We start from the raw sequence: 72,089 nt of genomic DNA, 5'->3' as shown, positions 1-72,089 counted from the left end.
TGACGTTTGAGCTTTGGCCCTCTGCGCACGCACAACCCAGCATAGAATATACAATGTATTCAGTACGTAATCATGTCTACACAAAGTTACCATAAAACATGAAAACCCAACTTGTTTGTTTTTCTGGGGTTGTACTAAATTATCTTTCTTTAAATCTGTGAAAATGCAGAAGGTTTGTGTGTGGGTTTGTTGTGGGGTTAAGGATAGAATATACAATTAGCTCAGAAAACAAGCGAAGTCTATAGCAAATCTCTGTAAAGATGGCAAAACAAATGTGTGTGTGCATGTGTGAGTCAGAAGCAGAGCTCAGCATGGCTCTCACATGTGTGTGGGCAGCTTCCAGATGGCTCCTCCTGCAGCACACAAATGTCACCGTGATAACAAGCTGAAGAAAGCCAGAAAACAATTTGAATGCGCACACAAACATACCCTTGAAAAGAAAATATAATTATATTATAAATATATTGGTGAAGTTCTGTTTCTATGGGAGAGAGAGTGTGCACTAAGGACATTGATCTACTGTCTGTATCTCTTCAACCTCAATATCTCCCTTGTGAATTTCCACAACTTTTTCTTACTGTGGTCTATATCCATCCGAGGGCAAATAAAGCGAATGCAGCAGAGACTCTTGAGAGTGTTGTGCACAGGCTGCAAAGCATCTCTGCAGATTCTCAGAATTTAATGAGGCATGATATTATAAACTGTTCCATGAAAAAGTGTTTGCAGAACTTTTATCAATATGTGTCCTGTCCCACATGCTTTAACACGACTCTTGACCTTTGCTATGGCTCAATTAAAGATGGATACAAGTACGTTGTTCAGCCTCCTTTGGGGACGGGGGACCCATGTATATACTGACTTTAAAAGTAAAAGTCCACAGACTAAGAGCATTATAGTGTGGTCCGAGGAGGCCACTGAATACCTGCGAAGATGTCTGGAATGCACAGACTGGGATGTCTTTTATGACTCTTGCCTGGATATAGACAAACTCACTGATGTGGTTAGCAATTATATCTCAAGTTGATAAGATATGCTCATCATATGTAAGACATTAAGCCATTGTTCGCAAAAACCCTTGAGGGACTCATGAATGAAAGATGTAGGGCTTTCCATGAAGGTTTTTTGTGTGTGTTAGTACGTGTGCATATTGTCTGTGTGGAGTTGTGAGTCCGTGTTTTGTGTGTGGGTGTGTTTGAACTGGTGTGTCTGTGCGCTGTGTTTTCACCTTTTTTGTTTTTACTTGTATAACTTTAACTGTTTTGCTTATAGTCAATATGTTTCATATACAGCTGCTTTGTAACAAGGAGTGGCGCCTTGTAATGCCTTCTCATAAGGGCATTACATCGCTTTCTCATAAGGGCATTAAATCGATTAAACTCCTTCCTTGTGGAACATTCTTCCTCAAGCGTTCCGGTCAACCACATCTTACACAACCTTCAAAAAACTACTTGAAACACACCTCTTCTGTGAATACTTGACAGACAAATACTATTTCTCTCAACAGGTAGTGGTCTAGCTTTTGTTGAAACTAGTAACTTTGTATTAGCACCTAATGTAAAATTGCTCTTTTATGACATATCGCTTATTGCTCCCTGAACTCTTTGTAAGTCGCTTTGGATGAAAGTGTCTGCTAAATGACTACATGTAAATGTAGAAGGGAGGCGGAAATAGCACAATGACCCACCTAGGAAGGGGGAAGGCACTTTCGCAGGCGTACACCCTACCGGTCGCCGGACTCATCTGTTGGTACCATGCAAGGCTAGGGCTGACACTGGTTCCATGCAGAGGCTGTAGAACCATGCAAAGGAGTTGGGCATAGCCCAAACCGCAGCGTTGCAAATGTCTGCCAGAGAGGTGCCCTGAGCCAGTGCCCAGGACGAGGCTACACTCCGGGGGACTAGAGGTTTGCGCTGCTTCATCGACCCCCCCCCCCAGGGGTCGGTTCGTTGGCTAGCAGTGTGGATCCCTCACCGTGGGGAGGGCCCCTGAGAGGAGATCCGCTCTGCTGACATACCTGCCCAGCGATAGTACAGCGCACCAACAACAATCTGGGACAATCCGCTGCACCATGTCGTAAGAAACCGGCAAAATGCATAAGTCTTATCATCAAATGCAAAGACTTCGAAGAACAAAAGGTGAATGAATGCATTTTCAAAACTAGTGACAAGAGAACCCCATCTGTCGGTTTTACACAACGTTGAGAGACCTACAGAAAGGTAAGACGACAATGTATTGAAGACAAAAGGCATGTTTATATTCTTTAGAGCAGCAACACATTACTCTCAGGCTACCCTCATTAGAGGCCTGTAACTGTCGGTAGTAGTAGGGTCCAATGTGGGTTTCTTGAGTAGGGGTGTGACCTGGGCGTGTTTGAATGTGGATGGAAAAGTGCCGGTTAGCAGGGAGGTGTTGATGTGTGTGAGTGTGGCCTGAAGGAGATGGGAGGGGATTGGGTCAAGCGGACAGGTGGTGGGGTGGCGAGAGAAGTCGGGTGACTTCAGTGTCAGACAGTGGGGCGAAAGAGGAGAGTTTGGTGTTAGAAGTGAGGGTAGTGTGTACTGAGGTCTGCGGTGCTGAGAATTGTTTGCTGATGGCTGATGTTTTCTCAGTGAAAAATCCGGCAAAGTCCTCAGCAGTCGAATAGGCACTGGCCGGAGGAGGAGGGGGGCAAAGAAGAGAGTTAAAGGTCTTAAAAAGCTGCCGAGTGTTAGGTGCATTGCTCACCTTGGTGGTATAAAAATATATTTTCACCATGGTAACACTAGCAGAGAAAGAGGAGAGTATTGATTGGTATGCAAATTTGATGAGTACATTTACACCCCACAGTTTTCAAATTTACAGAAGATCTCGATGTTTAAGCCCTTTCAAGCCACAAGCTTTTAAAATCTTGATGTCAAAATCCAGCATGTTTTCCAAAAAACCCTGGCGCCTAAAGAGTTACGCTTTGAAATGGTTGAGATGGTCTTAAATGGTCTTATTTATCCGACCGTATTCAATATGTAGCAATAAAAAATTAGGTGTCACGCAAATCGCAAGTCCAGTACTGTGTACCACAGGGCTCAGTCTTAGGGCACCTATGTCTTGCTTATTATATAAAATCTTGCTTATTGCCTATAAAGCCCTGCATGGTTTAGCGACTCACTACTTGAGTGAACTTCTTTCTCGCTCTTACCACTGAGCTACCAGAGCGGGCAGGACGCAGTTCATGCCCAGACCTGACAAATGCTGTGATGATAGAGCTGGACAAAGGATGTGGCGACTCTACAAAAGTATTAATGATCAAAATAATCTTAAATCTAATTGTGACGGGTGTTCCAGCAGACAAAGGAAGAGGTGGGGCTTCAGCCTCCAAACTTATGCTGTTCAAAAGGAAGTTAGACTGTACCATCATGTGTTGATTTAGGAGGGATCTTTAGATTTATTTTATTCTGCTATTCCTTTGTTTGGTTTGACTATTTTCTTTTCATATGTTTGGTTATATGAATGAATTATGTTAGGCATGATACAGGGTATTGTGTTGTGTTATAAATGTTGTTCTGTTTGCGTTTATTCAGTAAAGGTATTATTCTGATATTTACCTCTATTTTTTCTTGGTAGAGGCTAATGGGTGTTTATAGCATTGGGGGGAGAGCATAAGTTAGTCAGTTTTGCCCAGCCACAGTAACATCATGTCCTGCTGACCTTAGTGAAATAAAACTTCTGTTTTTGTCACTACCTATCCTGCCTGTTCTTGGCCATGACCGCCACAATTTGTGGCAGCAGTGGGATTAGCCAGTAAAGGACAGTGTTGAGTAGCAACAATATGGTTCCAAAGAAATTTGCACAGTTCAAACAACGAGATGTGGCAGTGATGTTGGAGGTGTTGGAGGAAGAGCCTGCTGCAGTGGGAGGAGTTCCTCAGGTGGCTGATGATCCAGGACAACTGACTCTGCAGGACCTGGCTGATATGTTTCTGAAAATATGGAGTTTCAGCAATGACTAGAGGCCCGGAGGCAGTTTGGCAGGAGCAACGCTGGAAAACAATATAGCATCAATTCAACCTTCTTAGAGAGGAAGTGTATGTTCGTACCACCCCGGATCCTGTGGGTTTAGCAGGTCTTGCTCAACAGTCTGAAATGCCTGTGTAGTGAGGTTCAATTGTAGCAAGAAAGGAAGGAGACTTGGTCGGCGTGGCTGAGAGGATTCTTATTTTTATTAAAGCAACAAAAAGTAAATAATATTTAACAATGGCCTCCTGGCACATAAGATTTCTTTTTTCGTTTTCCCCATGTCCATTTTCTCTGTGTCCTCTAGTGCTCAGCCAAACGCTCTCTCTCTCAGTCCTCACCTCGTGCTGGCTTTTATACTCTTCTCGCCAATCACTATAAATAGAGACAGGTGTTTACAATCAGCCTTTGAGCTAATTATTTCCCTCTCGCTCTCGCTCTCGGCCAGGGCCCCATCTGGTCTGCAGCCTCCTACCCCCTCTCCTGGAGAGAAAGTCGGCTACTACCATCTGGGTCCCCGCTCTGTGGACCACCTGAAACTTGAAGGGTTCTAAAGCAAGATACCAACGGGTGATCCGTGCGTTGGTATCCTTCATTTGTTGGAGCCATTGGAGGGACGCGTGGTTCGAACAAATGGTGAACTCCCGCCCCAGGAGATGATAGCAGAAGGTGAGAACGGCCCACCTGATCGTCAAGCATTCCTTTTCAATGGTGCTGTATATCGTCTCCCTCCTAGAAAAATTGCGACTGATTCTGCCCCCTCTACCTCCTGGGACAGGACTGCTCCCAGCCCTCGGTCCGATGCGTCTGTCTGTAAAAGAAAATGGGAAAGTGAAATCAGGAGTGTGCAATAGTGGGCCGCCACACAGAGCAGCCTTAACTTGGGTGAAAGCCTGCTGGCATTGGCAATTGGTGTAATCTAAACGACGTACTGAAGGCTGTTTTTTTTCTTGGATAAAGGCGATAAGGGGATCTGCCAATATCCTTTAGTCAAATCCAATGTCGAATAAAAACTAGCCGATGAAGCAGTTCGTCAATCCACGGTATTGGATAGCTGTCGAATTTAGAAACCGCATTCACCTTGCCGTAGTCCACGCAGAACCAAACCGAGCCATCAGTTTTGGGAACCAAAACATCGCGCTTGGCCAGTCGCTGTTGGACTCCTCTATTACCCCCATATCCAGCATGGTGCCTAATTCTTCCTGAACCAATTTCTTTTTGTGCTCAGGAAAACGATACGGCTGGCCACGTACTACCAATCCCGGTATGGTCTCAATATGGTGCTCAATGAGTCTAGTCTGGCCCGGCAGAGGCGAGAACACATCGGCAAAATGTGACTGCAACCTGGCAACATCACTATCTGTTACGGTGAGAGGTGATCCCCACCAGGGACCAGAGTGTTAGGACTAGTCTTTCCTCTCACTTCTGGTCCGAGGTCATCCTCTCTTCCCACCACCGTCGCCAGCGTCACTGCATCTGCATCACTCCATTTTTTAAGGCTGTTGAGGTGGTCTAATTGATGTGCCCCGTTTCTGTCGCATACTTGAGATCCCTCCACTCACTGTGTAACCACAGAGGGTCCTTGCCACTCGGCGAGTAAGTTTGAACTGGATGTTGGGAGCAATACGAGGACTTTCTCTCCCGGTGGAAAGAGATTGAGCATCGATGACTAATGCAAAACGATGACCTCGTGCTGATCGCTCTAATGACCCGACCAGGTCTATACCAATTCGTTCGAAGGGGACCTGGATCATAGGAAGAGGGCACAATGGTGCTTTTGGGGTGGCCTGTGGGTTTACCAGCTGGCATTCAGGAAGAGCTCACGATCTTCCGTCTGGGCCTGGAAGAGTCTCTGGAACCTTGTCTCTTGGTCTCCCTGCAGCCCCAGCAAGGGTTGATGTTGTTCCTGATGGAGACCTGCGAGCGAGTGGATTACTTACGCAAACGGCGAGGCTGGCAGATTCTGCATAGCGGTGGCATTCTCCTACCTTCCTGGGTTTCGGCACCAATATAGTGAGGTTCAATTGTAGCAAGGAAGGAAGGAGACAGGTCGGCGTGGCTGAGAGGATTCTTCTTCTTCTTATTATTATTATTATTAAAGCAACAAAACATAAAGTAAATAATATTTAACTATGGCCTCCTGGCACATAAGGTTTCTTTTTTCGTTTTCCCAATGTCCATTTTCTCTGTGTCCTCTAGTGCTCAACCAAACTCTCTCTCTTGATCCTCCCCTCGTGCTGGCTTTTATACTCTTCTCGCCAATCACTGTAACAAGAGACAGGTGTTTACAATCAGCATTTGACCTAATTATTTACCGCCGGTCTCTCTCTCTCTCTCTAGACTTCGCTAGGCCACGTCCTCCCTGCCACAGCCTGATAATGTGTCCAATGCCTCTGTGCCTCTTGCTCCAGATCCTGCCCGAGGTATGATTGAGCCTAGGTTACAGAAGTTGAAAATTTTCTAACCACTTTTGAAAGAATTGCTTTGGCCTGTAAGTGAGCAATAATACATTGGGCCCTTAGGTTAGTTCCCTTATTGACTGGTAGGGCTAGGAGTGCATGTGTGCACATGGACGTTAAGGAGTCATTAGAATACGAAAAAGTGAAATCTGCCGTTTTAAGCAAGTATGCCATTAATCCTAAAACTTACCATCAAAGATTCCACTCATTAGAGATTGAGCATGATGAGACTCCAAAAGAATCCTATGTACGAATTCGAGAACTTTATGAGAAGTGGGTGCAACCCAAGGGGAAGACTGTAGAGGCTGTGGGGGAAGTAATTCTTTTAGAGCAGTATTTGAGTGCTTTCACCAGAATTGCAGGTTTGGGTGAGAGAACATAACCCTAATAAAGCCTGTCAGGCTGCTACCCTGGCTGCTGTGTTTGTAGCTGCCTGGTCTCATTCACAAGCCTGGGGTTTAGCTCATAAGTCAAGGTCAAGGTGACTTAAAAATCAATTCTTCTGTCAAGCCTAAAAGAGAGAGGTGCCTATTTGTTATTATTGTGGACAGGACGGGTATAAAAAGCCAATGTGTCCTTATCTGTTGGTGAAGACTTCCCACATATGCTCTACCAAAATCAGAGGGATACAGGTTGACTCAGTTTAAAATGTTGACCGTTTCTGTAGAAGTGAATGGGGAAACTGTGACCGCATTGATAGATACGGGTAGTATGCAGATGCTAGTGGAAAGTAATTTGGTCCCAAAGCACTCAGAAGAGATTGAGGGTAAGGTAATCATAAAGTGGCGTCCATTGTGAAGAGCAGACTTGCCCTATAGTTGGAGTGTAGGTAGTGGTACATGAGCTAGCCTATTTATTGAGAGTAGGAGTAGTATGAAAAATTACAGTATCCGGTGATTTTAGGTCAAGATTTCCCTGCACTGTTGAATTTGTTACTTCCTAACTCTGTTTCTAGTATGATGATGACCCGGACTCAGGTTAAGCAGTCTGCGAAACTCTGGCATGAATCCGAAACTCTGAAAAGCCTCCCATTCTTTGTTTCTGAGCTGGTGGATGGACTGGTTAAGGTGAGGAAGTCTAGAAGACAGAGGAGGTAAGAGAAGTATAGATACCTGCAAGCTGGTCAGGGAGAGGATTGTAAGCTGGATGAAGTGACTGGGTTTGAGATCCTTAGTAATATGGCTGAAATGCAAAAAGATAATCCTGTTGTGTCTCTACTGTATCAACAAGCTAAGTTGGCAAGCCACCGAAAAGGTGAGAGGTTTGTCCTTCAAGAAGAGGTGTTGTATTGGCAACAGGGAGATAGTTTGCAGATGGTGGCACCTTAGGCAGTTCAAAGTGTAGTCATATCTTTGGGTCATTCCATTCTTGCTATGGACACTGTTGGTCCATTTGAGAAAAGTAGAGCATGATACAGGTTTATGTTAGTGGTGAGTGATTATGCTACTAAATATCCAGAATTGTTTCCTTTGAGGACGATTGGAGCTAAGCAAGTGGCATCCTGTTTGATTCAGCTGTTTTCTAGGGTAGGATTTCCTAGGGAGATTTTTAAAGATTGTGGGACCAATTTGACCTCAAAGTTCTTGAAGCAAGTCTATCAGCATTAAGAGGTTAAAGTCTACGCCGTTGCATCCTCAAACGTACGATTAGTAGAGAGGTTTAATCAAACCCTTAAAAGTATGCTCAGGAAATGTATAAACGAGACTGGCTCAAACTGGAATTGAACCCCTGGGTAATGCGAAATATCTTAGCACTGTTGATCTCTGTAAAGCATACTGGCAAGTGCCAATATCCTAAAGAGTTGAATGCTTTGCAGACTCTTTGGGGCCTACACCATTTTAGGACCATGCCTTTTGGCCTGCATGGGGCTCCGCCCACTTTCCAAAGACTGATGGACCAGGTATTGCATGGCTTGTCTGACATTACCTCAGCGTACCTTGACGACATTGTGATTTTTAGTGAAACCTGGCAAGACGCATCCAAGAAGCAGGACTGACCATCAATCCTGGAAAATGAAAAGAGACTGAATACCTGGGCTATGTCCTGCGAAATGGAGTCCTTCGGCCTCAAGTGGGAAAGGTGCAAGCTATCAAGTTCTGTCTCCTACCAAAGACCAAGAAACAGGTGAGGTCTTTCCTCGGATTGGTCGGATGGTATCGTCGATTTGTGCTAAATTTTTCTTCCAGAGCTGCTGCCCTAACAAATCTGATTAAAAAAGTGCTCCAAACAAGATTCAGTGGACCGTGCAGGCCCAGAGAGTTTTCCAGGATATTCAAGGAGCTCTACAGGAAGGCCCATTTGTTTTACAGACTGATGTTTCAGGAGTTGGACTAGGAGCAGTGTTACTCCAGGGAGAAGTGGGAAATGATCACCCTGTGGCTTATATTAACCGAAAATTGTTTCCTAGGGAAGTGCGCTATTCCACTATTGAGAAGGAATGCTTGGCAGTAAAGTGGGCCTTGGATATTATCTTCTGGGCAGGCATTTCACTTTGGAGACCGACAATAGAGCTCTCCTATGGATAACTAAAATTAAAGACTCTAATGCCAGGATAACTTGCTAGAACTTGTCTCTGCAACCCTACAAGTTTACGGTTCTCCATCGACCAGGAAAGGAGAACCTTGTAGCTGATTTCCTCTCCCATCACGTGAGTGTGGAACCAGAGGTGGGGGAGAGTATGACGGGTGCGTAGCCCACCTAATATATTTGGTTATTTTGGGAGTTTAATTTAATGATTGTTACTTTATTTAAATCCTTGTATTATAAGAACCACAAAGGAATAAAAAAGTTTATTAAAATCTTGAATATATATATATATAGAAGGTTGCACACTTCTTATATTCCTCTTTGCTGTTTAACTTTACCTGAGTCCCAGATTGCAGATTGCAGCTTTTTAAGCGGAGGAGATAGGTAAGTCTGTCGCATCCATGTCTTTTCCATTTTTACGACAGCAACCTGTTGCAGAAGGTGCAAGAATAATTCGCAGAGTTTTTCGAATTTATCGCATATTGCGGGATAGACAGGATCCTTTAGCGCAGCGCGATAGCGTCATTGTTGAGAGATACCGTTTTTCTCGTGAGGGTGTTATTTACATTATTAATTTGTTGGAACCATACATTACGTGTTTAACATGGAGGAGCCAGTCTTTAACAACAGCACAAGACTGTGTGCATTGGCCTGAGATTCTTTGCGAGTGGCACTTCCCTTTACACTATTGGAGATGCAGAGAACTTTGTGAAAGTCCTGTCTGTCGTGCCATTCGCAAACTTTACTTGGCGTTCAAGCAGTTTTTAGGGTTTTTTGTGTTATTTCCAAGCCACTTAAGACCACAGGTTGTAAAGCAGGCATTTTTTGCTATTGCATGTACATTTATAATTGATACTGACATGTAATCATGACCAGGCCAATAAGTATGACTAATAGTATGTGTCGTTCAGGCTTCTCTAATGTGCAGGTCAATTACGAATACAATTTATAATATTCCAGATTAGTAATGTATAACTTGAATGAAATCAAAAAGTATGCAGTTGACTGACTAAAATCTCTTAGATGGTGTGTGACTCTATCTTCCATATAACCAATGTGGAAGCAAAATGGCCAGGATCAGTGCATGACTCAAGAATTTTCAGAGTCACATTTATGCACATTATTTGAACGTGGTAAGGGAACAAACATTTCAAGCTCACAGTATTATACACAGTATTATGCTGAGCCTAACAGAACTGCATTTTTCCATTATACAGGGGATCTGCTTGGAGACAGGGGCTATGCCTGCAGGCAGTATTTTATGACGCCCTTCCCTGAGCCAAACCCTGGACCACATACCCGTTACAATGCAGCTCTTTGAAATGAAATGACCTTTGGGCAACTAAAGGGAAGATTTCAGTGTCTGAAAAGTCTGAGGGTTGCACCTGACAGGGCCTGTGACATAATTGTTGCATGTGCCATATTGCATAACATTGCCACCATCAGAAAGGAGAGGACCCCTGTGGTGGGGGTGCAGCCTGATGATGACCTCCAGCCAGTGCACTTGAACTACCCTAGTGGCAGAGCTGCACGGGACAGAATTGTGGAACACCATTTTTGAATTGAATAAAAGAAAAGACAAATATGCTTAGGTTCTCAAGTTTTATTTAAAAGATTCTTTATAAAGAATAGGCAGCAAGTCATCTTTGCCTGCAATAAGAGATAGTTATGTAAAGTCAGCAATACGATGTGCAGAGCTGGACAGTAACGGAGTACATTTACTTGAGTACAGTACTTAAGTACAATTTTGAGGGATCTGTACTTTACTCGAGTATCATTTTGGGGGAGTACTCATGACTTTACTTAAGTACATTTGAGAGGCAAATATTGTACTCTTTACTCCGCTACATTTCTATCCATAACCGTAAGTACTCGTTACTTATAAAAAAGAAAAAAAAGGAAACCCTCAATTTGTTGTTTCACTCCAAACGTGATTGGATTGTGCAGGCGCCACTGATTGGGACAGCCTATCAGCAATCACCTTCAGCTTTCCGCCAAATTCAACTCCATGGTCAAAATTAGATTAGAGACGAAACAATGGATGAAGACGCAGCAGGTCCATCCCGGGAATGTGCCAACCCGTGGCCCCACCTCGCCAAACTATTTCAATATTCAGAACAAGTGAATGTGAGTTTTCGCTTCAAGTGTTTACTGGGGTTTACGGAAGCAGAATTTAATCACCGCTTACAAGAATTCATCCTCCAACTTGCGGAAGCATGTCAAGGTATGTACATTGAAATAAACTTCCTTACATTTCTTCTAAGCTAGATACTAGCTACAGAAAAGTGCACTAAATGATTGGCTAGCTGCGATAATGCAGCTTTTTACATTCTCGGTTACGTTTGTAGTCGAAGCCACATGCACCCGCCAATTTGCCAGCTGTAGCTAGCCATTCAGATGGCAAACTTTGGCCTGACAATAGTTAGCTTAAGCCGAGGTAAGCTAATCGTGTAAGTGTAATATTAATAAATTAAATAGTTGCAGCTGCAAAAGGTCCAGAATTTAAGTCGTTTTTCTTTCATGTGATTATTGTCATCATTGTTTTAATCAATGCTTGTGACACATTTCTGGGTTGCTGTTTCAAATTAATATGATTATTGTTGCTGTGTGTGTGTGCGCGCGCCAGAGAGTTCTCGCAATACACTTTTCAAAGCATCGGTGAAGAAGCATCGCTTCTGAATGACGGGGGGAGGGGTTATATATATATATAAATCCTTTTAATAAAAAAAAAATATATCCACTCAATAGTCTACAATATAATAGCCATTTAAACGTAGCGTAATTATAATAATAAAACCGCAAAAAGGCATTGACAGAGAGTCAAGAAATGACTATGAGAAGAATTATTATAAATATTTCAGTAAAGTTCATTAAATCTATTCTGTTGTTTGTGTGGTCTTTAAACTTATGAACAACTGTGTATGTGTAACCGAGGCCAGCTAGTGAAGAGCTGTGCAGTGTGTAAGCCTCACTCCCTGACCAACAGAGACGCTCTAGCGCCCGCAAGGAAGCAAGTTGACACAAATGCAATAAAAATTTTAAGTGCATCAAAAAGCGCTTGTTAAGATACTAGCAGACAAGTTAATCCAGCACAAATTAGTGCATAAAAGGTCACCAAAATGAAGTAATTGAACCTCTTGATTAAATACGAAAGGAGGGAAAAAATCTGCAAAAAGTTTTCTAACAAGACTGAAGTTAATAGGTGGAATATTCATGTATAGTGGGATGACATAAGGTAAAGGACTTATTTACTGTACTTATAACTTTAAAGTTAGTTGGACCCGTAAAACCAATTTAATAAATTAGTCTGGAGCCATTGGAAAATTATGAACAACCAATAATACTGCTATTTAGACTACATGATGGGTATCTTTTCTAATATTTATTATTTTATTATAGTGTAAACTGAAATATTATACTGTGTTTTACAGAGACGGCATGAGACACATCTGGAGGAATACTGTCAAATGACTTCAACAGCCTGCAAGAGGCCATCAGAAGGTGGAACAGGCTTCAAGGCGAAGCAACTGAAGCTGTTGGAGACCAAAGAAGTGTCTCGGAAGACGGTTGATCAGGCTATCCTCCGCTCATTCATCGTTCAAGGTCTCCAGTGCTTCTCTCTGGTTGAGAAACCATCCTTCCAAGACCTTATTGTAGAATTACATCCGAGTAGTGCCGTCATGTCCCGCGCAAGATTGATTCAGCTACATCTAAAATGAAAGAACGTCTCAAGAACGAAATGAAAAAGGTACCATACATTGCCACCACTACTGATTGTTGGACGGCCAGGAGAAGGAGCTTTATAGGTGTAACAGCCCAATGGCTCGATCCTTGCAGTTTTGAACGCCGTTCAGCTGCCCTTGCTTGCCGTCAACTAAGGGGCTCCCACACATTCGATGGCTTGGCAGCTGTTTTGACCGACATTCATGCAGAGTCTGAAATAAGTCTAAAGATTGTTGGAACTACAACAGACAACGGGTCGAATTTCGTCAAAGCGTTCCGTGTCTTTGGTCAGCAGGACAAAAATAACAATGAAGCGTTAGTTCCAGAAAGCACAATCGAAGAAGTCAAGTCAAGTCAGCTTTATTTATATAGCGCTTTTTACAATTTTCATTGTTACAAAGCAGCTGTACAAGAAAAAATGACTAAGTAAAACATAAAAGGTTATGGAATTCAAAACACGGGTCAAATATCAGACACACAATAAATTCCTATATGCAGTGTTAATTAAATAAGACTACCAAATTCTAGCAGCCCCCCCGGCCAGGCAAAACAGTGCAAAACAGTATGCAAACGGTGGCGAGGAACCCAAAACTCCATTGGAGGAGAAAAAAAACCTCGGAGGGAAACCAGGCCTAACCAGGGGATTCCAGTTCCCCTCTGGCAAAAACTGCAGCCTCTGCACAAGCTCAACAGTGCTTGCACAACAAGGCAAAAATAAAAAAAATTAGATTTAAAATTATCATTAATAATCTAATAGTGGCTGAAGTTTTGTAGGGACGTCACTTCCTTCGTCCAGCATTTGTCAGGTCTAGGAATGGATGCGCCCTGCCCGCTCCGCTCTTGTAACCTTGGAATAATGAGACAAGACTGGCTGAGAGTAGAGTACTGTTCAGCACTCTTTGATGCAACAAATGCATCAGTTGTTATTGGAAGTGTCCCTGGTTCCGGTTGATCTAACTAGTGCAGCCTAGATCTTTGAAATACATATATTATGATAATGTAGTGTATGCAAGATTAAAAAGATGCGTCTTTAGTCTAGATTTAAAATGACAAAGTGTGTCCGCCTCCCGGACATTGCAGGGAAGACTGTTCCAAAGTTTAGGCGCTAGATAAGAAAAGGATCTGCCGCCTGCACTTGATTTTGAAATTCTAGGTATTACCAACTGACCTGACGCCTGAGAGCGTAGTGCACGTGATGGACTATAATACATTTACATTTACATTTATTCATTTGGCAGACGCTTTTATCCAAAGCGACTTACAAGTAGTTTTATACAGTGGCACATTACTGCAGAGCAATCAGGGGTAAGGTGCCTTGCTCAAGGACCCTTCAGTCATGACCTGCTGGCACTGAGATTAGAACCGGCAACCTTCTGATCACAAGCCCAACGCTCTAACCATTAGGCCACAGCTGACCCTAATACGTAAGAAGTTCTCTCAAGTAGTAAGGCAATGCAAGGCTTTATAGGTAATAAGCAAGATTTTAAAATGTATGCGATGCTTTATAGGTAACCAGTGCAAGGTTGACAGAACCGGGCTAATATGCTCATACTTTTTTGTACGTGTAAGAACTCGAGCTGCCGCATTTTGGACCAGTTGGAGTTTTTGTAATAGGCCTGCAGGGCAACCACCTAATAGTGCATTACAGTAATCTAGTCTTGATGTCATAAAGGCATGTATAAGCTTCTCCGCATCTGATGATGACAGCATATGACGTAATTTAGATATATTTTTAAGATGGAAAAACGCAATCTTATAGGTGTTGGCGACCTGGTTATCAAATGACAGAGTACTATCGAATATAAAGCCAAGATTCTTAGCTGAAGATGAGGGTTTTATGGAACATCCATCAATAGTTAAGCAGTATTCTTGGTTGTTACGTAGGGCGGTTTTCAGTCCGATAAGTAACACTTGTGTTTTGTCCGAGTTCAGTAATAAAAAATTGCTACTCATCCACTTTTTTATATCGACTATGCATTCCACTATTCGATGGAATTGCTGTGTTTCGTGAGGCTTCGAGGAAATATAAAGTTGCGTATCATCAGCATAGCAGTGAAAGCTTATTCCGTGTCGCTTTATTATAACTCCTAGGGGTAACATGTATAATGTGAAGAGCATAGGCCCTAGTACTGAGCCCTGTGGTACACCGTACTGGACTTGCGATTTGCGTGATACCTCATTGTTTATTTTTACATATTGGAAACGGTCGCATAAATAAGATCTAAGCCATTTCAAAGCTATTTCCTTAATACCGACATCATTTTCAAGTCTATGTAGGAGCATGCTGTGGTCAATGGTGTCGAATGCAGCACTAAGATCTAGCAGCACCAATAAGGAGATACAACCTCGGTCAGACGCCATAAGCAGATCATTTGTAACTCTAATCAGAGCAGTCTCTGTACTGTGATGTGCTCTAAATCCAGACTGGAAATCTTCATTAATCTCATTCCTTTGGAGGAAGGAACATATTTGAGTTGAGACTACTTTTCCAGAACCAGTAGAAGAAGATTGTGATGCATCTGATGGTGAAGAGGAGGTGGAATTCATGGATGTGGAAGCCATTCTGGAGGAAGATGGAACAACCCATCACGCTCTCTAAGATCTCAAAACGCACGACTTTTGATAATACCTAGAATAACTAAATCCACCAAAGGGGGTCGAGCTTTCTCATACGTAGCACCTAAACTCTGGAACAGCCTTCCTGATATTATTCGAGGATCAGACACACTTGCCCAATTAAAATCTAGATTAAAAACGCATCTTTTCACCCAAGCATTCACTTAATGCAAAATATGCTAAATAAACCACCTGGAGATGCTGACATTAGATATTATTTACTAGAATAATTTGATTTATTATATAAAACACTATGTAGTGTGTTTTACCCTTTCTTGGGTTTTTCGTTTTTCCCCTGTAAAGCTGCTTTGGAACAATGCAAATTGTGAAAAGCGCTATATAAATAAAATTGAATTTAATTGAATGATGGGCTTCAGTATCAGCTGCCGAAACATCATCGGTGTGCATACCACTTACTAAATTTAGTTTCTACAGTCGATGTTGATCGGGCTAATGAGACAGAAGCTTACAAGAAATTATCCAGATCAGCCTTTTCCAAGTGTCAGGCACTCTGGAATAAAGCATCAAGGTCTCCTCAAAATGCAGAGCTTATAGAGGAACACTATAAGCTTCACTTGGTACAGCCTAATTCAACTCGATGGAACTCCTCTTTCATGGCCGTGGAACGTGTGGTCAGAATCATTAGAGACCAAGGAGAGGGGTCTGTGAGAACGGTCTGTGCTGCACTCAATGTTCCAATGTAAGTAGCATATTGTAAGATAATTACTTTGTCTAGGTATACAGCTTTCATGAGTTGAAGGGTCTAGTCGACGGAGCAATCGGAGGAACCGAGCTCGGGGACCAAGAATGACACAGACACAGAAGTGTAGTTCACTCAAAGTCAAAGTTTACTAAAGATGGGTTCAGTATATATATGTGTAGCAAAGCGGCCAACCAATAGTGACTACGCCACCCTGAATAAACAGGGAAAATAACTAAAGCACACACGTCCACTCCCTTCAAGAGGACAAGGCAAGAGGCGCGGGTAAAGGTACAAAAATAGTTGTATTTATTACAATCAAAGAAAAGATAATCAGAAAGAATCAAGTAAATCAAAATACAGAGCATGAAAATTCAGGGGATATAATCTGGTAAACAAACAAACAAACTCAAATGAAAAGCAGGGGGCTGAGGCGACCTGTGTAAGAGGCGAGCTGGAACAAGGTTACCAGTTTACACACCACGCACACTGCATACACCACTTCGATCCATAATAATGGCACAGCAAGCGTATACACCATAACACCAGTAGGTGCGACAAAAAGTCAGCCCGCCTCAGGACACACTCAGCTCCTGCAATGAAAGAAATATTTAAGCAAATATCACACAAAAACACTTCCAAACAAAATAACCTAATAAAAAAAAAAATTAAATGTTAGCCAAGGAAACTAAAACAGGAAAGAAAATAAATGAAATAACTACAACTACAATTCTACCCACATAGCATACAAGATCATGTATAGAAGGCAAAAGGTCTAAATATTATAAAAGGGTCGAATTCGCTATTACAATATGAGAACACTCAAGACAAAGGGTAACTCCTCATAAGATGACACAGAGATAAACGGAAGAGAAACTGCAATAAAGAGATTAAGTGACAATGTGGCCACACAGATCAGGAGGACCACACTTGGGGTGGTAAAATACAACAATGGGAGAAAACAAAAATAAGGAACACAGCAAAAGCTTTGTTCTCCAAAAAGCAGCAGCGTGAAAGCGTCACAATAGTACAGCCCAACTTGCTCTAATAAGAAAAAAAAGAGACTAATTAATAATTGTATTTAAGAACCATAAAATAATTCGACCCATACGATTTACCTACCCAATGATTCAAGGAATTATTGCCCAGAAATCCACCGTAAACTAACGCTAGTTCTTTAGCCGCTACAGCTTTAGCCCATTCTATGCTCCGTCATCCAGGCAGACCGAGAGACAAAACTAGTAGCCCTAGGGGCAAACCATACTAAAATAAGCGCACATAGAAATCAAAATAGTCCCCGCCCCCACATTTCTCCATGCATCCAGTGCTTACCTGGAAATGAGCCGCCTAATACGCACAGTCCGTCTTTTGTCCACTTAAACCGCATACAACGCAAGCTGATGACTGTCTTACGCACACCACATCTCAGCAGCCCAAGATACTGAACAAACGAGAGTTACTTGAGATATCAAATAGCTAGGCTAACGATGAAAGCTACAAACACATACCTGTGTGATTTACAACGGGGCGGGTCCCTAACCATGACGTATCCCAGGAGACACAACCAGCAGGTATTTATACCCAATGACACAGTGGCTAATTGGACACGCCCTTATGACGACAGCTGTCATTCCCGCTTTGCTACATCTGCATAAGTAAGGAAGTGACGAACATATCACTTATATCTGAACATCTCACACAATAACAAGATAACACAATAAATCTGACATTGGTTAGGTCAACGTGTACGGAGTACGCCGTCATAATGGAGATCGGTTAGACAAAACGTATATCTGTACTTGCAATGTTGAAATAGATGGGACACAGAGAATTCTGGATTCCCACACTTATGTTAAAGTATAATTGTGTTCTTATTTTGTTAGAGTAATGCTTACCACATTATCTGCTGTAGGTACATAAACAAATAAATATTAAGCATTGCACAGTGGTTCTGTATACATTTTGTTGAAATTATGTTTTTGTTTATTTTCTTCTGGTACCTAATAGAATTCCTTTTTAGGGGAATATGTCACCACCATGAGTCAAGTTGCGAAGTCCTTGAACATACTACAAGGAGAAGTCAATGTTCAGATGGGCTGGCTGCTCCCGACAATCACCACCCTTATAACCAAGCTTGAAAAGTCCAGACCGTCACACAGATTTTGCAAGCCACTTGTTGATGCTCTTCTTGAAGGTTTGAGGAAGCGGGTTGAGAGCATGATGTCAGAGCCAGAGCTAATTGCTGCAGCCATTCTCGTTCCAAGGTTCAAAACCTCCTGGACCAGCAATGACACAGTCCTACAGCTTGGTAAGGAATTTTTTTTTACTTACAGAGTAATAATAACAAAAATGTGTTTGTTGGTGTGATTCTGTGTTTCTAATCAAGGCCTTAGTTACATCAAGGAACATCTGCCAGAACACGATGACATCAACCTCTTCTGATGAAGATGACTTATTTTCCAATGTCAAGCAGACGCATCCCATGAGATAAGTAAGCAACTTGATGGATACCTAGCCGCTACAGCTGAAGGAGTGAATACACTGGCCCTTATCCAGCTGTGCGTAACCTCTCACTAAAGTTCAACACAGCCCTGCCAGCTTCAGCAGCGTGTGAAAGGCCCCAGGTTAGGCCTGGTTTCCCTCTGAGATTTTGTCTCTGTCTATGAATGCACACTTGCTCAGGCTGCCACATTTAAAAACTTTAAAAGCCTGACATTTTGAATAAAGCCTACAAGCAGAGATATTTCTTGATTTATGACAACATGTACTCAATGTACGTGAAAGTACCGATACATGTAGCTATATGGCGGATTAGGGTTAGATGCTGATAATCCAATGATATTATAGAGCACATTACATTTTTAAAGGAACTAAAGCTAAATCATGTGCTACTGTTGGGTTTTGCCATTTTTGTATGAACGATGCCGCATCACATATATGAGCAAACATGTATAGATCATTTTCGTGTTCGTTTTGCTAGATAAGACCTTTATTCATCGTCTAGTATCGCTTAAAGCCCTTTGAAGCTGCACGGAAACTGTTTGACCTTCAACCGATTGGAGTCCATTGAAGTCCACTATATGGAGAATAATCCTGGAATGTTTTCATCAAAAACCTTAACTTCTTTTCAGCTAAAGAATTTTTTTTTTAGAATCAAAAGATATCATAAGCTTGTATGCTTCATTCATAAAATCAGGCTATTAAAGTTTTTTAATGTGGCAGCCGCAACAAGGGTGCATTCAGAGACAAGCCCTATTTATGAATTGTGTCATGAAAGCATGGTCTGTCAAAACAGTTAAAACATAAAAAAAAGTAGATTCCGCCTTGGCTAGCCGCAGTGCTTCTGTAACCAAAAGCAGTGCAGTCTCAGTGGAGTTGTTTGTTTTGAAGCCAGACTGCTTTTCATCAAGTAATTTGTTCTGGGATAGGTGAGAAGAAATATGGAGAATAATCCTGGAATGTTTTCATCAAAAACCTTAATTTCTTTTCGACTAAAGAAAAAAATACATAAACATCTTTGATGACAACAGGGGTGAGTAAATAATCAAGAAAATGTATGTTGAAAGTGAACAATTTGTTTAAAACAATGAGCTTGACATGTCAACTCGCCCTGAGTGAAGATAAATGAAGAGACTGCCACTCAGCAGTAAACGAGTAAAAACACAGTACCGCCGTACATTATTTGTTGAGTACCATCTTTACAAAAATGCGCTATTCACGAGTAGTTGGACGCTTATTTACTATATTTACCTTTAAATTTAGTCATTAAGCTGACGCTTTTATCCAAAGCGACTTACAAAGAGTACAGGGAGCAATAAGCGATATGTCTTAAAAGAGCAATATAGGTGCTAATACAAAGTTATAAGTTATTACAAAAGCTAGACCACTACCTGTTGAGAGAATAGAGGTTAATTTTATTTTGTTCACTAATTTGTCAGTCAAGTTTTCACAGAAACTGGCAGGATGGATTACTGTAAACAGACCTGTTCTTTAGGTAAGTTTAATGATGGCTTGGAGCAGCCATGGTAGTTGCACTTTGATCACTCCCTGAGAAGGAACATTTGCAGTGGACAAGTAGTGAGTAATAGTGTTCACACCAAACGCGACTTGCGTGAATAAAATGCCCTATTCGCGAGTAGTTTGACGCTTGAACATTTTTAGTTTACTCGCTACATTTGCGCGTGAAATTTGCGTCATGGGAGGGGCTTCTGGCAGGCGGCTCCTGTCTAAGACATGAATTTTCTTGAGAGGGTAGCTGCGTTTTATGTGCTATGGAAGGCTGAAAAACAGCGTTAAACTCATTCAGCGCCGTGTCTGGGTCCACCTGATCCTTCGGAGGTGCACCCAGCTTGGTGAGTTTCACCAACTCCTCCAGGAGTTGCGCCTGGATGGTGGCTGCTTTCAGCGGTACTTCCGACTGAGCAGGCCCCAGTTCGATGACCTGTTGTCCTGTGTTGGTTGGAGGATTTCCCTCCAGGACACTAACTACAGGCGCTGTATTCCACCTGCAGAGCCCTATCAATCTGTTTACTGTCAGTAAATCATTTAATATTCTGTGTAATAACAAGTAATTCATGACTGAGAACCTCCACATACATATGACGAGTTTGATTCCAATTCACTTTAGTAGCGATGACTGATTGAATCTATTTTTTATTCTGTTGCCTGTATGTAAGATTAGTTCCCTTTCTGTCGGTCTCTCGACGTTGTGTCGAACCGACAGATGGGGTTTGACTTGAGAACCTATCATCTTCTGACTATTTTGAAAAGGCCAATGAAATTGGCGAATTAAATTTGCATGCCGGACTCCGCCCCTGGATATCCGGGTATAAAAGGGAGACGGCGTGCTTCATTCATTCACCTTTTGTTCTTCGGAGCCTTAGCTCTTTTAGAAGGATTGTCATCAGATGCAGATTTCTCGACATGGTGCAGCGGACTGTCCCTCATCAGTGACTTCCCTTGGCATCTCAGCGGTTCCGGAGGTGTTTTTCTCTCTAAAAGAGCAAATTTCTACAGCGCAGCATGTCTCGCTGTTCTCACGGGTGCAACACACTCATTGAGGAGGGGGAGGGACACAATGTCTGCCTCGCGTGCTTGGGGGTCCAACACGCTGAGGCAGCCGTTCTGGATAAGTCCGTTGTGGATGGCTATTCAGACGTTGCAGTCACGGTTGGCCGTGTTCTTTTAAGAGCCTGCCACCACCTCGTTTGCTTCCTGTCCTGTGACCGCGGTGGCTCCGGCCACGCCGTCAGCGACAGCAAGCAGCGTGGGTGACATCGGGATTTCAGTCAGCGTTAATCCGTCAGCCACCGGCACGCTTGACCGTTCATGCCCCGTCTCGCTCATCTGGCCACTCCCTAAAAGAGGGCACCTTTCCATCTTGCTCCTTCCCCACGTACTCGGACACGATGCGTGACAAAAATGAGATGTCCCTTGCAGCATCGGCGGGTGACGTACTGGCTTCCGACCCGGATGATTCCTTGGAGCCCCATTCGCCGGGAGGTTGAGCTCGGGATGAAACGGACGTCGAAATGTCGGCCGTGAGCTCTTGGGCCGCCGCAAGCATTCAACTCTAAGCCGCGCCCAGCCCCGGTGCCTTTTTGTCCCTGAGGTGCATGAGGAGCTCGGTAAGACTGGGAACGCCCCCTTTTCGGCGCGTTTTCCGTCAGACTGACTCTGTCACTTTCTCTTCCCTCGATGGGGGGGCAGCTAGGGGCTACGTTGACGTACTCCGGGTGGCGCGTGCCGTCGCGGTGCACTTGTGCTGCAGTATGGAACTCGACTTTGTCTCCATGGCAGCACGACTCACCCTAGAGCGCGCACAGTCAGTGTTGAACTGTTTGAGCCTTCTCAGACAGCAACCAGCGGTCCCCCTGAAATTATTTCAGAGGCTCCTGGGGCACATGGCATCCTCGGCGGGGGTGGTCCCCCCCGGGTTGATGCACATGAGACCGCTCCAGCATTGGCTACAGAGACGAGTTCCCTGGAGAGCGTGGCACACAGGCAGCAGGCGTATCGTCATCACGCCTCTCTGCCATCGCATCTTAACCCCCTGGTCTTCAATAACCATTTTTACGGGCCAGTCACTCTCGGGCAGGTCGCGATGCAAGTCATGGTGTCAACAGACGTCTCCTCGCAGGGTTGGGGTGCGATGTGCAACGGGCACGCAGTGTCGGGTCAGTGGACGGGCCCCTGCCTGCGCTGGCATTCAATTGCCAAGAGTTGTTAGCTCTTCTACTTGCGCCCCTGGTGCAGGGCCAGTAGGTGCTGGTCAGGTCGGACAGTACTACTGCCGTAGCGACCGCCAGGGTGGGGTTTACTCACGGCAGTTAACGCAACTCGCCCGACGCCTCCTCCTGTGGAGTCAACAGGTGACAAAGTCACACACATCCCGGGCGACCTGAACCAGACAGCCGATGCAGTCTCTCGTCAGTCGACGCCTCGGAGAGAGTGGCGACTCCAGCCCCGCGCAGTTCAGCTCATTTGGGTGCGGTTCGGTCAGGCGCAGGTGGACCTGTTTGCCTCCCTGGACACCACCCATTGCCCGCTTTGGTACTCCCTGACCGAGGGCCCCCTCGGCACGAATACCCTAGAGCACAGCTGGCCACGGGACAAGCGGAAGAACGCTTTCCCCCCAGTGAGCCTCATTGCACAGGTCCTGTGCAAGGTCAGGGAAGAGGAGCATCAAGTCTGAGTAGTTGCGCCTTACTGGCCCAACCGGACTTGGTTCTCTGAGCTAATGCTCTTGACGACAACTCCCCCTGGCCGATTCCTCTAACGTTGCAGGGGAAGGGCACGTTGTCGCAACCGAGACCACACTTCTGGGACCTCCATGTCTGGCTTCTGGATGGGACAAGGAGACCCTGATTGGTCTGCCCCCTGCGGTGGTAGAGACCATTACACAGGCAAGGGCCCCGGCCATGAGGTGGCTGTACGCCTTTAAGTGGCGCCTCTTCTCGTCCTGGTGTTCTTCTCTCACGGATATGCTCGATCGGGTACGTGCTGTCCTTCCTACAGGAGAGGCTGGAGAGGTAACTCTCCCCGTCCACACCGAAAGTGTATGTAGCCGCAATTGCCGCTCATCACTAACCAGTTGCTGTCAAGCCCCTGGGGCAGCATGACCTGGTCATTAGGTTCCTGAGGGGCGCGAGAAGGCTGAATCCGGCCCGTCCGCGCTCCGTTCCCTTCTTGGGACCTCAATGTGGTACTGGCGGGCCTTCAGAGGCCCCCCTTCGAGCCCCTAGGAGGCCGCTCTTCCTCACCTCTCGATGTAGAAGGTCCTCCTGCTGGTGCTCACTTGCCTTAAACTTTGGCCCGGTAACTCTCACGTGATCCTGAGACCCCAGCCTGGCTACCTGCCCAAAGTTCCCACCACTCCCTTTCGGGACCAGGTGGTGAACTTGCAGGCGCTCCCCACAGGGGAGGAAGACCCAACCCTGTCCGTGTTGTGTCCGGTACCTCTTCCTAAACCGCACGCAGAGCTTCAGAGCTCTGAGCAGCTCTTTATCTGTTTCGGAGGTCAGCATAAGTAGGGCTGTCTCCAAACAGTGGTTGGCGCATTGGATCGTGGACTCCGTTATGACAGCATACCGATCACAGGACTGCCCGTGGCCTCCTCATGGGCACTGGCTCAGGGCGCCTCTCTGGCAGATATTTGTAGAGCTGTGGGTTTGATGAATTCTTTCATTTTAGGCGGCAATCTCTGCAGGGAAGGGACCAGACTCAAGAGGAAGAGCTCATCCTCTGAGCATGGAGGCGGCGCTGGGGTTACAGGACGGGTCCGGAGTGCTTCTAGGAGCTGCCGCTCCACCTCTGATGGCTGCTCCCTAGGCCTTCTCTGAGCTCTTCTTCTTGGTGGTGCTGTATCAAATGATAACACATTTTGTACAATGAGAAGACATAAAAGGATTAAACTAATCCACAAACCGTCAGTGTTGTGTGAGGCTTGCTGTTGTATGAGTGCTTACTGTAAATATAATATGCATGTAAATGTAAATGCATGTAAACATTGTCATTATTGCCTGTGCAGATGTTGAAGGGCCGGCAGGGGAAGCAGTAGCAGCAGGAGGTTCTGGCAGAGGGGACCCATTCGGCTCTGTCATGACAATTTTAAATATTAATTGCACATTACACCTGTCACAGAGAAATTAATTTAGACTTTTCATCATAAAAAAACAACTACATATCTGCCCTGTTGTATTGCTTCACTTGTCAACATACTGCTGCCTCACCCTGGTCCTCTGGGTGGTAGTACCCTGCGGCCTGATTCTTTTCATCGCCCCTTTCCATATTCCCGCTTGTCTTCCGTGGGGAGACAAAGCGGTCTAGGAAAGACAGGATGGCAGAGTACTTCCACTTTTTCCCTGACCCTTCTGCTGACCCACTCCTCTTCTCCGTCTCTTTTCTCCTCTCCTTTAAATATGTGTCCCTCAAACTCTTCCACTTCTTTCTGCACACTTCCTCTGAATAAACACATCAACTTTAGCGGGAAAGTAGTTGTAAAATCTGGGAAATAAGCTCAATTTACCTTGTAGTCTCAATATGTATATATAGCTCAAATTGATTAAAGAGTGTTTTTACAATTTACTTTCTTCCAAGCAAGATCCTTTTTATTGCTGTTTCTATAAAAGTAGGAACCAGTATCATACAGCTCCGGGTGTCCTCAAACACAAAAGTTTGTCCTCTTTCGTATTTCTGCCTCTGCTCGCTACGTCATCTAATCACCTCCCTACTAGAGCAAGCTCCTGATTGGTTAACTCGGTGCGAAATTTACGCCAAAGTTCAGATTCTCAACTTGTGCAATGCCCGTTGTTCGCGCGAATCGCACCGCAAGTAAGTCTATTGCGTTTTTGCATTGACTTAACATGTAAAAAACTTGCGGTTAACTCTTCATTCGCGTTTGGTTTGAACGCAGCATCAGGGTGTGTATGTGTGTTGTAATGGAAGTGGGAGTAAAAGAGGAAATGGGAGTATATCTACTGCTCACGAGACGAAGCACACACAGCATGTGATACACTGTGTGTGTGTGTGTGTGTGTGTGTGTGTGTGTGGGGGGGGGGGGGTTACTCTTTCATGTGCCATTGCATAAATTTGTGAAAACTAGGTGTTCTGACTAAGCGTCATGGTCTGACTATGGTCAATGAAAGCTCACATAAAGCCATGTAGAACTGTTGTCTTCAGTGTGGACGGAGAAATCGCTCATCACTGAAAAACATGCATGGTTTCGCTATTTTACAGGAGACTATGTAGATTGCATATCGTTATATAAAAATACATTGATGTCATGTCATCAGAGAAACTTTCCATTACTAAAATCAACCTCTCAATTATGATTTTCAATACAATACTCAATGTCAAACATCTTCTCAGTTTTACACATAACAAAAAAGAAATACAGTAGTGGCCAAAAGTGATGTCCTGGGGGTATATTTGTACTATATTTGAATGTATTGGATACAATTATTTGGCAGAAAAGCCAACCACACATCGCATTTGAACAAATAAAGATGAATGAAAAACTCTTGACATTACTTCATTACAAAACTTGAAAAACATCATTATCAGTCGATGTAGTTAGTGGAAAATGTGCACAAGTGGCAAGCCAATGGTATGAGCTGCTGTCAGGCAGCATGTGGTGCACCAGCCAATCACAGCAGTCCATAGCTGAGACGAGAGGAGGAAGTGACCAATGGGACGTTTCCCAGCCCCTAAGAGGTTAATGAGCAAAGCTGTTCGGCTTCCTGCCAGCACGTCCAACAGCTCAGAGACGCTCCACAGTAAGCAAAAGCTGTATCACGACAGGACTGAGTCTAATTATACACCCACAGCGAGAGAGAGGGTGGTCACAAAGGGCGAGTGTGTGGAGAGAGAGAGAGAGTGAATGCGTGAACACTTAAAGTGGGTGAGAGAGGGAAAAGCCAGAAGACTAGATAGATTAAAAAAAGAGAGAGAAACTACAGAGCATCATTCAGTGCGCGTCACTCCAGAAAAACACACCCAGAGAGGTAGGACACTTTGGTGTGAGTGTGTTAGAACAATAACAGAACTATCAATGTGTGTCTCTTGCCAGCTTTGCATGTAACGCATAGGAATAATGTTCTTTTAATGCACCAGAATAGAAGAAACTGAGAGAACGCCAGAGATGTGTCACAAGCGTTCTCTGGTTTTAAACTCTAACAAGTCTGTTGTTATAGGATTTAAGATTCTGTTTTTTAAATGGGCTTTCTTTACTTTAATCTAATAAAGTCCAATCGATTAAGTCCATGAAAGGTCTGAATCGAATGAAAGCAGTTCTTTTACATTTTTGCGTTCGCTTATGAAACAATTTTTCATTAAATCAGTTGCGACCTGTCATTTGTTTTAATCATGTGAAATACTATAGATGTTTTTTCATAGTAAATCTTCTTGGCTTCTCGGACTGACTACAAACAAACTTGAACTTGTATTATGTCTGAAAAGCTGACCATGTCACTCTCCGCCAGTTGTTCATACATTAGAGAGGCTGAGTGATTTGACTTGGTCTTGTTTTCAATTCTTTATGTAAAAGTCAGGTTAAAGTGAATTCTGGAATGACCCAAAACTGTGTGTGTGTGCGTGTGTTGGAGTGTGTGTTTGATAGTAATACAAAACTCCTCATTCCAACACAGACCACGAGGCAGCAGTGATTTTTCATCTTTTCTGAACATACGTGAGCCGTTTTAGCTTTGTGAAGTTTGGTCTGAAAAACACTTTTGTCATGATGTCAAAAGTGATGACGACTCTCACTTCTCTGTGTAAGAGTGAAACACACACACACACACACACACACATCAAGGTTATGAGAGGCCATACAGCACACTAGCTAATGGCATCCTATTTATTCCGGCACATAACATTGTTTATTCATTTGCCTCAACCTCTAAACGGACAGTTCTTTCCTATATAATATTTATATTTTAAGCACAGAATACATATTGCTTATCATAACCGGTACTGATCTTATGTAATGCAGGTTAATGTAAAGTCTCATTAGAGCGCAGTTTTGTAAACCTGATGGAAAAGTTATTTCACTGTAGACCAAATAGATAATAAGAAGAAGAATAAACTTATTTTTTCTATAGTGCCTATAGTGCATCTCAAAGCACTTTACAAGTAAAATTCAGTACAAAACAATCCACAATTGTAATATCGATATGTACCGTATTAAGATATATTGGGACTATAGTTAAAAACCACAGCTAAACCTGTTCATGATGGCTGTGGATATTTGTATTATATGGATATCTGGCTTTCTGCTAAATTTTGTCCTCCATCAGTCTGCTGTGTGGGATTGTCAGGTGGCTACTGCCTCTTTAAGATGTCTATTTTTACAGAAGTGTTCATAAACGCACACACACACATACATGACGATGAGGCAGAGAGCTAAAGTAAGTCGGTGTGTGAGTTTATAACAACAGACTGAAGTTAGTCTGTAGATGATGTGTGTTATAGTGCAATCTGTGGTTTTGTTATGACCTCAGTCTGCGGGAACCACTTGCGGGGTAGGTTAGCAATAGCAAGTGGAAATTCTGTCATTGATTCTACACGGTTCCACAAGTTTAAGACCTTCAGAACACAAACGATGACTCCCCCATAGAGAGCAACACAACGTACATTCAAAGAACAGAATGCTAGCGAAGACTTCCTTAAAAAAATACCACGTTTCACAATGACTGGAGGATTTTTTGCTAATATTTTCAACACAATTTTTTATTTGTTAACATGCATTAATAAGGACTAATACTAATTAACTGATTAAGACACCAAGGACCAGATTTACTAAACAGGGCAAAATAGAGCGACAGCGCAATTTAAAAAACACAGACAGGAGTTGAAAGTTCTGCGGATGATTAACTGACAATGGAAAACAATATCTCATTCCCATAATGACCAACACAATCTACTAAACGCTGTGCAAATTAGCACAGGATCAATTAAATGTCAATTAATATTGTGATATTAATTGTTTATTGTACAGTCAATCGTCAAACTATGTGAACTTGTGAGGGGAATGGCATCTCGCTGTCACCCTACCCTTTACTGAATGAATGAATAAATCCTCTTTTCAGGTTCAATTAATAAAGCGCAATGGCTGTTTCTATGTCTTTAACCATACCTGTTGGGTAACAGTATCTAGGAGACCTAAGCGTCCCCATCTGTTTCCTTGCGATCGCTCTGTCTAAAATGATGGTCTTGCCACGCACTATACACTGTACAAAAAGCAAGTTTTATGCAAAATGATTTTGAAGAGGTTTTGCTCATTAATCTACTTTACTTAAAATTATGGAATGCAAACTTACACACACCGCAGATCCCCATCTCTCCATCTGAGCAGCTGTGTCCACGGCCTGTCAGTGCTAATATGCAGCGCTTTAGTAAATACCCACAGTAGTTCTTTTACACCAAAAAAAGTGTTTGCGCTGCTGCAAGCTGTTAGTAAATCTGGCCCTTATAAACGTATTATGTTTAACTACAGTAGTTAAGGCTAATTAACCGATTGTTTGAACATTTGTATCAGTTAACATGAGTTAATAAATCATGAGTTGACACGAATGAACAATAAACAATAGTATTGCTAACATGAACATAGTCTAATAAGGAGTGTGAATTGCTCATTGTTAGTTGATGGTAATGAATGAGACCTTATTGCAAAGTGTTACTAGATGCGTTTTTCATTTAAGGCATGGGGGTGTTGCTGAATATTCAAGTAACCTTTTTTATATACAGTAGCATTTTATTCAACCCAAATATTGTCATACTTAACACTACTAGACAGGAATAATTAAGGAAAGCATAGCAGTATGTTCAGTACGTCCCTTCTCCGTGCGTATGGTCAGTTTCAAGTGGGTGAAGACCCGTAGACTTTGTTCAAAAGTGTATAGTATGAAGAATATGTCTAATTTCTTTAGACTCGTGATTCATTTAAAAATAAATGTTTACATTTGTGCATTATCGGATAATCTGACTAAAAATCTAAACTTTTGCTTCAGGTATAAATATGTGAATAAATCTCTTTACCATTATGAAAATTGATAAAACAAAATATCTCATAGTTCTCATAGCAGAAGAGTTTTGGTTCACTGAAATATTAAGGTTATAAATTGCCGTTTGACTCACACATCCACATATGACTGTCATCTTTTACAAACTGAAACTAAAGAGAAGTTTTACTTACAAAATACTACCCACATTTGTCAACACAGAAACACAATGACTAAATAATTGAAAGACAGAATCATGTGTTTAAAAAATTTTGAAACTAATTTGTTTACAATGAAAAGATGTAAATGCTTGTGAAGGAGACAAACAACAGACATAAAATTGGACAGGCTTATACTTGATACTTGATACACAATCATTAAAAATGAACGTCTTCAAACCTTCCTACAGAAGACAGAAAATCTCATGATTATTATTTCTTCTGTATCATTTTACAGAAGAAACGCCATCCAATAGTCTTTACAGACATGCTCTCATTAAATGTATTGACATTAAAGAAAAGGCAGATGAAAAGTCGCCACCTTCACACAGTCAATGATTGAGATTACCAATGAACCAGTGTGACACACACACATACGCATACGCATACACATGTACAGCAGCAACTTTAAAAACATCTGTATGAACTAGTTTTGTGGTCTTCCAACAGCCATGACTGATACCTTTAACTGTAGTTACCCCTAACTTTAAGATCCATAACATCAGTGAAATGTACTTCATCACTGCTACATCAAGTTTGATTGCTTTTGAAATGTTTGAATCCTCACGTATCAGATATTTGCTGTATAACCCACCTTAAGACCCATTCCCATTGTTTAAATGCATTTATTTGTATTCCACCATCAAAGAAAACATTCCTTCACACATGTGTTTTCTGACAAACCCAGTGATCAGATTTAAAATGTTTGAACGTGCAACACAAAAATGTCTCAGTGGATTTGTGAAGATACAATGGAAGTCAATGTTGTTTACTTACAAATATCTTCTTTTGTGTTCTGCAGAAGAAACCCATATAGCTTAGACATGATGACAGAATTCATCTTTGGGCTGAAATGGCTCTTTACAGAGCACCCAACTGCAATCCATCTGTGAAAGCAGGAAAGCTTTGCAGTCCAGGATGAAATTAGACAAGACATATTTTTAACTTATACTGTGTGAAAGCTGGCTTATATGCTGCAGCGCTATTTTTTACCAGCGGGCAGGCAAACCCAGTGCTCACACCAAGGCCTTCAGTCAGAACTCACCTAATCCTGCTTTAGCCTGGACTGTCACAGGATTAACAATGCTCTACATCACACAAACACACTTTTGCATATGTGGCTTACAAGGACTCTTCATAGACGTAGCGAGTTTTGTACCAACTATATTTTGTTCCCTAACCATTAACACTTTTAGTTTTTTTTAAACAATTTATTAATGATGACAAAGTTTACATTATCATTACACACATTTGTGTCCTCTTAAACCACATGTATCTGTACACATACACAAATCGTATACAACAAATATCGTATAGGAACCCCATCCGTCAGTTCGACACAACATCGAGAGACCGACAAAATGGGATCGTCTTGGTCACGGATGTAAAGTCAGTTCCCTGATGAAGGGAACAAGATGTCGTGTCCATTATGCCACAACGCTTCGTCCACTGCAGTGAATCCTTACCCGGTTTCTCAGCCCAAAAGGTGAATGAATGGGCACGCGATTCGCCAAATTTCATTGGCCTTCTAAAAAGTACAATAAGAGTTGATTGAGTTTGATCTTGAAAACCTATCATCTGTCGGTTTGACACAACGTCTCGTTCCCTCCATCGGGGAACTGAGGTTACATCAGTAACCAAGAAGTTTTTCATTTACAAATATTAAGTTAAGTCATCTTTATTTAAACATCACTTTTTTTACAATTTTCATTATACAAAGCAGTTGTACATGAAACTAATTGACTATAAGTTTAATCAAAAGAGGTGAACACACACAGAATTCAGACACGCACACAGGTTCATAGACACCCACAAGCATAAAACACAACTACATACTCACAGAGCACAATATAATGAACTTAATAATTTGTTTGGAAGATTTGAAACATCAGACTTCAAAACTGTGCAGAATCTGATTAGACATCAATTGGATTAAGGGCAGAAGGAAGTTTGTATAGACCTTTTAAAGGGTTAATATAAGGAAGGCTGTGGGTCCTGATACAATAATAGGGAGGGTATTAAGGTATGTGGGGCGGAGCTTAGTATTGTTTACAGTCATCTATTTCAAGTGTTACATGCTATGTTCCTAGGGCCTGTAAAGTTGCATTCATAGTGCCTGTGCCACGAATATCTAGACCAGCAGGCTTAAATGATTATCGTCCAGGAGCTTTGAAATCTACTGTAATGAAGAGTTTTGAAAAAATTGTGTCGGATCGTGTTCTTTGTGAAGTGCAAAGTCCAAAGTCATCTTGATCCTTTACAATTGGCGTATAGGAGGGGGAGATTGTAATGGTTAATATAATGGTTATTTTCTATCGCTCATTTGTGGAGAGTATTTTGACTTTCGGCTTCATTGCTTGGTATTTTTCACTGTCTGTATTAAATAAAAAGAAATTGAATAAATAGGAATGAAAATATCGCAAGTAAGATTGCAGGCCAACAGCAACATGCTATGAAAACATTATGTGAATCTCGGGTTCTGAGGAAAAGCCATAAAATTCTCTGCGAAGAATTACATCCTCTTTATGGTGAATTTGTTATGTGTTGTTAATGTAATGTAATGTGCTTTGCTTGTAATTGACAATGTTGTTGCTGTTGATGACTGGAGGGTGCCACAGATACAAGATGATTTTCCGCAAGGACAATAAATAAACAATACAATAAAATTATTAATTATCAGACTTCTATTAAGAGGGCCTTCCCCTAGCCACAGGGCCTAGAATACATACTGTGGATATCAAAATATAAAATAAATGGCCTGATAAAAGATTGTGTCTTATATATATATATACATATCCAAGTGTGCTTAATTGATTAATATTTATTTTTATTTAAAAAATATATATTGTCCAGACCTCTGTTTGGAAGAAAATATAAAGACCGGACCTCTTGAAACTATAATCGAATACCCCTGATATATACAGTATTGTCAGGTTTCCAACATCATCACCCAAATCATCACTCACCCCTCCCACTCGTTCACCTTCCCCTAAATACTAATCACTGTTATCTGCACCTGATCAGTCCACCACCTTTATATTCAGCACTCATTCATTTACTCATTGTCTGGTCTTGTCAATACAGGACTCACAGACTCTTGCTACTTACCTGAGAACACTTCAGTTTTCATCCAGAAAAGCCTTCATCTGCAAAAAAAGAGACATTGTTAACTCTTCAGTTCAGTTACAGTCTGGTTATCTACTATTATTAAACTCACAATTTCTCTCACTGAATCCGTGTTTCTGCAATTAAAGTTACATTTCTTACCACCTGTCTGACTCGAATTCTCCAGTGGTAATATCCCTGTCAAGTTTCATTCAGCATTTCAAGGAGGTTTTCGGCCAGACGGTTTCTAAGTTATCCATTCACGACCAACTCTACAACCTTCGTCAAGGAAATTCTTCAGTAAGTACATACGCTCTTCAATTTCGCACTCTTGTGGCATCTAGTGGCAGGAATGAGACTGCCCTGATAACAGCTTTTTTGTCATGGCCTCCAGCCAAATGTCCGACAGCTAAGTTGTATATGATGACTCCATGGAAATTGAGAACCTCATTCAGAAAACTATTTGAGTTCCTCAACGTTTGCCTGTGAAAGTTCTGTTACTGCTGTCAATCCTCCGCCTTCAGCTCCCGCAAAGTCCTCCTCCAGCACCCGAGCCCATGCAGATTGACTCAACTCATCTATCACCCATGGAACGTCAGCATCGTATTCATCTCAATCTCTGCTTATATTGTTGGGGTGACAAACATCTCATCAACAACTGCCCTGTTCGCCCCTCAGCGCCCGTCTGTAAGTTAAATTCAAATTCCCCCAAAGATTGAAACCTTGAATCGCACTACTGTACATTTGTTGACCTCCCGTGTCTGTGTCTCAGCGCAAGCTCTCATCGACTCTGCGGGGAACTTCATTTCCACTCAACTTCTCCAAAAACTGAACGTCCGTTATCACCGGAGCTCTCAAGATCTCAGAGTCCAAACCATTCAGGGAAAGTCGCTGGGCCAAGGTCTAATTCCCCCACACTGATGCTCCGCATAGGCTGTCTACACACAGAGAACATCTCGCGCTGGAGGAGTTCACTGCTGAGCTCATCCTGGGATGCCCTTGGATGGTACAACACCAACCCACCATCAACTGGAAATCCTGGGAGGTCCTTCGCTGGGGGAGAACTATGTTCATACCTGTCTAGCTCCGGTTAAGAAGATTCTGAAAACTCTTTCTTCCTCAACTTCTTCTTCATCTTCAAAGAAAGATCCAAGATTCCTGTTTACTCCACTTCAATTGAGAGTCCGGAGGTGCAACTTCAAGTGGAAGTTCCTGCGGCATACAGGGCATTCCAGGATGTGTTCAGCAAGCAGTTGGCAACCAAGTTACCACCACACCGGCCATTGGTCTGCGCCATCGACCTGATACCTGGAGCCACTCTACCCAAGGGCCGTGTCTATCCTCTGTCCATCCCGGAGCAGAAGGCCATGGAGGAGTATGTGGAGGAAGCTCTCCAGCAGTAGTTTATTCGTCCATCTAATTTCCCTAACGCTTCCAGCTTTTTTGTGACTACGAAAAGACATCTCAACTCTCAAACTGTGAAGTTTAGTTATCCCCTTTCTCTGGTCCCGGCCGCTCTGGAGCAGCTGTGTGGGGACTCCATCTTTTCCAAGTTGGATTTACGCAGCGCATATATTTTGATTTGCATCCGTCGAGGTGATGAGGGGAAGACTGCTTTCGTCACACCCTCTGGTCACTACGAGTATAGGGTCATGCCCTTCGGGGTGTCCAACGCACCAGCAGTCTTCCAGGGGTACATGAACAAGGTCTTCTGGGAGTATCTCAAAAGATTTGTGATTGTCATTATAGATGATACCTCATCTACTCCTCTTCGCTCTACGAACATCAGTGTCACGTCACTCAAGTACTGGAGAAGCTAAGAGAGCATAAGTTGTACCTGAATCTGGAGAAGTGTGAGTGCAATTCCTGGGCTACATCCAACTTGGAGTCCAGAGGGATCAGAGGAAGGTGGAAACTTTCCGGAACTGGCCCCAGCCCTCACCTGTGAAGGATCTCCAGTGATTCATAGGGTTCGCCAACTTCTATAGAAGATTCATTCAGAACTACAGTCTCATGAGTGCTCCTCTGAACTCATCTCTAAGGAGCCGGTCCCAATCTCTGTCCTTATCTCCAGAAGCCATCTCAGCCTTCAAACGCCTAAAAGAAGCCTTACAGACTGCTCCAATCTTGATCCATCCTTACCCGGAACTGCCCTTTATTGTCAAGGTCGATGCATCCTCTTCAGGGGTAGGAGGGGTCCTCTCACAGCGGCAGGGTATTCCTCCCAAACTCCATCCATGCCATCCATGCGCCTTCTCTAAGAAGCTACCCCCGGCGGAGCAGAACCATGACATCGGGAATCGGGAACTGCTCGCCATAAAGCTCGCATTAGAAGAGTGGAGACATTGGTTGGAGGGAGCTAACCACCAGTTTGAGGTCATAACTGATCATCACAATCTGGAATACCTCGGAGAAGCAAAAAGGATAAATCCTTGACAGGCTCGATGGGCTCTCTTCTTCACCTGCTTACCACAAGAGAAGGGTAACGAGGAACAGGTGTGGCCTGAATGGGTGCGAAGTGCAGCAATTAGCTAATGGCTGCCCAGCCGAGTGAAATAAACAAACAGGCATTGAGCGTGACAATGTAGTATTCTTAAACTCAAGCTTAATCTTGGATATGTGGAACACCGGGTGAACCCTTTTGAACGTGGGGGGCAGTTTGAGCCGAACCGTCACAGGGTTGAGAATCCTGGCGATGGGGTAGGGGCCGATAAATTTGGGTCCCAGTTTACGTGCAGGCAGTTTTAGAAGTAGGTCGGAGGTGGACAACCAAACCTTCTGACCGCGCACGTCAGCTGACGCCTTATGTTCACTCGTACGGACGAGGGCTCGTCTAGCGATCCTCAACGTGCGGAGCTATCTACTGATGAATGCATGAGCAGAAGGGACGGTGGCATCGGCTTCCTCTGAGGGGAATAACAGGGGTTGGCAGCCTAAACAGCACTGGAAAGGCGATAGTCCCGTAGACGACACCGGTAGAAAGTTGTGAGCGTACTCGACCATAGCATCAGCGTTTCTGCTGAGGCCACGCAATGTAGGACCCTCCCGAGGTCCTGATTAGCCCGCTCAGACTGGCCGTTAGTCTGTGGGTGGTACCCGGAGGATAGGCTTGCATTCGGCCCCAGAAGCCGACAGAACTCGGTCCAAAACTTGGATGTAAATTGAGGACCTCTGTCAGAAACCACGTCCGCCAGGAGGCCGTGAATACGGAAGACGTGATCTAACACAATGGCCGCTGTCTCCCTCGCTGATGGTAATTTGGGGAGTGGAATAAAATGAACCGTCTTCAAGGAAGCCCCGTCACAAAGTAAATGGCGATGTGAGACCAGGGTCTTGAAGGGGTGGGCAGCGGCCGGAGAAGTCCTGCCGGGGGGAGATTGGAGCTTTTGCTCACCGCTCAAACCGGGCAGGCCAAAACAAACTCGCCAACATCGCGCACCATTGACCTCCACCAAAACCGCTGCTTGACTAGCGAAAGAGTGCGAGCCACTCCGGGGTGGCAAGCAAGACCGGAGGAGTGCCCCCACTGGAGGACAGTGGTTCGGACCGACTGCGGAACAAACAACAAGCCCTCTGGGCAGTCTACAGGAATGGGGACGCCGCTCAACGCGTTGCGGACCTTCGACTCCACCTCCCAGGTGACCGCCGCAACCACTCGGCCAGGGGGTTTGCCGTTCCTACTACCCAGGCGATAGGAGATGTTAAAATTAAAACGCCCAAAGAAGAGAGCCCAGCAGGCTTGCCAGGAATTTAATCTCTTAACGTAACGGATATGTTGTAAGTTCTTATGGTCTGTCCAAACCAGAAAAGGAACCTTAGTGCCCTCCAGCCAGTGGCGCCACTCCTCCAGCGCCAACTTGACAGCCAACCATTCCTTATTACCGATATCATAGTTCCGCTCTGAGGGGGTCATGCGGCAGGAGAAGAGCGCGCATGGGTGCACCTTGTCGTCAGTGGGGGATCGTTGGGACAAAATCACCCCCACTCCTGTCTCTGAGGCATCCACCTCCACAATAAACTGACGGGATGGGTCGGGGTTGCAGAGGATGGGAGCAGAGACAAAGAGGCTTTTTAACCTGACAAAAGCCTTCTGAGCCTGTTCTGACCATGAAAATTGTCTAAGAGTGGTGGTGAGATTAGAGGCAGGGCGACCTGGCTAAAACCTTGAAGGAACTGCCTGTAGAAATTGGCAAACCCCAGGAACCGTTGGACAGCTCTACGATTCTCTCGGGTGGGCCAATCCGCAACAGTTTCTACCTTTGTGGGGTCCATTCGAATACCCTCTGGCGACAAGATAAACCCCAGGAACGGAACCGACCGTGCATTGAACTCGCACTTATCCACCTTAGCAAATAAGCGATTCTCTAGCAACCGGCGTAGCACCTGCCGAACATGATCCCGTTCGTTCTGAGAAAATACAAAAATGTCGTCAAGGTAGACGAAAACAAAACCCACACAGACCAAACGAAAAGACAAGGTTAAATAGTAGAAGGGTAACGAGGAACAGGTGCGGGTTGAATGGGTGCGAAGTGCACCAATTAGCTAATGGCTGCCCAGCCGAGTGAAATAAACAAACAGGCATTGAGCGTGACAATCTAGTATTCTTAAACTCACCATTTCTCTCACTGAATCCGTGTTTCTGAAAATAGTTTTAGATTAGATTAAACTTTATTGTCATTACACACATACAAGTACAGTGTAACAAAATGTAGTTTAGGTCCAACCAGAAGTGTAATAAGCAAGTGCAGGATATACAGTGTGCATAAATACAGAATACAGTATTAGAAAAATACTATACAGTGGGCATGGACTAAGAAAATATTTTACAGTAGGTATGTTCTATGAAAAACTGACAGTAGGTTTGTACTTTGAACAATATATACAGCTGGCTATATACTATGAGCAGAAATGTACAGGTGGCTATGAGCAGATAATAATTTAGACCAAACAGTAGTGCAAGTGCATAAATTATAGACATTAGCTATTAAAGTTGCAGTACAATAGATGAGTTAATGCAGTTATTGAAGTTACAGTGCAGTGGATGAGTTAATGCGGTTATTAAAGCTTCAGTGCAGTGGATGAGTTAATGCGGTTTTTAAAGCTTCAGTGCAGTATATGAGTTAATGCGGTTATTAAAGCTTCAGTGCAGTGGATGAGTTAATGCGGTTATTAAAGCTTCAGTGCAGTGGATGAGTTAATGCGGTTATTAAAGCTTCAGTGCAGTGGATGAGTTAATGCGGTTATTAAAGCTTCAGTGCAGTGGATGAGTTAATGCGGTTATTAAAGCTTCAGTGCAGTGGATGAGTTAATGCGGTTATTAAAGCTTCAGTGCAGTGGATGAGTTAATGCGGTTATTAAAGCTTCAGTGCAGTGGATGAGTTAATGCGGTTATTAAAGCTTCAGTGCAGTGGATGAGTTAATGCGGTTATTAAAGCTTCAGTGCAGTGGATGAGTTAATGCGGTTATTAAAGCTTCAGTGCAGTGGATGAGTTAATGCGGTTATTAAAGCTTCAGTGCAGTGGATGAGTTAATGCGGTTATTAAAGCTTCAGTGCAGTGGATGAGTTAATGCGGTTATTAAAGCTTCAGTGCAGTGGATGAGTTAATGCGGTTATTAAAGCTTCAGTGCAGTGGATGAGTTAATGCGGTTATTAAAGCTTCAGTGCAGTGGATGAGTTAATGCGGTTATTAAAGCTTCAGTGCAGTGGATGAGTTAATGCGGTTATTAAAGCTTCAGTGCAGTATATGAGTTAATGCGGTTATTAAAGCTTCAGGGCAGTGGATGAGTTAATGCGGTTATTAAAGCTTCAGTGCAGTGGATGAGTTAATGCGGTTATTAAAGCTTCAGTGCAGTGGATGAGTTAATGCGGTTATTAAAGCTTCAGTGCAGTGGATGAGTTAATGCGGTTATTAAAGCTTCAGTGCAGTGGATGAGTTAATGCGGTTATTTAAGCTTCAGTGCAGTGGATGAGTTAATGCGGTTATTAAAGCTTCAGTGCAGTGGATGAGTTAATGCGGTTATTAAAGCTTCAGTGCAGTGGATGAGTTAATGCGGTTATTAAAGCTTCAGTGCAGTGGATGAGTTAATGCGGTTATTAAAGCTTCAGTGCAGTGGATGAGTTAATGCGGTTATTAAAGCTTCAGTGCAGTGGATGAGTTAATGCGGTTATTAAAGCTTCAGTGCAGTGGATGAGTTAATGCGGTTATTTAAGCTTCAGTGCAGTGGATGAGTTAATGCGGTTATTAAAGCTTCAGTGCAGTGGATGAGTTAATGCGGTTATTAAAGCTTCAGTGCAGTGGATGAGTTAATGCGGTTATTAAAGCTTCAGTGCAGTGGATGAGTTAATGCGGTTATTAAAGCTTCAGTGCAGTGGATGAGTTAATGCGGTTATTAAAGTTACAGTGCAGTAGATGAGTTAATGCGGTTATTAAAGCTTCAGTGCAGTGGATGAGTTAATGCGGTTATTAAAGCTTCAGTGCAGTGGATGAGTTAATGCGGTTATTAAAGCTTCAGTGCAGTGGATGAGTTAATGCGGTTATTAAAGCTTCAGTGCAGTGGATGAGTTAATGCGGTTATTAAAGCTTCAGTGCAGTGGATGAGTTAATGCGGTTATTAAAGCTTCAGTGCAGTGGATGAGTTAATGCGGTTATTAAAGCTTCAGTGCAGTGGATGAGTTAATGCGGTTATTAAAGCTTCAGTGCAGTGGATGAGTTAATGCGGTTATTAAAGCTTCAGTGCAATATATGAGTTAATGCAGTTAATAAAGTTGCAGTGCAGTATATGAGTAATTCAGTTGTATTGCTGGTATTTGTTTTAAATAAATTGCATGGGCTAGTCACAGTGCCAGTAAACACACTTTGACACCAGTAAACACCACTTTGTTTTCAGTTAAGTGGTTGTGAATTAGCTATTTTAATATAGTTTGTAAACAAAAATGGCTGACATTGACTTATAATTCATGCGTCTGCATTGACATTTTGTACGTTTCCTTTTTTTATCATGTTAAGTCCCCTTTTGAATAAAGGCTTTGTATTTGGCAAAACTAAGACATAGCATAGCATATCTGTGGTGACATGTGTAAAGTTAACCGGTCTTATCTGGACCTGCTATGAGCAGTATTTGACCACACGTACTCTGTGTGCAGTGCGTAGAGCAACACGTATGCAGTACAGATCCGTGATGCGCCATTGTGCTTCGGTCCACGTCTTCTGTGTGATTCATTCAACAATGGGTGTTGATCAAACATGATTGATTGAAAAGGGTTTATGAAACACGTTATTTTCATCATTGTGATTCTCTGTTTTACATTTAGTGCGAGTGGTTTATAGATATATAACAGCCTCCACCGTAAACTTTAATGGTGTATACAGATTAAAAAACATGAATTTGAATTAAGTTTAGGACAACACAGCAATACAATAATAAACCTTTTCAGGATGAAACACAATAGGTGAAAAGAACGTACTATTTAAATGATATTCTATCTGTAGTTTTGATGTTGGGATGGCAAAATAACTTACCATCCGATGAAACTGCCTCCCATTCCTTTTCTTTAGCATTCATGTCTTTAAAACAGTACTGGGTGTGATAAATCACTTTGTATTTCTCTACCTCAATAATTAGCCGCGTGTCGTCCATCACGCTGCCTTCTTGTACTTTCTGGACCACCTGCTTGTCACTATCTGCATAGAAGCACCTTCCTCACGCAATATAAACACTGTAGAATATTTGTACTACACAACATTTTAATCAGCTTTTATTGCTTAATTAAACAAATAACATTCATGAAAAATGGTAGTAAACTTAATTTAAATAACTGCATTTCGATGTCAGTTCGTGTTCATTTTGAGCATGATGCGTGTGCTATCACTTTAAAACACTGGCTAGAGCACCTATTGAAGACTGGAGTGAGGTTTACCTGCACAGCTTTCACACTAGCTGGTGTCCGTTACACATGCATAATTAACGCGTAAAGATGATGAATTATAATCGTGTTCGGGTGTTGCGTCTTTTTGCTCTCGGCGCAGGGTGTCATTTCGCGTCCTATGCCACGGGCCGGCCATTTCCCTCATTATTGTTGAAGGATTGAATGTTTTGGGCACAGCGTGTTCATTTTGCTTAAGATGATGCTAAACTCTGCACCCCTAACCTAACCTTTCCACATACAGCGAGTCTTTCAGCTCTCTCGCTCTCTCTCCTCACCTTCACCTCCGCTGGTCTCCTGCAGAACTGTGCTGAATCATAAAGATTTCAGAGGCCAGAAACCCGATCGGAGCAGAGAAGTGCTGCATACAGGAAAACTGACTCTTACACGACACAGCATCTGAATTTATCTTGCCTTTAGTATGGTGCGTTTGTCAACCGTACTCTTTTCAATTTCTATACTTCAGAACGTCATTTAACATTTTAAAGTGTCTCATACATCATCAAAAGTTGGAGTGTGTTCTTCATCTATGCACGCTTGTGTATTTCTAGCAGATTTCAAATGACTATAGAATAAAATCTTGGAAAGTCAGTCGTTTCGGTAAGAAAAAACATAAACACAGGATTTTGTCATGAACATGGAACACAAAGTCTGCTGTGTTACTGCGCTCACAAAAGTGGTTGTGTGTATGCGTACATGTGGCCTTTCTAAATAATATCTGAACATCTTTCAGATAAGATTCTCTATTTTCTGTCTTTCGTTTCTCGCCACAAACAGCTTGAATGTTTGTGATGGAAAGTCCCATTAAACACATTATAATATCTGAATGAATGCTGAAACTACAGGATGTGTTACTCATGTCCAAAAACAGACATGGATTCTGTATCAGTCAGCATAAACTCACGTGCTGTTCACTGACTCACATACACAGATCTCCTCGAGTCATTACAAAACATATTTGAATGAAATGTATTATTCTTTTTGCTGTTTCATAAAGACGTTTGGTCCTTTAAATGACAGTGTTTGGCCTATTTGTTTCATGTAAAGCCATAAGATACTGTACACTGGCTTCAAAATGCAGATATGTTCTGTTTTGTTCAAAAACAAAGAAACAACTCGTCTTTTGTCTTGTGCCAAAGCTGCAGCTATGTTTGTTTTATTGTTGTAGTCAAGGGACGATGTTAATCCCACATTCAGAAGCATTTCAGATTTTAATGGGCTCTCTGTTGATATGTTCAAGTTTATTTGATGATATATAAAAGTCGACATCTTGTCCAGGCACTTTCAATGAGTTTTGCTCTAAAACATTCTATATTTTAACAAAAGAATCACAGCCAGCTGGAACTGTCATGAAATGTCATAAAAAGCTTTTCGGTCCAGCAGTTCTTGTACAATTCAACCCAGTCTCCTTCAAACAAGAGTCTATTTAAAGCATGTGCCGGTATTCTCCTCTAGATACATGTCTTCAAAGAGAACGCTGACACCGCATCTGCTGGACGTGAGCTGTGTGTGTGTGTAGGTGTGTGTGTGTGTTAGTACAGTTTTGCTTTGACTCAGAGGTTTCTATAACAGCGCTGACTCGGAGATGGAGGGTTTGTGTAGGATGCGTCTTCAACATTTTCTCTCCTACTCAAGTGAACTTATACAGATTTTGGCCTTTCAACTTTCTTCTGTTTCTTCGTTCTCTCTCAATAAGTCGATCGCTCAACTGCTTTAACTCATGTGCTACTGATTTCAATTTGTCCATTTCCAGAAGTCTTTTCACACAAATAATCTGATGGCATGTAGTAATTGTAATGTGATGTGATGCCGTTCTGTTTTTTGCTGCTGTTGGCCATTGTTACTAGTCTTGTCTTGTTATAATAGAATGTCAGTCAATGGTCAAATCGGCTTATTTTCTCCATGTAACACTGGTTGGGAGTGTATTGTCAAATAAAATGTACTGTGAATTAAATATAAACATTCACAGTTATTGTTTTTTTACAGTTATGTATTGCATTGGATTTTACGCGACAGAAATTCTATTGACGACAGCTTACAGTGTAACAAATCTCTGAGATCTACATGCTTGTTACGTATGTAAATGCATATGTTTAGAGTTGTGTGTGTGTGTGAGCGACAGAAAGAGAGGGTGACCGGGAGTGTGTGTTTATCCCTTTCACAGTGAGTAAGGCGAGTGGGCGACAACAGCAACTGGTCTGCCTGTGTTGTTGCGTAGCAGACGTGCCTCACACTGCACGATATTACTCATTTCCTCAGCCCTGTATATACACACACACACACACACACACACATACACACAAACTCTTACACTTTTTCACAGCACGCCTCGCAGCCTTTTCGATATGTTGTGACTCTACAGTTTGTCTGCTGTATCTGCACACCCCGTGTCTGCAGCGTGTGTGTGTGTTGAAGAGAGGCAGGAGTGAGTGGCGTCACACGGATCGCATCTGCTCATCGCACACCAGCAAGGTCAGTCACATCAGGTCAGCGTACCTTTGTTCATGATCCGCTGCACGAGCGCTCCAGAATTGACATTCTTGTTAAATCTGTGCATGTGCTTTGCGCTATGTTGGTAGCTTGTTCTAGGCGTTTTGGTAAGATCCTGTGAGGTCACTGCAGTGATGGTGCACATCACAGTTAAAGTCTGTTGTGTTTTGTAAGCTTTTGAGGAGATGATTCATCATGAATGAAAAGTGTCTGTAAGTTGGTGCCGTCGGAGAGAACTTTGCAATGGAATCCAGCTGGATAAGATAATCAGCTTTGCGACAACTTCGGCTACAATGCTCTGCAGCCGTGGTATTTTCTTCACGTTAACCTCAAGAAATGTCCCTGCTTAATGTGTTAAGTAAGTTTGGCTGCCAACACTACATGAAGGAAAGAGGGCTTTGTTTTTTATGCTTCTTAACATACAAGACAGCAAATCTCTTTTCTTTAACAGGGGGACAGGCTTGTATGAATCAAATGGATTTCAGAAACTCCATATATACGGAACAAATTTGCTGTGTGTTTTGGATTTCAGCAACGTGTGTTGTAATTGTTCATAAAAAAACAAACTCCTGTCTAGTTTTTTTGTTGTTGTTTGTTTTGTATCGTTCATAATTCCAAAGTGTTGAAAACAGAACGATGCGGCAATGTCAGTTGTGTGCTTGTTTGTGAGCCTCGGAGTAACACTCTTCTATTTTACTTCATGACTCTTTCAAGATTTCCATGTTTGGGACATGTATTACATCTTTCATGTACAGAAGAAATGTCGAATGTATTTTAATTATTTGTTTGCATTCCACATGTACATGACTGGTCATTCATAGAAACTCATTTGCTTCTGAAGAAGTCAGTGATCGAACGGCTGTACATCAACTCACTTGTGAGGTCAAAGTGAACAAACTATTGTAACTAATCTATTTTATTGCTTTATTTTCCCAAGAGCATCCCTATACAACCCTAGCTCTCAACCTTGTATGGTCACTGTAGATGAATGGAATCAGTTTCCATGGAGACAGCAGCAGGGTATCAGGTTCAGTCCGTGCAGACAGTGTGGTAGACAGAGGCGTTGAGAAAGAGAGCAGATGTTCTGGCAGCACAGCGTAGTCAGATAGAAGTATCTAATTTAGAGCCTTCGGAATGACATTAGAGAAACTCCTCCACACCATGTTTCGAATGAAAAGTGTTTGCTTTCAAAGCTGTAAGAAACATACCCCTGGGTTTGATTTTTGTCTTTATTTTACAAATGGCTATTTATAAAATGGAACTTCTACCGCTACATAAGATTCAGCTATAAGGTCACATCTTAATAAACCACGGCAAACTTGCAAATAGAATCCCCTGCCATAGGGTAAAAGGTATCAGTAGCCTATGTGTTTTATGTGTTCACTTGTAGCGCATCAACAGTGTGGCGATACTCTTATGGATGTTCAGACTCTCAGTAGGCCAATTTATGGCCCTGACAAAAAAAATAGATTTTTAGAGTTGGTTATTTTCACAAGAAAATGTATGTCTTTTGAAGGAGAAACAGATCAAAGACCAAATACAAATTACAGGTTCACTTGTGCGTGAGTGTGTTTACATACAGTAATCTACTTTGCTTAACCAAGATATGTTCCAGTGATATCATGAAATAATGTGCGCCACGAAAACAAAACCAGACATACATTAACTTAATGCTGGCTTTGTTGCAATGCTCACTCTCAAAATCTGTATTTCTACCCATTGTTTTACTTCATAGCCAACCAATTACATACTGACCACCCATGTGATGAATGTTGATATAGAGAGACTTGAAGATCAATTGAAAACCCGGTGTATAGCCAGTACGAGACAATAATGGTTTGCTTTTTTCTTTCATCTCAGGTTAATGAACGTGGTTCTGAACGTGGCCGTGTTTGACGTGATGTTGTTCAGCAGAAGAACTTGTGTCTCTCCTGGCCCCTCGTTCTCCCCAGCTGCCCATGTAACCTAGTCTGGCCCAGCAGGCCCGGGGGACTGCCCCATGAATCCAAGCCCAGACCGCAGCATAGAGTGTCTTCCCCCCAAGAAGCGCGAGTCCCGACAGGGCTCGTCAGATCAGCCAGTCCCAGAGAATGACTTCAAACCCCCTGCCCCTCTACCAAGCCGAAGGCATCGTCGCTCCACAGAGGGTCACAGGGAAATTGCTGATCTTCACCCACCTCTTCTGCCCCCGCTGCCACCCCTTCCACCATCGTTGCCGTGGCAGGTGTCCTATGCCCCCTCCATGCACCACTCATACCTGCCAATTCAAGTGGGTGAGAGGCGAGGGTTGCTCTCGGCATCCTGGAGAGACACAATGTGTGGACGGGGAATGGAGGGAGTATTGGATCACCCTGCTTCCCACCATTCCCGCTGGCTCCGTGGTGATGTCCCTCCCCTAAACTTGCAGCCATTTATCTCAATGCCCACCTTCAAGAACGTCTACATGAGTGAGTCCGCAGAGATGTGGTCCTACAACCACAATCGACGAGACTACAGCTCCCCCTTTTCCTCTCACCTTTATCCTCGGTCAACAGTCTATCCCCACTTCACCCTCCCTGATAGCGGGCTCAGGTACCACAGTAGAAGGCCCAATGGTGTAGATGGCCCAGACAGTGGGTCTAGCAGAAGAGCACCCTTGTGCGATGATGATGGAAACTGTATCATGAACAGCTTGGAGGGCTCCAGTGCTAGTGGCAGGAGAACACAAGAGGACACAGCTAGACAGAGCACTGGGAAAGGCATTCGGGTGCAAGAGAGCACCAGTGCACATCCCTCACCACGAAACAGAGACCCTCGGAGAACACAAAAGGCTCTGGTGCCCCCATTGTCAGATGCAAAGACAGGAAAGACAATCGCTTCTCAGGACTATAACAGTGGAGCTCAAATCTACTATGCCCTAGGCTCCCTCTGTCCTACTGCTCATCAGAACCCTCAGGCATACCCTCAGCTAAGCCCTTCCTTCCCTCCAAGAAAATCTCAGCCCTCCCCACACAGCCAGCACAACAGCCATGGGGCTGAGACAGAATGGGATACCTCCGCGGGACTGTACTGCCCTGCCGTCGCTGTGCTCACTGGCCCCGACCCACCTGCCTCTGCAGTCCTACCTCATTTTGCCAAAGGTTCCCTTATTGAACTGGCCGGTGGCCGTCTCAAGAGGGTGGAAGAGTTAAAGACAGAGGATTTCTTGCGCAGTGCTGACACCTTGCCTGAGTTTCACCTGACCACCTGCACTATATTGTTAATCTCAGCTGGACCCACCCATGGATTCAACCATCTGCAGGTCCTGCTCACAGACCGCAACACTCAGGTGAGCCCAGAAGAACGTTTAATTTTCTCTGGTTTGGTTATATCCACATTTTGGGGTGTATGTCAACGCTTCAATTGTTAGTTTACTCAAAAATGCTTATTCTTGTAATAAATCAGTTAACTTCCATAAAATACAAGACAAGATATTTAGATTTTCTTCACATTTAATGAAAGTGCATTGGTGATTCATTCATAGACAGACACTCATATTCTTTCTAACAACTGTATTTAAAGTCATAGTTCACTCAAAAATGTAAATGATGTCCTCGTTTGATATCAAAGCTGTATGTTTTTTTTTTCTTCTGAAGAAGAATACAAAAGAAGATCTTTTAAAGAATGTTGTTAACTGGCCCCCACATGTTTCCATACAAAGGAAGTGAATTGGGGCTGATGACAGAATTTTCATGTTTGGGGGAACTATCATTTTAAAGGAATAAAGTGAGGCAGAGTTCAGAACACCATGAGGATAAGTAAATAGTGAAACATCTCTTTAACTGCCAATTGAGAAGGTACTTTCAGCTTGATTGAATAATAACATGTACGCTTTCTGCAAGAGCATTTGACATAACTATAAAAAGGTCCAAGCCTTGCGCATTATTTGTAATGTTATGGTGACGCCTAGTGGTTAAATATCAAATGGATGTAGTGGATAAAGACGATTCACGTTTTCATCCTTAAGTGAAGTACTTCTTTTATTTACAAGTGAAATACTATTGTAATGCCGTGAGCGTTTGGTGAAAACCCAGATTCATGTGAGAATTTCTTTGGTTGCTGTAAAGGCTGTTTAAACTTTTGATGGACGACCATTTGTACTATATTATGATACATTTCTCACATCGGAAGCAAGTATGCAAACCGGTGTGAAAACAGCTTTGATCTGAAAATGTGACTGCCTCAATCACCACCACCAACAGATGGAACATTTATTAAAACGTTTAATTGTCAATGTAGAAAAAGTACTATATCTTAAAATAGCGTTTGTGCTGAATGTTTTTCAATTATTAAGTGTTTTGACCGTTAAGTTTTGTCTTTGGTAATATGAAAAAAATACACAGCTGTACATCTTTGTTCCTACAGGAGCTACTCACAGTCTTAGCTGAATATCCATTTTTTGTACGGGATCATGGCTGGTCTTCATGCAGTCCTCACCGAAGCGCCCAGCTGTATGGCCTGCAGTGCCGTCAGCTCAGCACAGGTGACGTGTGTCTGGCACTGACTCCAATACCCACTCTGCAGTTTGCGCACTTCGGCAGCCAGGTGCAGCGTTCAGAAGTTGGGATGCTTACTTGCACAGAAACAGCAGAGATAATGCCCCCTCCCCCAGCACCTCCCCCTCTCCCTGTGGCCCTGACTTCTCCCCCTGTTCTGCATAGAGATCGGCCCAGAGCGCGCAAAAGACGATGGTCTGCCCCCGATCTCCAGTCAGGGATCGACACTAGCCACCGTTTACCGCATGGCTGTAAGCAGGAAAGAAAGCAGTAAGCAGGAGCGATAAGGTGACGAAGACTTGCAACTGGTTCTTTTTTGTAACCTCACACACTCCATGGTAAAATCTTGGGTAAATAGTTCCTTGTTGTTAAATATGCGTTAAATAACATGCTGGGAATGCCCAAATTGAGACAATCAAAAATCACTTATCTGTGATGCCATGCACCTTTTACTTATGCTAATCTCAACGCAGCATTCTTCTGCAGGGTATGTCTTCATGTCAATCAGTATTATGACGACAGATAAAAAAAGATAGAAGTCTGCTGTTATTTACGCAACGCATTCTTGTTTCATGTTTATGAATGTATTAGCGGCCTTCAGCCAAGCTTTCCGTGTGGGGTCCGTATGCTAGCTCACTTTAGCATTATTCTCCAGTCTTTTCTCACCAAGGGAAAAGACACTACCGACCCCACACGCCAGCTGGGAATTCCACGGACGCGCCACCCTGGGGTTGGTGTTTCGGTGTGACGGTGCTATCAGAAAGCTCCTCTGGTGATCTGTGGTTTTCCCCTCCATGTTTCTGTGTGATCGAAAGCAGGGAATAAACATGGAGATCTCAGATACGGGTATATCTACTGTTGATCAAGCACACTCTATCACTTTATTTTTCCTGTTTTATTTTTGTTCTTGTGGTTTTTCAATAACTTTTGCTGTTTTTTCTTTATAAATGTTATAGTTCTAAAAGTGTATATTTTTAAAGTTGTGAAACTGTTATGAAATGTTCCCTAGAAATAAAAGAAAGGCTTTATAGATTTATATGGGACGTGTCCAATTCATATTTTTTCATCTTAATCACACTACAAATCAAACCAACACAATATAAAAAATGCATGATTAAGGCATTCTGATTTTAGCAAATAGTACAAAAATGTTCTCAAGTCACACACGTGTGCATTTTACAATAAGCATGTAATGTTACAAGCTAATGTTAACACGTGTAAACTTTCTGAAATAAATTAATCAAGTTGTTTATTTGTTTATTATTCTGTCCGAATCCTCATTATTGATAGAATAAAGACTTTGTTTGATAATTACAAACAATTCCCCATTTTGTTAGATGACGAAAGGTTTCTGTTGTGATAAAGGCGTGGCTATGCATCGCTTTGCATACAGCTCCTTTGTGAGGGTGAACGCTTCGTCTCAGCATTCTTAGATGGATCGTGTCTCTCTAGACACTCCACAGCAAACAGAGGCATCACCTGCACACAGAGACAGACATCATTTTCACTCATTCCATCACGCCCTCCACTGGTAAGTCAAAGAACTGCTGTGTGAATTACACACACAAGACATCAACCAATCACTGCTTTGACGTTTCATGGTCAGCTCGCTGAAATAGGAGATCAGGGGTTCAATGACCTTGGAACTCTGGAACTAAGATAAGGACATTTTTAAAAGATAGTTTTCTTCTAAAGAGTATTTTACTATCCTGCTAATGAGCTTTTTTAAAGTAACAAGCACATGTATAAATGTGCACTGTGTTGGTTGAAGAGTTTCATTTCTGAGATGATTTTCTATTGGAAACCGATTTTGGCTGAAAGATTTTGATCATTCTGTTTCTGGACAAAAAGTATTGAAATGATGAAGGAAGAATATTTTCTGAGTAATCCATTGTTTTCAAGATGGGATCAAACTATTTTGAGTCAAATAATGAACAAAAAACTGAGCAAACTTTCAAAGGACAAAAGTCATTCTTTATTTTAAATTGTTTTTGCGTGTAACTCAAGACATATTAAAGATATCTTAGTATCATTTTACTTTAGAATATGGAGATATGTTTAAGTTCATAATACATTTGTGTCTCCACTGATTTACTGTGAAATGATTGAGATCCTGTTGCTCTGCCGCTGCCAGAACGTTAAGCAAAGTGACGTTACTAGTATAACTACATTTCTCATTAGCCTGTTGGTGTAAAGTCGCTGTTTTCTGAACCAAATAGGTCTCAGAAGCTCAAAACTGGAAATACGACTGCTAAGGATCACTGTTCCTGGATCAGCAAGTGACACCACCACCATTCACAGATCTGTCTGACATCTAATTGGCCACGCTGGGTGCCACCCCAAAATTGTATTTGCTACTGATATTGATTGACATGTGATTAGTCGCTGAAAGACGCCATTATTTTGACATTCGTATAGTGCATTTACATACGATGAGAGAATACGCTGATTGAGAGATGCAGAGAAAGGAAGCGTCGTATTTGAAGTTTCACTGTTTAGTCTTGGGTTCAGGATATCTGATTTTCCATTTAATGAAAATAAACAAATGTTGATTACAGCGTTACGATTTGATCTGCACCATTACAACCAATCACAGTTCAGCGTAGGAACATACTGGCCAATCATTGGCGTTTAAAGGGTTCACCGGTGCTGTGCTGAAAGGGGAGCTGTGCTGAAGTGCACTGCACTCACAAAGTTCATCATGATCAACCGCTTACACAAAAGGATTTCAGAAAAAGATTCAACGTGCAGAGTAGTCCGACTCTTTCAAGTATAACCTGCAGTCATTGAGTGTTTTACTGATATTGAATGTTCCATCATTTTATATACAGTATATAGGGCTATATTCTATTTTCATTTTCATGGTCCCAGAGGAATCAGTGTTTGCTTTATTAAAGCACGAATAACAGCAATCAAATCTTTCATAAACGTTTCTCACCTTGTAATGTATGTATTGTAAATCTAAAAGTTATTATTGAGATTACAACATCAAGGGCAATAACAATCAACAACGATTAGTTTTTAGTCTTGCAGTCCTACGCAGTGAGCATATGTTTTATATTGAAAACATTAGACATGCTGCTCTGATCCACATCAGTTTAAAACCACTTCTGCTGCTTTGTTTCTGCGTTAAACTCTTTTAGTCTTTTCAGTTTGTCTGCGTAGTCTGTAAGAATATGATATACTGTACATATGCAATATTATCGTTATTATTTGACATCATGAATCATGATTACAATTTCAATATCGATAACAGGGCTCTAGACTGTGACTGTGTTTCCTGCCGGTGCGACTGCCAAACTGATCATCAATTTATATAATTTTTGTGAGTTATAAATGTAATGTTGCACGAGCGGTGCATCCAGTCACTCCATTTTCTCTCCCCTCCTTCAGCCATTCGCTTATCTATCAGTGCCCCCGCCCCTCAAAGACTGATCATGCGCGGGTGAAGAAGAGACACATTTACTTCTATTGATGATGAAGCGGAAGGACCTACAGAGCGGAGCTACAAAAAATATGTTTCGCCTGCAGAACACAAGAATTTCCCCAGAAGGTACCGAACAGCAATGATAACTATTTGTGTTGCGTGTATTATATGCAGTGTGAAGCTAATGCAGAAAATGTGTTTAAACAAAAGATCTCTGTTTGTTATGTTCATCAAACAACAAAGGACGCGCCCAAAACACTAACTGATATTAAATTAATTGTGTTCTCCCTCTGAGTTGTTAAGATACAGAAAGTAGTAGCATACAATCATCTTTCACTTTCATGGCACACAGGATAAAGCAGTTGATCCAGAACTGTTGAGTACAGAAACACTTGAACACTTACCTGTGCAGTGATGAGTTTGTTGCTCTTTGGTTGACTGGTGTCAGGGAACTCCTCTCCAAAGCACAGGTCCACCACATATCTCGGCTCAGGCCCCGTGCCCTGCCGGTGATTTTGTAACTCTGCAGAGAATGCGGCCAGAATTGTGAGTGGCGATGGAAAAATCACCCAAAAGCATTTGGCTATAAAAAACAGATGCCCAGAGAGGCCATGCACTTCTGCACCTTGTGAAAAGATGGTCATATCTAGCAGCTTGCAGGTCCTCTCTCTCTCTAGCTTGTTGGGTTTCTCTCTGTGTGCAGCCAGAGGACCGTCCCAGTACACCCGGCCCTGGCAGAAGCGTTTGATGAAGACGCCGTCCGGAGCCACCCACACCAGCACACCCTTCTCCAGGTGGGGCAGCAGACGGCTCATTGCCTCAGTGATGCCTTGGGATAGGGGCACAATGTCCGGATCGGGGAAGAAGACTTTCTTGGCTTGACACGGCCCGTAGATGCGCTCATTCCCAAGCGGAGCACAGCCCTGCAGGATGAAGCAGCCGTCTGGAGATGAAGATACAGCGCTGTGCACCAGGTTACCGTGATAAAACAGACGCACCTCCAGACGGCAGTCTGCAAACACACACAACACTAATCAAAATCCTCAATCACTTTCCAAAGCACATCATACGCTAGACCAGGGGTTCTCAAAGTTTACATTCAAAGGTCTTAATCTGAATTCTCGTCAACGTCAAAGGTCCAGTACACATAGTATTTCAAAACTTGCTTTTAATAAACTTTAAATAACAAATTATATCTATATGAAGAGTTTATTTGCAAAAACAGATAACTCAGTTTAAAAAAAATTAATCATGTTTTTATCATGGTGTTGTGTAAGTGCTGTTTTTTATATTATTACTTAAAGAGTATGTAACATTGGATTTTTAAGGTCCTACTTTGGTTTATTTAGTGTCCAACAACTAGTCTATGTACATACAAGGTCTTAAAACACTATTGTCATAATAATAGGCAGTTTTTCTTACCATACCTCTTGACTGACTCTCAAATGATTTGTTCTGCAATTCATCTGTCTAATCCCCTCCTATCCGTGAGCCTAGTGTTATGTGATTGGTCAGATGGTGTAGTCTGTTGTGATTGGTCAAACCTGTTCAACTTGTGCCACAAACGGAACGCCTATCTTCATTACTGGAGTCTGTTGTGATTGGTCAAACGCGTTCAGCTTGTGTCGCAAATGAAGAATCATCATTACTTGATTACGGTTTACAGTTGGTTGGATATTATATAAAGTGTATAGATAGCAGTTTGAGGCCGAGTCTGAAGAAGAAACACGCTCATCAAAACTTCCAGTGTGACAACATGCAGGTTGTGCTTTTGCTCATCATTGAAATAAAATATTATTCTTACTTAAAATACTGTTAATACATTAGTAATAATATTATTTTGTCTGTACTGTGCGTTGTTATGTAAGATAGAGCATTTTAGAAAGTCAACGTAATAAAAAATTATTTTAGTTTCACCCTTATTTATCTGTATAGGTTCAAAAAGGACATTTACACTTCTCTAGTACCAGTATTATACTTGGACTAGTTGTCACGCATACAGTGTACGGTGTTTGTATCTTCAGATGTTATTACAATACAGATAGTAGTCCACTCAGTTCTTGAAATAAATACTTTGAGAGTAAATAGATTGAACACTTAAATTAGCCGAGTTCATAGCTAGATAAACAAACTGTAATACCCCAGAAATATCGGTAAATGTTAACGTGGTATGCATTATCTAAACACAGACATAAGGTACACAAATATGTGTTTATGTTAAGACAAAAATAAGTAGTCACACTTTAAGGTTTTGATTCGGTGGAGCTAACAGTTCCAAATAAAGTTGGTATTTCCCTCTTCAACATATCCTGCAGTGAACACGCCAAGATAATTGAAGTGTTTGGTGGAGGAGAGTGAAGTTTTCATGGCAGTCCCAGTTAAACGCAGGAGAGGAATATTTCTACACGCCGGTTAGAGACTCGGACCAGGTCACGTCTCGTTTGCCTGATTCAGAGTCATCTCCATTTTTTACAAGCCAATAACTTTGTAATTAATTTGTCTTCGGACTTACAACTTGGCAGACTGCTTACTTGCAAACACTGCAACATAACACACTGCATGAAATGTAATTTTCATGATCTAATGTTACTTACTCTTAAATAAAATTAGCCAACTGCAGTTGTATTGATATTCATTTGAATGCCCAATAAAAACATTGTTTCTAAACATCTTATGAACAAGTATTTTTCTTTTCATATCAACTCTTCATATGGCAATCATCATACTGATGGCGTCATCTAGTCGTAATGGTGTTTACTGTCTTAACTGTTACATTCTGTTGCCATTCTCACTTACATATTTTCTGTTTATGAAATACTTCAATGTAACTTTTAGTAAATCATGCAGCACAAATGTCTGCAACAAACTACAGTAGGCTACGTTCATGTTCATACTGTATGCCCAGGCAGGCTGCAACAGTGACAGAGTTAGTTTTGGAAATGCAGTTCTGCTCAGTCAGTTGAATGTGCTGCTGTTTTCTGCACAGATAGACCAATTTTTGTGCACTTTTCCTGAAGAAGTCGGTAAATACTACTAAAGGTGGAAAAAACGTGGCGTCCGGTGTACATAAGCAGCGTGCAAAACGTTCTCTGCCAACTGAAAACGATTAAAATCTAACAGCAATGTTTGTGTGTGTTTGTTAGGCACGTGGCAGATCCAGAGCAAATTCCCTCCCGGTGCAATGAAATGCAAGTTGCAACCAGTTTTTTTCTAAAAACCTCTGGTAGGACACTGAAGATTTACTAAAAAGATGCCACTTACTTTTTTCATGTAAACCAGGGGTGTCAAACTAAATTCCTGAAGGGTCACAGCTTTGCACAGTTTGATCCAACCCACACCTGTTTGGATGTTTCTAGCCCCTAACTGTGCAGAGTTGAGGCCCTCCGGAAATTGAGATTGACACCCCAGTTGTAAACTGTCATATGCAAATATTTGAAGCTGTGTGCATCATAAACAGTGTCAAAATAGCATGTCTTTAGGAGCCTGTTCTCTTACCAGACAAGGGCACTTGAGATAGATATGCTGAAGGAACAAACTGAGAATGGCCTTTGGTTTCTATTCCAGGAGTACAGGCATACGATTGGCCGTTGGCTGATCTCTCTGCAAACACAAAGTAAAAGTGAAAAGGTCAAAAGTGAAACATTTGGCCTGCGTTTTATACGTTATATAGATTACTGTGTGACCTAAAAAAAAACGAACCAGTCCATCCTCTGTTTGACTCGCCCAGTGAGCTGACAAGCTGAAGGTGAAGAATAAAGCATAATAATTATGAACAAAAAACACCTTCAGCTATTGAAATGTGTCCATGAGGTGAAAGTGAAACTAAATGAAGAGTGCACTTGGGGATTTCCACAAGACTTGTCATGTGACTGTACCTGTATTGGCAGCTGTGTTTCTCTCAGAGCCCCATCCTCTATTACCTCCTCATTTACACACATGTCTAAAGAAGGGAAAGAGCAAGTACATATTTACTTAACAAGTTAAATGTTTAAAACCCAAAACAAAGTTAGCAAAAAACTCATTTCTTGAACATGAAATGTGCAAATATGTGAACAGTTGAACAGTTGAACAGAAGCGGAGGTCTTTATAATGCTGTACCTGCGACTCGTCCAGTGTCGTCCAGGATCCGGTAAACCTTATAGGGTTCAGAGATGTCCAGCTGACTGCGTTCTGGAACTTCCTGGAAATCTGTGCTCTTGTTGAGGGCACAACGCAAGCGGGTTTTCCACGTGGAAGGATCTGCTTTGTCCTTGCCCTCCTGAAATTTACCTTTGTACATGGCCCATGCCTGAGACACAGTTAATAAGTTCAATGAACGTGCAGTCAGCCAGTAATGGAACATCTCAACACAGAGCGAGAAAGAGATTATTCTGTGGCTGTTTAAACGCATTTGACCACAAGATCGTCTACATTCCTGTCAGGCTTTCTACTGTCCTATAAAATAAAAAAAGGCTCAAAGCTAAATATAATTCAAAACACAGTTATGATCAGCAGGCTGTGTAATATGAGAGATTTTGTTTCTTGTTTTAACTTAGATTATGAACATTTGACTAGCAGTGTCTGCCAAAAAGCATAACCAAAAGCATGCTTCAGAACAGAGAAGAGAAAATGCTTCAAAGTTTTGATCAATTACTATGAATTGGCCTGCTATCGTCTTCAACGTTATGTTTAACTACTACTTAATTTGATTTTATGAGATGAAGGTGGAAAAAAGAAAACATATCGCCAAAAGGTTCGGCCACATATATCAGCCATTGGTTGTCCTGATTTCTAAAAATCGGCATCGAGAAAAACCCATATTGGTCGATCTCTAATTTTTACCTTTCTTTTCGTTTTTTATATTTGTAAATCTGCAAATGATTTGGAAATACGAATATACATTTGGTCATGCCAATAATGCAAACTTAAAGAGAGAGAGAGAGAGAGAGAGAGAGAGAGAGAGAGAGAGAGATGCACCTTAAAGAGCGCCGCGTCCTGGTTCTGTCTGTAGTCCTGTTTGGCAGCATGCTTCCAGGGGATTCTGAACATGCTCTTCTCGTGGTTTTCCCAGCTCAGTCCAGGGTATTTCCCACTGTCTATCTGAGCTATGAGCCATTCTCTCAGTCTCATGTGTTTGGACCGGTCTTCCATCGCTCTAAAACACCGTCGGATGACATAAATCCACATAGAAAGCAGCACAGTGAAGAAGAAATGAAAGCTTAGATCACCTCGCAGCGGAATATCATCTCGTTTAAAAGCGAAAGTAAAAGTATGAAGTGAAACACTTTCGGTTTCCTGTGTTGTCGACGTCGATCGCCGTGTTTGTTCCGTTACTGTCGACTGACGTGCTGCACTACACAAGCTCTGAGGATTTCCACTGGCCAGCATGCTTTGTTAGGAACTGAGTAATAATGAGAGTAAATGCAGAAATACAGAAAGTGTCTTTTCCATGCCTCGTTATTATGTCACGGCTCTCTGTGGAATATTTCGATAGCATTCGTCAGGGACTGCTCATTCGCTACTGCGAGCCACCTAGTTCACTTACATATACATTGAAGTACTGCATCTTCTAGAAATGACTACTAGATCCACGAGTAAACATCCATGGCATGTTTAACATTTAATGAAAACATGTGGTTGATATAGATGGGCGCATATTATGAAATAAAATCACTGTCAAAAATAATGCATTTTGGTCAACTTCAAAAAATCCAAAATAACAGTTTTTGGGTCCATAAAAACCCTTCAAAATAGTATTTGAAAGAAACAAACCAACATGTTTCCAAAGTTGCTGAATACAGTTGCACGACCAAAACAAGTGAAAAGGTGATTCAGTGTGATTCTGACAAAAAAATGCATTTGGTGTCAAAGTCAGATCCAAATTCTGGGTAAATGTTATGGAGTATTTTAAAGGATATTTCTTTGACTTTATTTGAGAGAAGATACTTTTGTTGCATGGACCATATCATTTTCCAGTTTAGATTATCAAAAAGGCTATTCCAGTATGAAACAGCAGAAAGGGCACAGGCAATACTCTCAATAAGTAAAGCTCTTACCTAAAGATTTCTTCCTTTTTTACTAATAAAACATAACTTACCAGTAGGTGTATCACTAGGCTCAGGTAAAGAGACTTCAGAAAATAAAGAACAGTTTCTAAAAAGCATGTATATGCCAGATGGAATAGCATCCATTACAATGGCAAACTCCTTAGGAGTTACTGGTATATTATATTTAGACAGAAATTCTGAATACCTAAGATACATGCCTTCCTTATTGAAGAGCTGGCCAACATGCAATAGTCCTTTACTGAACCATTGTTTAAAAAACAAAGACCTATTTTTAAATAGAATGTTTTTATTGTTCCAAATGTAACATCGATGAGGGGAAAGTTATTGTGAGATTCTAGAATCTTGGTCATTGATGGTTCACATGAATCCCATGGTTCCCATGCATGTTCTTGTTACAAGTAACCTAGGAGGTTAATATATGTTTCCTTAGATGATATATGCTTCCTTAAAAGGATATATCTCATGGTGTGTTATAAGTGGCACCGACGTATAACCAAGCACTAATAAATTGTCCTAGACAGGAATAACTAACAATGTGTGATATATGCGCTGTGCAACAATGTGAGGGATTTGAGCCCAAATCTCACTTCCTCTTTTGCATATATATAAACTGAACCCATTTGTAATAAACTTTGACTTTGAGTGAACTGTACTTCGGTGTCTGTTTCATTCTTGGTCCCCGGGCTCGGTTCTTCTGATTGTTCCATCGACTAGACTCATCAACTCGTAAAAACTATTATCTAGACAAAGTAATAATCTTACAATTTGGGGGCTCGTGCCGTGAAAGGGGGAAAACCTCTTCGAACCAAGTGACCAAAGCTGAGCTGAGGCAACAGGCGCACCGACGATCGGGCACAGGCCTACAATTAAAAGGGTAAGTGTTTTAAAATATTTCTTTGACAAATATTTGATTGACAAATTTTGGTTGAAGTAAATATGACGCTTACCCTGTAGGATTTTTGTGTTTGATATTTCGTAAAGAGACGAAATAGGTTTAATACTTATGTTAGTGGAATGGTCTAAGTTCCATTGTTGTTCCGTGGCGTCGGACGACAGTAGTTGTTTGACAGCTATTAACGCACAAGTAAAAATACAGTTCTGATCAAACAGAGGGTTTGTACATAAGAGTCCATGCCAAAAGAGCCTGTTTGTGAAAATTAGATAGCTTAAGGGGAAGTTTTTGAATATCATAATTGCACATTAAAAAAAATGTATGCCACCAAATTGTGAAAATGCAAATTGGGGGAATAGATTCCAAATGGAAGTAGGATTATTGAGAAATTGACTGAGCCAGTTTATTTGAAATGAATTATTCATTGTATTGAAATCAATAAAGTTTAATCCACCCTTATTGTGAGAATTTACTAACACAGATTTCTTAAGATAATGAGGTTTGTTTTTCCAAAGGAAATTATATAGCATTCCATCGATTACTTTACATGTGGATTTATCAATGTACAATGACTGCGCAGCATACGCAAGGCGAGACAGACCCTCGGCTTTAACAAGTAATCCCCTACCTGTCAAAGAGAGGTCTCTATTATGGTAGTGGATCTCGCAAGCCAACTGATTAACACTGGTTTGGTGGTCTAGGTCTTCACCGCAGCCTATAGCGAGATGAAATGCAGAATATTATTACCAATTCAAGTGTTGAACTAGCTATGTAGTACTTACATGCACTGTAATTCATATAATACAAGTGTTCACTTCATTTCATTCAAGTGTTAAAATCAAATCTAATTGTTCATCAAGCACCATTAGGCGACATCTTAAGCACAGCACAGAATCTAGTGTCGATGTTGACTGACACCTTAAGTTCACCAGGGAATGTGAGACCCCTCAGACAGGGTAGGACTAATTTAGCAGAGCTTGCTGTTGGACAACAGAAAGAGTGAGACCAGTCAAGTTTCAGTGGACCGTCAGCACAACAAGAAGGAAAGTCCAAGTCATACTGCCATGGGCACTCAGTACAGCAAGAAATGGCTAGGTGTGAGATTGACTGTAATTGTTGTTTTAATAAACTTTTTGTTTTTGTTAATGTGTGTTGCCTACTAGTAGAATACAGTTTCTATAGTAAAAGTGTGTGTGTGTTCTATGGTTTAAAATGTGCTAAACTGACTAAAAATGTTTTTAGGTCATTCCCTGGATTTTTCCGAAAGGAAGTAAGGGGTAAAAATTGTTTTGGACCATATAAACGCCCAGAGAAAAGCTTGTTAATGTTTCTTTCCCTATACTTGACCAACAATATGAAAGAACATCCAAAGGAGAGTCAGAACTAGAACCTACACTTGCAGGACTTGGGAGAAGATCATTAACTATAACAGAAAACATCACTCATTCAGAGGTAGGATCGGTAATGTTATTTGTCTTTTTTTTATTTTGTTTATTGGTGCATTTCCTTACTCTGTTTTACTCTGCCTTTGATAATGAAGCTGTCAGAGGTGCTTGTTAATGCCTATCCAAAACTGGCAAATATCTGTGGAGGATGGTTACTGCACAAGTGCTCAGGTGTGTTAGATTGTTTTGTTTATAGATATTGGGTGGATTTTATCTGTTGAAGTTTTCAACATATATTTATATATTCTGTTATATATTTTGAATTGGAGGTGGGCAGCGTAAATTGATCGTCATCCCTCCTGACCCCGAGGGATATAATGGACAGCAGTTAAAAGCAGTGAGCATCAATGGAATGTATATAGTTCCCCTGCAAGAGCAAATTGACAAAACTCCATTACCACCTGATGCAAAAGAATTCGAGAAAATGCCCAAAGCCCAGTGTACAATGTGCAGCCAAACGGTTCCTCTTCAGTGCCTTCCAATGCATATAAAGCACTGTGAGATGAAACAGGTGGATCTGTGTACCTCAAGTGATGATGTAAGTCATTTTAGAATTAGTATAAAATGAGTGTTTATTTTAGTCACAAATGACCTCTGAAAACATAAGGTGGATGATTTAATTTCTGTCAATGTAGAAGACCCCACAAGAAGACAATTCAAGTTCTGTTGACACTTGAAAGAGGTGTTTATTTTCTTTTTCCAATTATTTGGCACATACAGATCTTTTGTATATATTCCATAGCCATGAAATCAAAACACGATTTTGATGTGATTTTTCTGGTTGCAGGAATTGGAAAAATCACCAGAATTAGAAAGTTGTGATTCATATATAAATGAAGACTGGACAGAGAAGGTGAGAAGAATATTTATGGATCTATTTATGTCTTGAATAATTTGAATTTTCACTTTATTTGATAAGTTCCTAAAATATTTTACCATTGTTAAGGAACTATGAATTATATTTTTTCTGTATTTGAATGTCACATCAGACTGCAGAGTGTCCACTGTGCAAGGACATATTCAATTGTGATGTTATTGAGCCCACTGTGGATTACAGTAAATTACTTCTCACTTATTGTTTTATCTAATATTAATCATTTAAATGTTTCCTATCCTGCAACTTAAAAAAATAAACTCTTTAAAGTTAAAGCATTTACTTTTTAATTTCGTCTTTGTGCAGAACAGCAGAATATCATGAAACTGATATGATCAACTTAAGTGAGCCAATGAATACACTTCAAAGGTAAAACATTTATATTCAACTGTCTTGCTTTGCTGATACACTTCATGTTTCAGGTTTGTTTTTCTATTTTGAAGTTCTGGGAAGATTTTAAATTGGATCAGCAGTAAAGTTGATCAAACCAGCACCTTACCCATCTGCATTTCTCGGAGTGACATCTTTAATAGAGGCATGCAGCAGTGGCAGCGTCAAAAGAAAACTTCTCCAAAATGCTTCCTGAAGTTTACCTTTTTTGGAGAAGCAGGTGTTGACTCTGGTGCTCTTAGCAAGGAGTTCCTAACAGGTACAGCTTACTTTGTTTATTAATAAAGGTTCCCTTTCGAGAGCAGTCACTTCGACAAATGAACCGCATATGAAACTCCTCCTCTTTTCCACTTTTCCTGAAGTCTTATAGGATAACGCCAGTAAAAAAACTGGCCAATTGTTGCAAGACATGCACAGTATGCAAATACTGACGGAGCTAGACAGTACAAATACGGTGCATGTGACGACAATACCTCAGAATCTTCTTTTTCACGCTGCCATCGTTGAAGACGCAACTGGATACTTCTTCACCGCATCCGATGGCTTCATTCTGTTGTCTTTGCGCGGCACTGCATTGCCTGCCTGGGCCTTGCTCATGCGGAGGATGCACTCTGCGAGTCTGATTGCGCGCACTATGCGGACCTGCCGGCGCGTGTTTTGAGGACTCGCAGGAACATCGCTCGTGGACTCATAGGCTCACCGCCGCCAACGAGCCGCTGGTGAGTCCACCCATTCCGGCGACGACCCGGCGACGATCCGGCCTTGCTACACGGACGCTGTTTCCTTCGGCGTCGAGGAGGACGATGACTCCATGTCCATATCAGCTTCAGACAAGGACTGGGCAGGATCTGAGCGAGATCGTCCCGATCCGGAGAGCACCCCGGAACTCCACGAGGAGTTCGTCAGTGTTCTCGAGAAGGCCGTAAGCGAGCTCGACATCACCTGGGATCCACCTGAGATGCCGGCGAAGAGTAAGCTCGACTCCTGGTACTTTCAGGCGAGTCTCAGTCTCTGAAAAAGTCGCACATAAATCGCTTGGAGCTAAAGTTGGTGTCTCTAGCTCTTCAGACTTTCCAGTCGAGACTGGAGCGGAAGCATGTTCTGATTCGCACCGACAACATGTCTGTGGTTTCGTACATAAATCGCCAGGGAGGGATGCATTCTGGAGCTCTCTTCAAACAGGCTGCGGGTCTCCTACTGTGGGCAGATCGACATATTGTCTCTATCAGAGCAGCACATATCCCCGGTCATCTGAACCGCGGAGCGGACATGCTTTCGAGGGAGGGTCTTCCGCACGGGGAATGGAGGCTTCATCCCGACTCAGTGCTGTTAATTTGGGAAATCTTCGGGAAGGAGGAAGTGGATCTATTCGCGACAAGCGAGAACGCGCACTGGCCGTTGTATTTCTCGCTGATCCACTCCCCCATGGGGAGTGACGCGCTGTCGGTGCGTTGGCCGGATGTTCAGCTTTACGCGTTTCCTCCGGTGAAGATTTTACCCCTAGTGCTGTGCAAAATCAGAGAGGAGACGGCGTCGCTGATTCTCGTCGCTCCGTTTTGGCCGAATCAACCATGGTTTCCGGACCTGAGCGAGCTGTTGACGGCACCGCCGTGGCGGATCCCCCTCAGGAGAGACCTGTTGTCCCAAGTGAACGGCACGATATGGCAGCCCAGAGCTGTGGAAACTCCATGCCTGGCCGCTTCGGGGGTTTTAATTGCACTCCCTCAGCGTGTACTGGATACTATTTCAGAGTCTCGTGTGCCGTCTACCAGACGTTTATACGCTTTAAAATGGGGGGTGTTCATTAAATGGTGCAGCAGTAACAATATCGACCCGACGTCCTGCCCCGTGTCTGATATTTTATCCTTCCTGCAGCACACGCTGGACAGCGGCGGCCTCCCTTCAACGCTGAAGGTTTATGTGGCTGCTATCGCCTCATTTCGTTCCGCCGGTTGACGGGCAATCGATTGGCAGGCACACGCTGGTGGTCAGATTACTCAGAGATGCGAGGAGACTTTTTCCCCTGCGTTCCCCTTCGGTGCCACCTTGGGACTTAGCGCTGGTGTTGAAGGCTCTCTCCTCCCCCCCTTTCAAGCCTTTGGACGCGGCTTCTGTAAGAGAGCTCACGCTAAAAAAACGTTCTCCTTCTCGCCCTTGCTTTGGCTAAGCACATAAGGGATTTTCAAGCGCTCTCAGTCGGCGCTGATTTCATTCGTTTTGGACCCGGCGACTGCAGCGTCACTCTCCGGCCGAAATCGGGTTATGTGCCAAAATCTATGTCTACCCCTTTTAGAGCACAGGTCATTTCTTTGCCCGCTTTGTCTTCCGACTCGTAGGAGGCTAACGCTCAGAGAGCGGTCTGCCCGGTTAGGGTCTTGCGGGCTTACATTGATCGTACGGCCGGGTTTCGGCAGTCTGAGCAGCTCTTTATTTGTTTTGGTGGGGGAACTAAAGGTCGGGCTGTATCGAAACAGAGGCTCTCTCACTGGGTGGTGGACGCTATTACCTTACACTGTGCTTGGTGTACTTTATGTTCGCTATTATATCGCCCGGGATTCCGTGCTGGTTCTACTGCTGTGGTGTCTGCCCTATTCAGCGAAGCCCGGTGCGTTTGTTGGGTTTGGATATGCAAATTTACCATGAGCCCGTTCTAGCAGTTCATTGGCGTGTTCAATGATCTAGCAGTTCATAGGCCGGGTTCAGCCAATCAGCTGTTAATGGTTGGGACGGCTTCGCGAATTGCATGCTCCTCATACTTGTGTGTCTGACCCCAGTTTGTTTGGCTGTTTTGCTAGCTCTCACGGCGGGATTGTACTACCGTTCCATATGCGGTTCTCCGCAATGTCGAAGTGTCCGCTCTCGAAAGGGAACGTCTCCGTTTTCTTTTGTAAGTAACGAAAGCGGGAACGAGACATTGCGTAGATCGGCGTGTTCGCTGCGCATCACATTGCGGGCGTTCTCTCGTAGATTCTGAGGTATTGTCATCACATGCCATATTTATACTGTCTAGCTCCGTCAGTATTTGCATACTGTTTCATGTCTTGCGACAATTGGCCAGTTTTTTTACTGTCGTTATCCTATAAGACTTCAGGAAAAGTGGAAAAGAGGAGGAGTTTCATATGCGGTTCTCCGCAATGTCTCGTTCCCGCTTCTCAGGGAACCGAGGTTACGAAAGTAACCGGAGACGTTTTATTTTTAAACACAGACACTTTGTCTTATTTTAAACCCCTCTGAAACCACGGAAATGCTCCCGAGCCGATGTAGGGAACAAGGAAATGGGAAGCTCTACCCGCCGTACCTCCACACTAAAACAATAATCCAGCGAACCCCCTATTGGGAAACGCTGCTACACCTACAAGGAAAAACGCCAGTCAAAAACATGCAAGGGCACTTTGACAAACTATCACTTACCTACATAAGCCTCTGGAAACAACAACACACGCCCAAATAATCCCGCTTGAGTACGCCAACCCACAAATCAACATAAAAACTAATCAAACGCAGGCACGTCTCCCAGAGCGCAACAACTAACCATATACGGACAATGACGTCAAGATAATTCCCCCTTGATCGCCAATCAAAACGCACGGAAAACGAGCTACACCCGCCCTTCTGTGCCAACAAGCGCTCATAAACAAATTGCTAAATCAAATCTTAACGCGCACCAAACTTACTCAAATAACTAATAACGAAATGCGCAAAACCAAACAGACGAGCCCCCACTATGTTACAACTGGCTCAGAGCCATAACAAAAGATAGGAGACCATACCTCAAACGAGCGGTACAAAACATACATTTATTATACATGTAACACAAGTTTAACCAACAGAACCAAAGTATCAGGTGCAGAGGTAAATATCAGTAATGTAGTGCAAGTGCATGGATGTATTTGTGTGTATGGATGTGGATGTTGAGTGTAAACATAAAAGAAATAAACTTAAATCATCTCAAACGTCCATCTGTGTAAACGGCTGACGTCCGAAGCGTGGAAGAACCTCCTGGTCCCACCTCCGAGCTTTTATTTCAACACCATTCTTCCCAGGTGACAGCAATTAGGCCTGAAATAGAGGAGGGGCAAGAGAACCAGCAAAGACAGGCCAAGGGCCGTAACACTTTGTTGTCTAGAAATGATTGCAGAGATTGAAATGAGACTGTTTATCAGTGGTGTAGATAAAAGAGGGAAAAATCCTGTCTATTGGCTCAACAGCTTAGATCGTAACTACTTCAGGTATGTAAGCTTTGCTCAGTTTACATATTAATAAACATTTAAGATTGATTTAAATGGATAGTTCATCATTTACTCACTCTCAAGATGTTCCAAACCAGTATACATTTCTTTGTTCTGCTGAACACAGAAATATATGTGAAAGAATGTCAGTAACCAAACAGACATCATCCCCCATTTGCTGCCATAGTAGGGAAAATAAATACTATGGGAGTCAATGGGGCTGAGATCATTCTTCCGAATATCTTCCTTTGTGTTTAGCTGAACAAAGAATTATGTATACAGGTTTGTAATAATTTGAGGGTGAGTAAATTATGACAGAATATTTATTTTTGGGTGAACTATCCCTTTAAGATCTCTTTTGTTCTTTTGTTGCACTGTGGTATTAGGAGTGCGGGAGAAATCATGGCAGTCATTCTGGCACAAGGTGGACCACCTCCTGTGTTTTTACGCGAGTGGTGCTTCCAATATCTTTGCTATGGAGATCATGACAGTATACGGGTGTCTACCAGTGATGTCACAGATTTGGAATTTTCACTGCTTATTGAGAAGGTGAATTATTACCAGAAATATGCATGTTATGTATAGTGTATGTTCAGCTCTCTAAAAGTAAATAAGGGATGCCAATAACATTCTGTTCTATTTCTGTATTCAGGTTAACTCATGTTGCTCAACAGATGACATGAGTGAGCTTACTGATGAGATTGTAGGCTCTGGAAATGTGTCTGTTGACATGAAAAGCAACATCATCAGCTGCACTATACTTTCTATTCTCTAAAAAGTACAGAAACGGTGTACCTTAGACTTTTTCATATGGATACATAGTTGAAGTTAATCACATGGATAGTACATCAAAATGAGTTAAATTCATTCATACATTTTTTAATGAGTTTTCTACTAAATTAATGGACTTCATTTTTAAATGATAACCACAAATATTCCTTCTAGGGCCATTGTTCTTCATTCCACTATGAGAGTTGTTCCAATGCTAGAGCAGCTTCGAAAAGGCCTACAGCTCTATGATCTCCAGAAGGTCATGGGAATGCACCCAGACCTATGCCAGACACTGTTTGTACCAGGGGAAAAGATGACCTGGTAAGCCATTTTTGTTCTTATGGTGTCTCCATAAAGGGGCATGTTAAGTCTGGAGAATTCCCACGCCGTCTTCAGTGAGAAGGGTTCTGTGAAATAGATTAAAGAAATCAATGTAATGAACCTTCTCCAGGACTTCCTACAGGAAATTGAAGATTCTGGTATGTATATTATAATAGCACAACGTACTTTGTTTTTTTCTCCTTTTTTTAAGAATGTGAACAAATGACTGCTGGTAAAGTTATGCAATGGATGACTGGCCAGAGACATAAGCCTATTCTTCCCAGTGACCAAAAGGACTTCAACATCACTGTCAAATTCAATCGTGACTGTGACACACTTCATACTATGTGTTTTCCAAATGTAAGCGCATATACTCGCACAATTACATTTCCCACAGCTCACCTGAAAACACTGAATGAGTTTAAAAGCGTTATGGGAATGGCTATAAAATATGGTGAGTCATTTGATAATGTTTAAAATGTCTTTGTTGAAATCAATGTTCAGCTTCTCTTTGAGTCACTGTTTTTGTTAAAAAAACAGTAAAACTGTTTTTTGGAGAGTGTGTGACAAGAGATTTTTCATGTTAATGAATCGATACAAAATATTAAGTGTTGTGACATTTCATTTACAAAGTGAATACAGTCACAGTTGTTAACATGTACACAATTTGTTAAATAACCATTTAAAATGCTCTCACACAGCTGTTTGTGTATTTTAAAGACTTCCAAAATATTGAACCAAAGATATATAAATATATCTGCCATAACAGTCAGATGTGCAAGAGGATTAAACATGTATTTCACTGTTTCCATCAGAGCAGAAGTGAGTGGGCACTCAATTTCTGGAACTTTAACTCCAACATCATCATCTCTCAGACTTTCGAATGTTTCCCAGTCTGTTCCAAACAGTTCCAAATTCTTAAATGAAATAAAAAAAAATCTTTATGCTTGAGTCATATTGTCAAATTGTGTTTTTGCATGATGCAAAGAGAAAAAAACAAACCTGCAAATTCTCTTCATCGTCACCAGATGAGTTGTGCATGTGTCCCATTATCCACAGATGGTTAGGGGTGAGCCCACTTTCAGACTGTAATGGATGATTGTCCCAGCCTTCAGTGAAAGTGTGGAGGTCACGCTCCAGACATGGGAGGAACACGTAATGTGCCCAGATCACATGAAGGGAATCTGCAAAGTCCAACAAGCCATCTTCCTCAAGGCTGTGAAGTATTTCATAATACAGCTGGGTTACACTGACCCAGACATCTCGCCACAGGCGTTCGATTCTAGAGAATACAAAATTTACCAGTTAACAATAAATGAAACAGATAGTGTGACATCCTAACTCATTAAAATGTACAATAAATATGCATTTAAAATTACCTTCGGTTATGTAGGCTTTTCCCAGAAATGAAGCTTCCTCTTCCGGACCCTTCCACATCAAACATGGTTTCTGCAATTGCCACATTTTCCACACCTTCATCAGCCCGGACCCTTAAATGAAGGGATGGAGAGAGAAGTAAAAATATGCATGACTGCCTAAGAGTGGTTTCATGGACAGAGATCATCTTAAACCAGGACTAGACCTTGGTTAATTAGAATATTCAAGTACATTGGAGACATTTGTAAAGGGAGGGAGTATGTGATGGCAGCCACACATTAGCGATCGGTAATGTTGCGCACACACATACACACACGCACCTAACTTGGTATATGTATTAGTATTTTGATTTACCCACTTAATGATTTCTGCATTCACATCATATGTATTCAGTTATAAGACTCACACACTTTATCCATCAGTTACATATTTATTTTGAGTGGCAGTATATGGAAGTAAAATTTAAGCTGTGAATTTTTCAAACGAAAACATTTCACACAAAGTTTCATTGTAAAAATAATATATTAAATATTAAATATTCAGATCTTTTTTATTACAACCACTTTCAATACTAATTAAAATTTCAGTGCGTATTATTTCGCTTACACAAATTCAATGATTCAAATTCGCAAAGAAATTCGACATTACACATTTGGGTATCACAGGAAGAGCAATCGAGCATTGATGCATTATCGAGGCCTGCCGCTTGTCCCCCTCACCAGCAGGTGGTGCTGTCACTAGAGCACTGACAGGTGCAAGCGACTTTTCATCATTAGACCAAAGGAAGCAACAGTTGAACAGAGGCTATAACAGTAACTCAATTTGCCAAAATGAGCCAGGAGGTAAGTAAACATTGTTATCTGGGCCAAACATGTTTCATTTATTTAATTAGTTAGACTGAGATAATCCATTTAACATATCCAGCGCTTGCTTTTGGACTTTATATTGGAAAGACTACGCTCACGCCTGGAGCACGCTGTTGGACGCGTGCCTATTGACATGGACTACCTGTAGTTCATCTGCTCGAAAGAATTTGTCTTTTAAGTGCAGTTTCAAATGTAGTTACTGTCCCACGAGATGTTTTAGAAGCCGTCACTGAACTGCTCAGAGTAATTCAACAACACCTGTCAGACAGGGAGACGCACACTGTGACCGTTCTGCGGGAGGAGCCAGGGTCAATGGGAAGGCCACGTTTCATAATATCGCCAAATTACATTTCACATCTCATAGACATGAACTGTTCCATTCCAACCATCGCTCGCTTGCTTGGAGTAAGCACACGTGCCATATTCAGAAGAATGGCTGAATATAACCAGTCAATTCGGGCACGATATAGCAGGCTCACAGATGCAGAGTTAGATGCTTGTGCTACAGATGTGAAACTACACATGGCCCAGTGTGGATATAGAATGTTGAGAGCAGCGTTAAAATCTCGAGGACACCAAGTGCAATTGCATCACTTTGATACAGTGGGAGTCATGTCTCGAATGACACAGCTGGGCTGTGTTGTACTAGGGACTTCCTCGGTGTCCAGTCCTAGGTCAATAACGCACATTGACACCAACCATAAATTGATCCGGTGAGCTTGTCAGGGTTGTAGACTCATGCTATTTCATGTTGTAGTCATTGAGAAATATGTGCGATTTGAAACGTTTTGTGTGAATACTTCGTTTTAGCTACAATATTGTCATCTTTGGAGGTGTGGATGGCTTTTCACGCAAGGTAATGCTCTCTTAACCAAATTTAGATTTGTAATGTATTATGTTACAATCCATTATAACGTTTCTTGCGTAGATAATGTACCTTGGAGCTGCACCTAACAACCTTGCTGCTACTGCCTTGAACTTTTTTCAAGAAGCAGTGGAGACATTTGGCTTCTCTCTTAGTTACACTTGTTAAAATTGGTTACCACTTGATGACAAGTCTTGGTTTAAAATTCCAAGGCAAATTTGTTAGTATATGTTCATATGGTATGGCTTGTTTGTTTACATTAACACGATGAAGTATTTTATTGCAGAAGTTAAGTAAAACACAGAAGCAGTGTTTTCATTCAGTGTCTAAGCACAAATGTAATGGAAGCAACATGGTTAAAGCAGTCATTTATATAATGGCAACTTTCGACTTGTTCTTACACACTTAGAGTACGTAGTGACCTGGGGCCTCATTTATAAACGTTGTGTACGCACAAAAGAAGGCGTACGCCGATCTCTACGCAATAATTGGTATTTATAAAAAGCAAACTTGACGGGAAAATGTGCGGTCCTTCACGCAAGCTCTGACCCAGGTGTACACACAAAAACGGGTGAAATGAGAAATGGCGACACCGTCGGCAGATGGAAGAAACACGTGAAAGTGTGTAAAAGAAATGGCAATACTGGCTCTCATAAATAACATGAAGACTTCACAAAGCAAGTCTTACAATTAACAGCAGGGGTCACCAAACTTTTTTCTCTGGGGGCCACATTATCGTTCCTGACTGTGATGGGGGGCCGGGTCAGCTATATAACATAGAATTGTATGACCCAGACCAAAATGACCACCAGCAGGCCTCATTGTGTAGTAGAGATTACTAGCCTGGCACAGCCATCCCCACTACTATATCAACACTAGTTTCCGGGCACATATTTATCTATCTTTACTAGTGGTTTGCAAAAATAGTAATCAAGTCTTCACACATACCACAGATATTCCATTTAATTATTTTCAAATAAAAATAACATAAAAGCTGTCAAGGTAAGAAACATCTGCCTAGTTGAGGTGATTGACACTGGCAAAGGTGAGTGACAAATTATAAATTATAGGTAGGCCTGTTAATATTAATAATAATATAAAGAAAAGCCTGGAACTGTCTGTGTTTCAGGCCATGTTTTCGGATGTAGTTGACACAGTGCACAAACACCCTCATGACAGACGCCCACTTCAATACTTTGCAGCATAGTGCATGCTGGTGAATCAGACAGTGGACTTGTAGTGGGGGGGCAAGCTCTCGTTCCGCGAATTCGCTGTTCAAGCGCCCTACTAGCCCCCTCGTTGTGCCAACCATACTAGGTGTGCCATCCGTAGTGATGCTGGCCAATTTAGACCAGAGTAGATTTAACTCTTACATTGTTTTGCACACTTGAATAAAAATATCCTCTCCTGTCGTAGTACCTTTGATACTTTTTAGAGCTGCCAGCTCCTCAGACACGTGGAAGCTTGCGCTAACTCCACGAATAAAAATGAGCAGTTGTGCTGTGTCCTGCATTAGGTGAGCTACCTTATAGCTAGCTTGGACAGCAGCCTGGTTGACCTGAGTTTGGCGAACGAATACATTCTGTTGTGCAGCCAGTCCACCTTTCATCTTCCGAATCCTGTCTTCTCTTGCTTGCCCTCGCAAGCTAGTATATTCTTTGTGGCGCGTTTCGTGGTGACGACGCAGATTATACTCTTTGTAGACCGCCACACTTTCTTTACAGATAATACAAATTGCACGGCCCTTACATTCAACAAAAAAATTATCGTTGGTCCACTGTTCTTTGAAAATTCGGCACTCTCTATACACTTTTCGACTTTTATTGTCCGACCATTTCTTTTTTATTTCGGCACTCAAGTGCCTTTTTGTGCCCACACTGTGCCCTCCAAACAACATTTGTCTTCTCTTTTCCACCTCGCCAACGATAACTTCTACTTCACATTGAGTGAAGTTACGTTTTTTTAATTTCCTCTCTGTGTTGCCATGATTTCGCAATCGATGAATATTAACTTGTGGGCGTTTCACGGACTATTTATGGGCAACTATGGGCGTGACATGAAGCCACAAAAGCTGCGCTACATTTAGAATTGATTGTGATTAATTAAGGGAAAACTGCGTAAGTTTTATAAATCTGAATATTTCTGTGCGTACGGTCATCCTATGTTTCATCCGTACGCCACTTCTGACGCAAATCCTATGCAAAGTTTTATAAATGAGGCCCCAGGGCATCGAAAATGTGGACATTGCTCGCCTGATGTTCATGATTCGTGGGACAGACAGGGTGTGGCGAGTCACCCCTAGCGCAATCAGCGTCGCCATGGAAACAGCGAGAGGTAACGAGGCACAGCTGTCGGTCGTCAGAGAATGATCTCAACCGGCATAAAAGCCAGTTGTACAGACAACACGGGAGGCTACCACTCCATTACATGCCAGTGCCTAATGTTGATTTCTCCTGTGATTTCTCCCAGGTTCCGACTGTTGACGGCCGACAGCATCCACGTACCCACGCTTACCGCAGCAAGACTCTACGAGGGACTTGCCGGACACAAGGATTTACACGAGCACACGGGACCGCACGGATTAAAGGGACTCCACAGACACGAGGGATTGCACGGGCCCGAGGGACTACACGCAGACGGGGATCAAGGAAGAGCACGGCTCACCACCCCGCTCCGTACCCCGGCGCACCGAGACACTGTCTTTTTGTGTAATTTTGGATTCACCACCGGCCATTGGCCGACCCTTTAATAAATTCCCCTCCGGGGCATTGAGAGAACTGAAAGAGTTGTGCGTGTCGTTTCTCCACTCGTTACAACTGGTGGAGAATGCGGGCATAACAACGAGAGACGACGCGCACAAATATATAATATATATTTATAAAATAATTAGAAAAATAATTTGAAAAATTAGAAAATATTTTTTTTTTTTCTCCTCTCTCCCTCTCTCTCAGTTCTCGCTCTCTCTCGCTCTAAGGATGGATGAGATCGTCCGCGGGCTTACGGACATCACCTTACGCCAGCAGCAGTTCGCGGAGACCCTATCTCAACGACAGGCCCGCTCGGACCGCGCTGTCGAGAGGATGAGCGAAACTTTGGCCGCTCGGGCTCCTACGCCGGATCCCCGGGCGAATGCACACCATCTCCTAACCAAGCTGGGGGAACAGGACGATGTAGAAGCCTACCTCCATACATTCGAGGTGATCGGTACACGGGGGAAAACTGGGTCAAGCCAGAGTGGGCTCGAATTCTGGCGCCGTTCCTGTCCGGGGAGGCACAATTAGCATATTATGCCCTCACTGCCCCGTCCAATGAGAGCTACGAGGTCC

General features: G+C 42.4%; 2 protein-coding genes across 4 annotated transcripts; one reads left to right on the top strand and one right to left on the bottom strand.

Moving 5' to 3' along the window:
- Positions 1 to 25,705: 25,705 nt before the first annotated feature.
- LOC306906426 (uncharacterized protein) lies at positions 25,706 to 48,296 on the top strand. 3 transcript variants are annotated; one of them, XM_079477814.1, is made up of 3 exons: positions 25,706 to 26,014; positions 44,606 to 46,052; positions 47,129 to 48,296. In XM_079477814.1, exons 2-3 carry the CDS (start codon positions 44,745 to 44,747, stop codon positions 47,531 to 47,533), a joined length of 1,713 nt encoding a protein of 570 aa, XP_079333940.1. In that variant the 5' UTR covers positions 25,706 to 26,014; positions 44,606 to 44,744; the 3' UTR covers positions 47,534 to 48,296. The 3 variants fall into 3 exon arrangements, with proteins under 3 accessions (XP_079333940.1, XP_079333942.1, XP_079333941.1); XM_079477816.1 differs by lacking the exon at positions 25,706 to 26,014 and adding an exon at positions 42,549 to 42,727 and having other exon boundaries at positions 47,129 to 48,295; XM_079477815.1 differs by lacking the exon at positions 25,706 to 26,014 and adding an exon at positions 42,731 to 43,103.
- On the bottom strand, positions 48,178 to 55,932 carry irf10 (interferon regulatory factor 10). Its single transcript, XM_079477817.1, has 8 exons — positions 55,643 to 55,932; positions 54,785 to 54,974; positions 54,562 to 54,626; positions 54,386 to 54,425; positions 54,182 to 54,286; positions 51,312 to 51,698; positions 51,091 to 51,209; positions 48,178 to 48,738 (listed from the first exon to the last, which is right to left on the bottom strand). The coding sequence occupies exons 1-8, from the start codon at positions 55,850 to 55,852 to the stop codon at positions 48,631 to 48,633; spliced, it is 1,224 nt and encodes a 407-aa protein (XP_079333943.1). The 5' UTR covers positions 55,853 to 55,932; the 3' UTR covers positions 48,178 to 48,630.
- Positions 55,933 to 72,089: the final 16,157 nt, after the last annotated feature.

This window comes from Barbatula barbatula, assembly GCF_947034865.1.
Source record: "Barbatula barbatula genome assembly, chromosome: 17".
Lineage (NCBI taxonomy): Eukaryota > Metazoa > Chordata > Actinopteri > Cypriniformes > Nemacheilidae > Barbatula > Barbatula barbatula.
Note: the sequence above shows the minus strand (reverse complement) of the source record. Positions and strands in the feature narration are given on the sequence as shown.

Excerpts from the sequence above, each read along its gene's own strand:
- LOC306906426 (XM_079477814.1), top strand. The coding sequence starts at position 44,745 with ATGAATCCAAGCCCAGACCGCAGCATAGAGTGTCTTCCCCCCAAGAAG. Across the intron at positions 46,053-47,128 it reads TCACAGACCGCAACACTCAG|GAGCTACTCACAGTCTTAGC; the intron begins GTGAGCCCAGAA and ends TTGTTCCTACAG.
- irf10 (XM_079477817.1), bottom strand. The coding sequence starts at position 55,852 with ATGTGGATTTATGTCATCCGACGGTGTTTTAGAGCGATGGAAGACCGG. Across the intron at positions 54,627-54,784 it reads CGACACTGGACGAGTCGCAG|ACATGTGTGTAAATGAGGAG; the intron begins GTACAGCATTAT and ends TCCCTTCTTTAG. Across the intron at positions 48,739-51,090 it reads ACAAACTCATCACTGCACAG|GTGATGCCTCTGTTTGCTGT; the intron begins GTAAGTGTTCAA and ends CTCTGTGTGCAG.